Source organism: Anser brachyrhynchus (genome assembly GCF_964034855.1).
Source record: "Anser brachyrhynchus genome assembly, chromosome: 1".
Taxonomy (NCBI): Eukaryota; Metazoa; Chordata; class Aves; order Anseriformes; family Anatidae; genus Anser; species Anser brachyrhynchus.
The window spans coordinates 106,312,093-106,384,181 of NC_137694.1; the positions used below are offsets into that span (position 1 = coordinate 106,312,093).

Sequence of the window (72,089 nt, forward strand, 5' to 3'; positions counted from 1 at the left end):
AGGAGGGTTCACCTGCTGTGCTGAACAGGAACCTGCTTTCCACTTCCCCATCTCTTAGATCCCCTTCCTCTGCCTGGTGGTGAGGGGGTATGGGAAACTTAATTTCTTGTGTAGTGGCTGGCTGAGGAGCCTGTCTCAGGGATGGCAGAGCTCTACCCCACCAGTCAATCTCCTTCTCTGACTTCCTGATGCTCCTCAGCCTGCCCACCTCCTCCCGAAGCTCCGCCACCTGGCAAAGCAGTTCTTCAACCTGGACACACCTCCCACAGATGTGCTCACTGCTGCCATCCTGTGCTGACATAAGAGAAAGGCACACTTGGCAGCCTGGCACCTGGGTGGCAGCGTGTTTCCCCCCCAGCTCTGTCTGGGAGGCTACATTGGATGTGGTGGGTGCCAAACTCCAAGAGGCCGTTGCCTTCTGCTGGGTGGATACCATCTCTCCCTGGTTGGGCTGGCCAAACTTCAGCACCTTCCCTGCTCACCCTGCCTGTATCAGCTGCTGTGCCAACTGCCACGCCACACCCTGTTTGCCTGCTCTGTTCACATGGAGTCGGTCACCTCTCCTTGCTTGGAAGATAGTCACAAAAGCAGCTGCTTGCATTTCTGATGGATCTCAGAGGATTATTGCTTTTTCTGTAAAGAAGAGAGCAAGCTATAGCTAATGTCCTGAATTGATTCTGATTCCTCTGCTGAAAATCATCTCTTTTTTTGGTGAATTGGCTACATATGAAAAAATTCAGCTGGAGAATTTGTATGCCATCCAGGTGTACACATGCTAATCTCATAGTGTTCTTTAGTTATATATAACATTTCTAGCTGATATTGACCAGGAAATATTGAAGTGGCTCATATTTTATTCCAGAGTTCCTTGTGTGATCATGTGCTTTGTTGCACAACAGACTTTGACATATATGCAACAGCCCTGTTCAGACAGCATCCTTCCTGGAAAGCACTCAGTGAACTGCGTTCTTTCTCTGACAGCGATAATGTGTACAGTTGCATAAGAGCATGAACGAGAGAACACCTTTAAGCTGTACTTTACATCAGTTCTGTGACTCATTAGACTCGGTTAATTACTTCTGAGCAGTCCTTGTTTCTATTTGACTGAGAGGCATTTGAAACAGGAAATCTAAGAGGAAGACTCAGAGCAGACCTGGAACCAGGTACAAACTTCCACCAGCAGAACGCAGAGTTTCTGTACACTTACAATGCCACCGTGGAGAAGACCGCATAAAGTTGCACTGTTAATCATGAATGCAGGTTTTGTGTGTTATCTTGTGCACTTACTGCAAGATCAAAGAAAGGGAAAGCATGATTCCTTGGAAGTTAATCCTCGATCTCTAAATGGAAATCTTATCCTTGAGAGACTGGATCGTTTGGACTGGAACATTTATAACCTATGTAAGTAAAATGCTATGCTGCTTAACTTTTTTAGAGTTAGGTATCTAGATTTTCTGAAGGACAGAATAATAGTTAACAGCGCTAATATTTACTTGGATTTCCCTGGACATTAAAATTTTTCTTTCTTGCAATCTTGAAAAAGATGTGATAGTTTCTCAACTTACATGCAACACATTAAAGTCTTTCACAGTCATCACTGTGTTCTTTATTTTTGCATATTAGAAAGTTTCTTGCCCTGAAGTATTAAGCAGTTTTAAGGCAATTGTACCAGTATACTAATCTCAAGTGGTTATTAAGCCTTTCATTATTTTGTTTGCCATAAAAATTTAGTTTCAAGAAAAATAGGAACTGCTCCATTCCCTCAGCCTCTGCTGTGTGGGTGAGATACAAAGGTACTTGTGACCAGCACTGTCTTTTTCCTCCATCCAGCTTTAGCATATACAGACTAGAGTTGCTGTGAGGAAAATAGGTAGATGAACTTTACATCGCCTGGTCAATTGAAGTGTATTTCAAAGCAGCATTTGCTAAAATTTATTTCTCACTTATAGTATTGCAGTGCAAGACCAACAGCATCCCAGCTGATGTTCTTATACACGAGGGATATTAATTGATGATGGCCTCTTCTTTCTCACAGCAGGGTTTGTGAATTTTGAAGAACTCTGTTTTCAGATATTTGTTGTTGGACTGTTGGAAGGTGGGCACTACAGAGCCATCTGAATGACAGCTTGTAGTAGGTTAAGTTTGTCTGGCTTCTATGTGCCCACTCAGCTGCTCTCACTCTACCTCAGCAAGACAGGGAGGCAATAGGAAGGAAAAAGCTCATGAATCAAGACAAGAACAGTGAGATAACTCACTAATTACCATCATGGGCAAAACACACTCAGCAAAAGGGAAATTAATGTAATGTATTGCCTACTAACAACAGTGAGAAACTAAAAGCAAACAAAAAACCAACTCTTTCATCCATCCTCTTCTCCCTCATCCCCCGGGTGGTGCAGGGAAATGGGGAATGGGGGCTGCCCTGACACTTCGTATCCACTGCTCCTTCACGGTCACTCTCTTCTGCTCCAACGTGGGGTCCCTGACCTTGGGGGTCTCCAGGGTTGTTTCTCCTGCATTTTCTCACTCCTCTCTCCCAGCTGCTGCTCTGCAGCATTTTTCCCTTTCTTAACTATGCTTTCACAGAAGTGCAACCAGCACTTATTTGCCAAGCTTTGGCCAGCAGCAGGCCCCTTTCAGAGCCAGCGAGAACCAGCTGACATGGCGCCAGCTCCTGGTCTCTTGTCACAGAAGCTTCCTTTACAGCCTCCTCCACTACTAAAACCTTGTCAAGTTTACCCAGTTCAGGGCTGAAGATTTCGGATCTCTATTTTCTTTGGACTACTTTTGATTTCCTACTTTTTTGATTTAATTTGAATCTCATTGTAGTCTTAAGCTGAAGAAAACAAGAAAACCTTGAAGAATACAGGGAAACTGGTAGCCTTTAGTAAGCAGAAGCAAGAGAGAGAAGAGATGAAAGCTAGAAAACAGGAAGGAGGAAAACAACTAAAGAAAGATTCCGGACTGATGTATGGTAACCTTTTGCCCATTACAGGGCATACATTAATAAATGCCATACATTATTTGAGTAGTCGAGGACGGCTGCCTCGGAGCCGGAGCAGCCGCAGCACCCGACCATGTGTTATGGGGGGATCTTGGGCCCTTGCTTCACCAGGGGCAGCCCAGGACAGCCCCTGCCCTGTCGCAGTCAGGCAGAGGGAGGGGAACAAAAAGATGAGGAGGGTTGGAAGTGAGTCCCAGTTCGGCACTGCAGGCAATCCCCCTCCCTACCTACCTTGCTTCCCCAGGTGCACCTCTGTAATAGGTTTGAGGCCCTGGATCTCGAAGAAGATGTAGGCAAGGATGTGGTGGAAGGCCTGCCTACGAGGTCACACAGGAAGAGGCAGTTGACACCGCGCCTCAAGACTGCATCCGAAAAGAAAGAAAGAGGGTAATTGTAGTAGGAGATTCCCTTCTGAGAGAAACAGAGGGCCCGATATGCAGAGTTGACCCTCATTGAAGGGAAGTCTGTAGTCTCACTGGAGCCCAGATCTGGGATATCACCAGGACACTCCCCAGCCTGGTGTGCTCAACAGACTACTACCCGCTGCTGATCTTCTAGATAGGTGGGGAGGAAGCTGCGTCCCATTGTCTGAGGGGAATGAAGAAAGACTTCAAGGCCTTGGGACGGTTGGTGAAAGAGTTTGGAGCACAAGTCATTTTCCCTTCCCTCCTTCCTTTCTGGGGTGATGACATGGGATGGAATAGAAGGATCCAGTCCATAAATGGTTGGCTATGTGACGGGTGCTACAGGCAGGGCTTTGGGTTCTTTGATAATGGCTGGTTTTATAAGACACCAGGCCTGGCAATAATACGTGGGAAAGGTTTATCTCACAGGCGCAAAAGGGTTCCAGGACAGGAATTAGCAGGGCTCATTTGGAAAGCTTTAAACTAGATCTGAAGGGGGAGAGGGTTGCAGCTGGGCTTGCACCAGTGGGGCAGCGCTCTAGCAGTGGTGAAGACCTGGAAACCTCCCATACACCTAGGGTGAAATCAGCATGCTCAGCTCACTCCCTGAAGTGCCTGTACACCAATGCACGTAGCATGGGGAATAAGCAAATGGGATTAGAAATCCATGTTCGGTCAGGAGACTATGATCTAGTGGCAATTACAGACATGGTGGGACAGCTCACATGACTGGAATGTGGTCATTATGGGTATGTCCTTCTCAAGAAAGACAGGCCAGCAAGGCGAGGTGGCAGAGTTGCTCTTTACAGGAAAGGGGGGATGTCCACTGGGGGATGAGGAGCAAGTTGAGAGTCTGTGGGTGAGAATTAAGGGACAGGCTGGCATGGGTGATACTGTTGTGGGTGTCTGTTACAGGCCACCAGATCAGGATGAGGAAGTTGACGAGGCCTTGTACGGGCAGCTGATAGCAGCATCACGATCACAGTTCCTGGTTATTGTGGGGGGTTTCAACTACCCTGACATTTGCTGGAAGGCCTACTCAGCCAGCCATCCGCAGTCCAGGAGGTTCCTTCAGTGTATTGATGATAACTTCCTGATGCAAATGGGGGATATGCCAATTAGAAGAGGAGTGCTGCTGGATCTTGTCCTCACTAACAAGAAGGGACTGGTGGAAGCGGTGAAGGTTGAGGGCAGCCTTGGTTGCAGCGACCATGAGATGGTGGAGTTTAGTATCTCATGTGGCAGGAACAGAGTACCAAGCAGAATTGCAACCCTGGACTTCAGTAAGTCTGACTTTGGCCTTTTCAAGCATTTGTTAGGGGAAATCCCATGGGACAAGGTACTTGGAAGGAAAAGGAGCCCAAGATAGCTGGTTAGCGTTCAAGGACTGCTTCTTCCAAGCTCAAGAACAGAGCATCTCAACAGGTAAGAAAGAGAACCAGGAGACCTGCATGGTTAAACAGGGAATTGCTTGGCAAACTCAAGTGGAAGAGGAAAGTCTACAGATCATAGAAGGAGGGGTTGGCCACTTGGGAGGAATATAAGGCTGTTGTCAGAGAACGTGAGGAGGCAACTAGGAAAGCTAAGGCCTCCTTAGAATTAAACCGTGCAAGAGGGGTCAGGGACAACAGAAAGAGCTTCTTCAAATATATTGCAGATAAAACTAATACTAGAGGCAATTTAGGCCCACTAATGAATGAGGTGGGTACCCTGGTGACAGAAGATAAAGAGAAGGTGGAGTTACTGAATGCCTTCTTTGTCTATAATGCCAGAGGCTCTCCTGAGGAGCCCCATACCCCTGAGGCCCCAGATGCCAGAATAAAGGAGGAGTTTGCCTTGGTTGATGAGGGCTGGGTTAAGGACCAATTAAGCAAGCTGGACATCCATAAGTCCATGGATCCTGATGGGATGCATCCGCAGGTGCTGAGGGACTTAGTGGAAGTCTTTGCTAGACCACTCTCCATCATCTTTGGTAACTCATGGGCATCAGGAGAGGTGCCTGAGGACTGGAGGAAAGCAAATGTCACTCCAGTCTTCAAAAAGGGCAAGAAAGAGGACCCGAGTAACCATAGACCGGTCAGCCTCACCTTCATCCCTGGAAAAGGGATGGAACAACTTATCCTTGGCATTGTCTCTAGTCATATCAAGGGTAAAAGGGTCATTAGGGGCAGTCAACATGGCTTCACCAACAGGAAGTTGTGCTTGACCAACCTGATAGCCTTTTATGAGGATATAACTGGGTGGATAGATGATGAAAAGGCAGTGGACGTGGTGTATCTTGATTTCAGTAAAGCCTTTGACACCGTCTCCCACAGCATCCTCACAGCTAAACTGAGGAAGTGTGGTGTGGGTGATCGGGTAGTGAGGTGGACTGTAAACTGTCTGGAGGGAGGAAGCCAGAGGGTTGTGGTTAATGGGACGGAGCTGAGTTGGAGTCCTGTATCTAGTGGAGTCCCTCAAGGGTCAGTACTGGGACCAGTGTTGTTCAGTATATTCATCAATGACTTGGATGAGAGAATGGAGTGTGTTGCCTGCAAGTTTGCTGATGACACTAAACTGGGAGGAGTGGCTGACACGCCAGAAGGCTGTGCTGCGATCCAGTGGGACATCGACATGTTGGAGAATTGGTAGGGGAGAAATTCAATGAAATATAATAAGGGCAAGTGTAGGGTCCTGCATCTGGGCAAGAACAACCCCAGACAGCAGTATAAGTTGGGGACTGCCCTGCTGGAAAGCAGTGAAGGGGAGAGGGACCTGGGGGTCCTGATGGACAGTGGGATGACCATGAGCCAGCACTGTGCCCTTGTGGCCAAAAAGGCCAATGGCATCCTGGGGTGTATCAGGATGGTTGCGGTTAGTAGGTCGAGAGGTTCTCCTCCCCCTCTACTCTGCCCTAGTGAGACCACATCTAGAATACTGTGTACAGTTCTGGGCCCCTCAGTTCAGGAAGGACAGGGAACTGCTTGAGAGAGTCTAGTGCAGAGCCACAAGGACAACTAAGGGAGTGGAGCATCTCCCTTACGAGGAAAGGCTGAGGGAGCTGGGTCTCTAGCTTGGAGAAGAGGAGACTGAGGGGTGACCTTATTAACATTTACAAATATGTAAAGGGCAAGTGTCAGGAGGATGGAGCTGGGCTCTTCTCGGTGACACCCAATGATAGGACAAGGGGCAATGGGCGCAAGCTTGAACATAGTAAGTTCTGCTTAAGTATGAGCCAAAACTTTTTTATGGTGAGGGTGACAGAACACTGGAAAAGGCTGCCCAGGGGAGTTGTGGAGTTTCTTTCTCTGGAGACTTTCAAAACCCAGCTGGATGCGTTCCTGTGTGAAGTGATTTAGGTGTTCCTGTTCTGGCAGGGGGATTGGACTAGATGATCTTTCAAGGTCCCTTCCAATCCCTAACATTCTGCGATTAATGGTTGTTAACATATTCAAAACCGCACATCAAAATGCAAATATATGGAAATGTGGAATTTGGTGTCATTTGGTGTCATGATGTCACCCCCCCCCCCAAAAAAAAGTATCAAAAGTAGCCAGAAATACAGTTTCACAAGTTATCTGTGCATAAATAACAGTGATTCAAGTCAGAGGTGTGCTTGCTTTGCAGAAGATCACCAAGCACCTGATTCTGCAGAATTATTTAATTAACTATGTAATTAAAAGAAACTTAGAATGTCCCAGTCATCAAGCCTGAAACTAGCTGTTTCAAATGGTACATGGGGCACCTTTGAACTTAATGAGGAAAGTGTCACATACAGCTTGGTCAGCTTTAATATCCCATATCCCAAACATTAATATCCCATAATGCCATGTTATTGTTGACACATCTTGCAGCTGTTCTTATGGACACCAATAGTTACATATATATTTTTTTAGATGATTTTAGAGCCATTTGAAAGAATTGAACTGAAGCCTTCACTTCAACACTTAGCCACAGAACCACAGATTAATTGAGGTTGGAATGCACCTCTGGAGATGGTCTAGTTTAATTCCCATGCTCAAAGCATGATTAGCTAGAGCAGGCTGCCCAGGACATTGTCCAGTCAAGGTTTGAAATTTCCAAGGAAGGAGACTTGGAAACCTGTCTAGATTACCCATTCTCATTTTCAGTCACTCTAGCAGGCAAAAAAAGTATTTCAGAAATGTTTAAATGGAATTCCATGTATTTCAGTTTGTGCCCACTTCCTCTTGTCCTTTCACTGTATACTAAGAGAAGACTGACTTTGTCTTTGTTAGTCCCTTGCATCAAATATTTATATTCATCAAGTCAGCCAAGCCTTCTCTTCTCCAGCTTCTCCTTGTAATACAGATGCTCTAGTCTTTTAGTCATCTTAGTGGTTCCTTGTAGGATTTGTTCCAGTGTGTCCATGTCTCTCTTGTTTTGGAAATCCCAGTACTGAATACAGCCCTACACATGTGGTCTCATCAGTCCTGAGTAGAGGGAAAAATCACCTCCTTTGTCTTCAAAATCAGTATGGTATAAACAACTGGACTTAGATAAGAACCTTGTTATGGATTTTTTATACATTAATATAAGCCAAGCATAATTTCATAAAAATGGTTTGGACCTCATTAAAAAAGTTATGCATTTTTCCTACTTCCAGATTTCTCGAACACTATCACTTCAGTGTATCTTGCTCTGTGTTTGTGTAGAATCTGATGCAGGATATGTAGAATGTAATGTTTCAAAAATGATCTCATGTAGAAGGGAGGGTCTGATGCTACTCTCATGTGAATATCATTTTAGCTGTAACTTCATGGATCACTTCACCTATAGCACCGTGAGTAGAATTTGGCTTATTTATAATGGGGTGGTGGTTTCACATTGGTAGGAAGCTCAGCACCACCATGCAGCTCACTCTCACTCCACCTCCTCAGAAGGACAGGGGGAGAAAATATGATCAAAAAAGACCCTCGTGGGTTGTGATATGGACACAGAGATAAGTCACTGATTACCGTCATGGGCAAAACACACTCAGCAAAAGGGAAAATAATGCAATGTATTGCCTACTAATAACAGAGCAGGGATAACTAAAACCAAAGTACAAACACCTTCCACCCCATACACCCTCTTCTACAACCTCCCCCAGAGCAAGGCAGGGGAATGGGGAATGGGGTCTGCAGTCAGTCCATAAAGCTTTGTATGGAAAGTGTTATGGACTTCCCTCCTTCTTTACTGACCTTTGTGTCTTCAGGGTTGTTTCTCTTGCATTTTCTCACTCCTCTCTCCCAGCTGCTGTTGTGCAGCAATTTTTCCCTTTCTTAAATTTGATCTCACTGAGGTGCAACCATCATTGAGCTGAGCTCACTGATTCAGCTCTGGCCAGTAGCGGGTCTCTTTTGTAGCCAGCTGGAACTTGCTTTTATCTAACATGGGGCAGCTTCTGGACTCTTCTCACAGAAGACACCCCAGTAGCCCTCCACTACCAAAACCTTGCCATGTAAGCACAGTACATTTTACCTCTTCCATCTGTAAAAAACATATTTAAAAATTATGATTAATATATGCATTCATCACACACTTCACAGAAATCAACAAAAATAATTCTCCACACCAAAGTGAACATAGCATCATCACAACACCAGCAGAGGTGGACAAGTACACACAGTCTACCTCTTGTCCCTTTACCATATTACAATACAAATTCACCACCGTTATTACACTCTTTGGCAATGTCCTGTCTATGGTTTGCCCGTTAAACTCTCCCAGTTACTGTCCTTACCTCAAGTTCCTTACAAACTACATGTTGGTAGCCAGAAGGGGCTGTGCTGCTTTACCACCAGTAGGTTTAACTAGTTTAACACTGCTACCAAAACCTTGCCGTGTAAACTCAATACAAATGGACAGTGTTCTCAACTGCTGTTATAATCACTCCTCTTTCATTTTCTATCAGCTAAATCATTGGAGGAGGTCCATGAAAAAGTAAAACAAATAGAACATGACCAGAAGCTGCAAAATATCTCCAGGACTGAAGTACACCAAGCTGATAATATGAAAGAGGAAAAGAAGATAGTACATCATTTGCTGTACCCAGACTCAGATCTGTTCAAACGCTGGGGTGCAGATTTAAGTGAAGAGGAGCAAACTGTTGCACAGGAGCTGTTCTTAAAATATGGGTATAATGTATATATCAGTGATCATCTGCCTCTGGACCGACCTATCACAGACACCAGATCTCCCAGGTACAGTATAAGCCCTCTCAACATTCACAAGGTGACACGAAATTAAGGAGAAAAGAATCTGCATTGCTTTGGTATAAGTTATTATAAGGTATTTTTCTAGAAGTTAGTTGGTTCTTGAACTCAATAAATAATATATATTTTAAGCAGACCAGTGGTACTATGGGAGCTGGTGTAAGTAACCATTGGAAACCTTATTAGGAATGAGTATCTGTTCAAAAAGCAAACACATTTTTCTGCATCGTATGATAACATACATGATTTGTTGCAAAATATAATATTAAACTTTACTGGAGTTAACTGGTATAAATATGGAAGAATGTCACAAATATACTGAAAGCCTACATCTTAGTACCTATAGATCCTTGTATGAAATCTGACAGAGAATTTCAAATAATGTGGCATGTAAAATGGGTTGCAAACTGGGCCTGAGTTAGCCATGTCATGTTGTTGTTTAAAAGGGAGTTGTCTTACTGGCAGCCCTCTGGAAGATTTCAAGAGCAGGTTAGCCTAACAGCCACCAGTAATGACATAGACAGGAATGATCCTGTCATGAGGTTAACGGGGTTCCCCTCTAAGCTCCTGTGTAAGAGAAGGACAAATCCCTTTTCTCAAGGTGAATAGTGCCACTGGTTCCTGATCCTGTTGCTTGCAGCTGGTTCCATCTAGGGCGGACTGTTGCCTTTGATTGTGGGTGTCCTCTGAGTCTTGCATCAAGCCTTAACTCTGATGCATAGTGTCAGTTTTACATGTGTTTTTCACTTAATAGTGGTTGAAGTAGTGTGAGGATTGTGTGGTAGCTTCTAAAGTGAGTTTTGGGGGACTTTCTGTGCAGTGTCTCTTGGAGTACTCAGGTTGTGGATGTGTGGAATTGCATAAGGGAAAAAAGCTGCCATGTAAGTGGTGGAGAGAAGGACAAGGGAGCCAGGCCTCATTCAATGTTGTGCCAACCACAGATCTTTTTGAGGCAGCCCCAAGCAGCCCCAAGCTGAACAATGCTCACCCTGCTTGGGGATTGTTCTGGGGAGAATTAGCTCGAACAACCACTGCAAAGGTGTGCTGCAGCAAAGCAAGCTCATGATTGGTCTGTGCGGTCCTAAAATCAGGTGCAGTGTCTAGTACTCTTCTGTTTAGCTAGGAAGACATACTTGTGAAGACCTCCTTTTGAAGATGTTTTTCACCCAGGTTCTTGTACTAATGGATAGTAAAGCTAAAGAAACTGCAACAAAAATGCATGATTACCACTTCAGAGGTCTCGTTAGAGCACGAGCCTGACTCTCAAAGGACTGTATTACATAACTACACAGATCATGCAGACTGTGTTTCTCCACAGAAACATCTCCAGCATCTTAAAAGGACTTTGTGTTACTCTCATGAACATGTTTTTAAGGGGATGGAACAATCAGCTTGAGAATACAGATATGCTCTATTGTTTGCTCTAGAGGGAATGAGCAGTTAGCACTATGTGGCTGAAACAAATAATGAATCTTGGATTCGGGCCTTCCTTTTTTCACTCTTATGGTTTAAGTCCAATATCGCAGGTCTGACTTCTTGCAGCTGTCTTTCTCTGATTTTCTTCAGAAACTGTGTTAAAATTGTTCTTCTATTACAGCTGTAAAAAGAGGATATATCCCAAAGATCTTCCAACAATTAGTGTTGTACTTATATTTATGAATGAAGCACTGTCAATCATCTTACGTGCAATTACCAGTATAATTAATCGAACACCTGCTCATTTATTGAAAGAAATTATCCTGGTAGATGATTACAGTTCAAATGGTAAGTGACCCAGGGAAGGCAGGAATCTTGCAAATCTATTGCGTCAAATGAATGTTGGTGGCCGTTAGTATACACACAGGGTAGACTGCTCAAAATTAAGACACAAATTGTGAGAAAAAACATACCTCCTTAGTAGCCTGGAAAATGTCAGCTAATAAGGAACAGCATGATGCTCTGCAAGTGTTTGAAAAAGGTTAAAAATTGAAGTTAAAAATTTATTATCGTGGGCTCATAAGCCAAATTACGAAACTAAGAATATGCTAAAAAAGCTATTTTTGTAGGCATCTGAAATAACTCCTTGAAGAGTGGTATACTGAGTTGTGGAAAATAGTCCTAAGGGAAGCAGAGGATGCATCATTGCTCTTAAAATTGATTTGAGCAAAGCATTGTAAGATTATCTGTAAGAAATAGTTATGCCCCTTGTCTTAGGGGTACTTTTTCCTCCTTGCCTAATGAGTTGTGTGTAATTTCTCAATTTTAAGATTTGTAACTGCTAGAAAAACATGTCAGTTTGGGTGCAGCAAGAATTCAAATGAATTTCAAAAACAATGGTAAGAGGTTCCAAATTTTCCATCCCTTTTCTCTAATGCTATTTTTTTTTTTCCTTTTGGTAAAGGAGTTGGCATGCCTACAGCTCTTGTAGGACCATTTCACATTTTCACGACTTGTTTATTTTCTCTTTTCCTTTCCACAAGCAATACGATACACACATAAGTTACTGCACCAAGACAGCTAATTGCTTGCTTTTATAGCATGTGTCTAAAGTAAAGTTTGTACATACTGATGCATTTGTGTAAAATTTAGAAACCATATAATACCACTCTATGTAAATTAAATTTAGGTACATAATCATACTCCTAGAACGAAAGCTGCATTTTCAAATGAGCCTCTTGAAATTATTAGTTATTGAATTATTGAAATAATTATTATAATTATTACCTGAATAATTCTACCTATTCTACTGTAAAGAACAAATCAGTTTTCCATCTAGAACTGTGAGAAGCTAAAAAGCTGTTACATACATGATCTCCATTTCTAAATATTGATGACCTCTACTATTATTTTTAAAAATCATTAAAATGTGTGGGATGTTTTTAGATGATCTGAAAGGACCTTTGGAAACACAGATAAAAAATTACAATGCAAAACATCCTGGACTGCTGAAAATTGTCAGACATGAGAAAAGACAAGGACTAACACAAGCCCGGATTTCTGGCTGGGAGGCATCAACGGCAGATGTTGTTGCAATTTTGGATGCCCATATTGAAGTGAACATGGCTTGGTAAGACTACTAAGAGCGAGGGGTTTCTGACATGGGGAGATAGAGGTGGACAAAGAGTTCAAGTGTGCAGCTGGGACAAACGTCTGTGTATGGCTCTCTTTTCTGGTCTGCCACATGTTAATTAACAGCCAACAAGTCATTTATTTTTGAGAGGGAGGGAAATATAATTGTTTGAATTAAATAGCAAAACAGATATCTAACATATCTGTAATTTGTCTAGTGAAAAGCAAGAGAGAAATGCTTACTTTCTGTGTATATTCATTATATTTCTAGGACAAAAGACTTAATTCAGTGAAATAATCTAAGTCTGATGCAGGTTATTTTGTTCCGGTGCCAGTAGCTTTGACATTTTATAAGCATATTAGAGAACCATAATACCCAGTGACTTTAAATTGGTTTGATTCCTATTCCAGCTTTTTAGATAGTTTGTTTACTGTTGCCTGTAAATTTAATAGTGCATCACACAGTTCTATAGGTCTGCTTTTGCAATGAGCGACAGAACAGGTGGCTGATGATGGATATTTACATTCTGTTAGGTAATGAATTATATGGTGCTGTTTTGTGTCAAATCTCTTTGTATTCTCTCCACTCTGGGTTGTTGAATTTACTGGCTGACTCTTGTCCATGTTGCCTCATTTCCTGGTAAAAAGCTTTTTCTCTGAGTCCTTCATGGGCCAAAATGACTCTGGTCCAGATCTTTGTTTCTCCCTTGATAACATGGTAACTGATATTCTCTATTTCTTACAGTCTTAAAGGTAATATTGAAGGCCTCTAGTCATGGCTTTAAGAACTCTTTTGGACAAGTTGGGGTGCAAGAGTATGGAGGGAAAGATAAGGTCAGTTCTTCCAGGTCTAGCAGTAATTGGGGCCCAGCAAAAAGACTGTCTCTTTGTCAGATTACAACAGTCTCTGACCAGGTTCTTTTAGATACTACACATGAGATGTGTTTAATGTTTTAATTCTAAATTTACTTATTTGAACATTTTTGGCCTTACAGAGAATTTTGTTTAGAAAAGTGATACTGCACTATACTGAAGTCACAACACAAGCATAATATAGCAATTTCAATTGAACTTCAAATTCGATTTCAGTTGAATCACAATATGAACATGATTCACATTACTGATCCCTATATGCCCACCATCAAGATGCTAGATGTCCCCATCTGCTTGGAAAGAATGCATGTGTTGAAGCCAACTCAAGTCAGCTACTCTCTTCAAAGTTAATTTTGCTAGGTGTTCAATTTTCACCTTCGATGTTGGGCTGAGCCTGGCTCGGGAAGATAATACTTTCTACTATTATTTTAGGAAGGAGATGTACATAACCAGTTGCCCCACTCTACTGGTACTGCTATTTACCTACAACAAAAGACATCCATACAAAGGTCCTTGGTGTTGAGATAAGTTTAATTTCCTTTACAATCACTGTGGTCACTCCCTACATTCTTCTCTGAGCTTTATGTCAGTCCTTGCCTATCTTCTCTGAGATTTCTTCCACTGTAGCGGTTCATTGATTGGTCAACCCTTCCATCATATAGCAGCTGTGCCATCAAGGCACAGGGAAGGAGGGGGAATGATCAGTGGTTTACTGCACCTCTCAGGGTCTTTTTCCCTTCTTCTTCTCTTCTTTCTTGTTTCTTTATGCAGATTTGTGAAGACTCTCTAGAACCTGTAGGAAGCAGTCCAGGATAGCAGTAAACCCAGCAAGTTGTGTGGAACTTATGTTTATTATAGTTAGTGACAGTCAAATTCAGAAGCTGCCTAATGTAAGGGAGAATTGAACCATGGCATTAGAAAATCACGTTACCAGTGCTCCAAGATTGGTACATAACTTTTCTTGGAGGCCAAAGTCAATGGCTTAAATAAATTATTTAACCCAGTTTTATTGAAACAAGTTGTAAAATGTAGTTTTGTTCAACAGATTTAATCTTTTTCAAGCTGAATAGACTGTTCATTCATTTTGGTAGGGCTGAACCTATTTTGTCTCGAATAAAAGAAGATCGCACTGTTATAATATCACCGGTATTTGACAATATTCGTTTTGATGACTTTGAGCTTCTTCAGTATTCAGTGGCTGCAGATGGATTTGACTGGGCACTCTGGTGCCTTTATGAACCTTTACCGGATGAATGGTATGCTCTTAAAGATGAAACAGCTCCAGTCCGGTAAGTATAAACAGCATTTGAGAGGGTTGTTTCAAAGGTGGTGGGATAGAAACTTACAAAGCACATTGCAACTAGATAGTTGGTTTGGAACTGAGGATTCTTCAGCAGACCAAAAAATCTCAGTATACCAGTTGCAGAGTTGTATTCCAGAATCTTCCTGTGCTGAGCCTGCCATTGGACTTCCAGGCATTTGCAGAGAAGTTGTTGGTTTTTCTGTCCAATATTCATGAACAAGGAGCGTGGTAGCAGTATTTAACTGTGCAAGATGAACTGTGGCCCCTGCCTATGCCTATCCAAGAATCTGCAGTGGATCTTAAGTTTGCTGGACAAGCACATATCTGAGCTGTGAAGACTCATATAGATTCAATTTGTTTCTTTCTTTGGAGATGTTGGAGTGATGCACTATAACAATAATCTTCAGCAACATTTTTCAACCCTTATTGTTCATGCATCACACAAAACCACGAAAAAGACATGAACACAATGCATATAGCTGTTATACCTACTCTTACTGCTAGGCTCCAGTCTATTTCCTTGTGTTTCTCACATCTTCCTTAAACACTCAGATTAGTTCATGTATTCAACAGAAGATGGTCACTAGTACTGTGGTATCAGCAACCAGCTTGTGATGAATAACAGAATTGTAGAATGGTTTGGGCTGGAAGGGACCTTAAACATCAACTAATTCCAACCCTCCTACCATGGGCAGGAACACCTTCGCCTAGACCAGGTTGCTCAAAGCCCCACCCAGCCTTGCCTTGAACACTTCCAGGGATGGGGCATCCACAGCTTCCCTGGGCAACCTGTTCCAGTCCCTCACCACTCAGTGAGAAAAGAATGTAATCCTAATATGTAATATAAATCTCCCTTCTCTTAGTTTAAAGCCATTACTCCCTGTACTGTCACCACACTCCTTGACAAAGAGTCCCTCCCCATCTTCCCTTTAGGCCCCCTTTAGGTACTGGAAGGCTGCTATAAGGTCTCCCTGGAGCCTTCTCTTCTCTGGAATGGACAACCCTAACTCCTTCAGCCTATCTTCATAGGAGAGGTGCTCCATCCCTGTGATCTTACTTGTGGCCCTCCTTTGGACTCCCTCTAATACTTCCATGTACTTCCTACGTTGGAGGTCCTAGAGCAGAACGCAGTATACTGGGTGGGGTCTCACAAGAGCAGAGTAGAGGGGGAGCATCACCTCCCTCGACCAGCTGGCCACGCTTCTTTTGATGCAGGCCAGAGTTTTTGATTGGCTTTCTGGGCTGCAAGCACACATTTCTGGCTCATGTTGAGCTTCTGAGCAGCCAGCACCCACAGGTCCATCTCAGGGCTACTTTCATAGAATCATAGAATCACTAGGGTTGGAAAAGACCTCCAAGATCATCTGGTCCAACCGTCCCCCTGTTACCAGTGTCATCCACTAAACCACGTCCCTAAGCACCAAATCCAACGTTTCCTTGAACACTCCCAGGGACGGTGATGCCACCACTTCCCTGGGCAACCCGTTGGAATGCTTGACTGCTCCTTCTGAAAACAAATGTCTCCTAATTTCCAACCTAAACCGGGCACAACTTGAGGCAATTCCCTCTAGAGCTATCACTAGTTATCTGTGAGAAGAGGCTGACCCCCAGCTCCCCACACCTTCCTTTCAGGTAGCTGTAGAGAGCAATGAGGTCTCCCCTGAGCCTCCTCTTCTCCAGACTAAACAACCCCAGTTCCCTTAGCCGCTCCTCGCAGGACTTGTGTTCCAGACCCTTCACCAGCTTCGTAGCCCTTCTCTGGACACGCTCCAGGGCCTCAATGTCCTTTTTGTACTGAGGGGCCCAAAACTGAACACAGTACTTGAGGTGTGGCCTCACCAGAGCAGCATACAGGGGGACGATCACCCCCCTGGTCCTGATGGCTACACTATTCCTGATACATGCCAGGATGCTGTTGGCCTTCTTGGCCACCTGGGCACACTGCTGGGTCATGTTCAGGCGAGCATCAATCAGCACCCCCAAGATCCTTTTCCTCTGCACAACTTTCAACCCACTCTCCCCCAAGCCTGTAGCGCTGCAGGGGGTTGTTGTGACCAAAGTGCAGGACCCGGCACTTAGCCATGTTGAACCTCATCCCAGTGGCCTCTGCGCATTGACCCATCCTGTTCAGGTCCCTCTACTGGGCCTTCCTACCTTCTGGCAGATCAACACTTCACCCCAACTTGGTGTCATCTGCAGACTTACTGAGGGTGCACTCAATTCCCTCATCCAAGTCATCAATAAAGATATTAAAGAGGATGGGCCCCAACACTGACCTCTTCGGAACACCACTCTTGACCAGTCTCCTGCTGGATTTCACTCCATTCACCACCACTCTCTGGGTCTGGCCGTCCAGCCAGTTTTTAACCCAGCAAAGAGTGTACCTGTCCAAGCCATGGGCTGCCAGTTTCTCCAGGAGAATACTGTGGGAGACCGTGTCAAAGGCCTTGCTGAAGTCTAGGTAGACTACATCAACAGCCTTTCCCTCACCCACCAGGCAGGTCACCCAGTCATAGAAGGGAATGAGGTTGGTGAGGCAGGACTTGCCTTTCATGAACCCATGCTGACTGGGCCTGATCCCCTAGTTGTCTTTCACATGCTGTGTGACTGCATTCAGGATGACCTGTTCCATCACCTTTCCTGGCATCGAGGTCAGGCTGACAGGTCTGTGGTTCCCCGGGTCCTCATTGCGACCGTTCTTATAGATGGGCGTCACATTAGCAAGTGTCCAGTCGTGTGGGACCTCTCCGGATGACCATGACCACTGACAGATGATGTAAAGCAGCCCAGTAATCACATCCTCCAACTCCTTCAGCACCCTTGTGTGGATCCCATCAATCCATTCTCCACCCAGCCTGTATTTGTGCTCCGCATCGCCCTGACCCAGATGCAAGACCATGTACTTGGGATTGTAGAACCTCATGAGGTTCACACAGGCCCACCTCTCAAACCTGTTAGGTCCCTCTAGATAGGTCCTCTTCCCTCCAGTGTGTTGATCACACCACACAGCTTTGGTGTCATTGGCAAACTTGATGAGGGTGCACTCAATCCCACTGTCCATGTCATTGACAAAGATGTTAAACAGCGTCGGTCCTAATACTGATCCCTGTGGAACACCATTCATTACCAATCTCTACCTGGACATCGAGCTGTTGATTGCGACTCTTAGAGTGTGATCATCCAGCCAATTCCTTATATACTTGAATACATCTGTCTCCTTGTTCCACAAGGATTTCGGGTGATCTTGACAGTCCCTTAGCTCTCAACAACCTTCTGTCACACAATATTAAAAGAAAAAAACTGGTAACAGATAAGATATAATCATGGCAGATGTTTGTATGCTGCCGCACCTTGTAACTAAATGTTGGAGATAAAGTTTCACAGATACCTAGACAAAAAGCTATATATGAAACTGGTTTCTGTAATGTGTTAAAAACATTATATAGTAAACAGTAATTGTTTGACAGGAGAATGGAAATGGAATGCTTCTATTTAAATATGAAAGGATTCCATGAACAATGCATTGGAAAAAGTCCTACTGCCCTAAATGGATCTACAAAGAGTCACCAAAGATGCAACACAAGACAATTCCTTACATATACCTTCACCAGCACCAGCCATAGGAATGCTGTCACCTTGCACCATAACCTGGTGTATGGTTCACCTCCCTGTACCAGTTCTGTTTGCCAAAAATGGTTCCTGAGCATCATTTATTTTCTTGACGACAAGGGAATCTTCCCTCCTTTATGTAGAGTTGTTCTGACCCTGTCATTCCTACTTCCATTCACCTTAACTCATTCTACTGTCAGGCCCTCTTGCACTCCATGTCAGATCATTCCCTGGTCACAACTACAGAGCAATTACAATTTCCCCTTTGGTAGCTTAAAGAATGGTTTGGTGTTGGGGAGCTTGGGGAGGAGGTCCACAATTTTTATATGGGAGAAAACGGAAATGGGTTTGGTCACAGTGGATGGGAATAACAAAAGAGGACCAAATCCACCTTCTGTCCCCTTTTCCCTAGCCTCTATGCTGGATTCATCTGCAGTGAAATTGTTCCTGTCACACAATTGTCTCATCTCTTTCAAAAGCTCAGTTGACAGCAATTTCATGATCCCCCTTAGCAATGTGTCTTACTGTGCAAGTTTTTTTAGCATAATGTCTAACCTTACTCTTCCTCGCTCCAGTTTAACTTGATTTCTTCTTGTTTTAAATATCTGAAAACTGCCTCCACATCTCTTCTCGAAATAGAACTAATTCTTTAAACAATACTAGATCATGCTTTTTAGACCATTGATCAAATTTATTTGTTGTCTTCTGGATTCCTCTCTGCTGATCCACATGTTGGTTTAAAGTTAACCTGTTACTCTCCTTTGGATATTTTGGAAGTTCAAGCTTTGATTGATGGCCAGTAGACTCTATTTTGTTTTCATCATTGTTGCTTATTTCCAATTGTGCTTGTTTTATACTACAGGAGCCCATCTATAATGGGGATTCTTGCTGCAGATAGAAAATTTCTGGGTGAGATTGGTGTACTGGATGGTGGAATGCATATATATGGAGGAGAAAATGTTGAACTTGGCCTGAGGGTAAGCCATTTTTTAACCTTTTCCTGAAAGTAGCAGTGAAAATTAGTATTCATTTTTTTTGGGGGGAAAAAAAAATATTTCTTACTCCTATTGTTGATTTTGCACCTCTTCACATCTTCCACTCTCGACTTTTTCCAAAATTTGGGCACAATATTTTCCTTCAAATGTCATGGGGGGATGACAGTCTCCGCCAAGAAGATACATTTTTGATACATGTCATAGAAGGATTAATACAAGGAATAAGCAAGCAGATCAAAATATACAATGCCATTATTACTATAGTACCAACAAATAGTTGCATGAGCCAACGCCAACCAGGCAACAACAAAGTCGATTTTTCCCAAATGTCTCTAAAACCCCAGGAAGTGTTGTCTTGGGCCACCTCATGTAAGATTTTGGTTTTCTCCCAAATATTTTTGAGATCGGTCTACATAAATCCAGCAACTGGCATTAATTATAGTGCAAACACCTCCTTGCAAGGCCAGTAATAAACCCATGCCCATTAGATTCTGGAATACCATCTCTGACAAACTTGTCACCTCCTCTTGCAGTGCCCTGCTCACATCTAGAGTGTTATTTTCTAATTCTTCAACTATGGCTGAGATACTCACAATAGCTTTTCCTAACTCACTCACCCTTAACCAAGGGATAAACCACCCTGCAAAACTATGAAACACTGTTCCTCTCTCCACTACAGGATTAATTGAAGTTCTCTTGATTCTGCATAGGTGGGTCTCAAGGAGACCTGTGCTTTGGTTTTGCATATCCTCAGTAATGATTATGTTCAGAATTATTGCTTGCACCCAGGGTGCAAGCTCCCTTCCATCCTAGGGGAAACGCTTTCCTGGCCCTATTATCACATTGCCAATACCACCCTTTGCCATTTGGGACTGGCCATCCAGTTACTGAATGATTCCTGCACCATGTTTGGTGTGCATTATATATATTAGCACTCCCGTAATTACCATATTTGGTACAATATGGATAATTCCCTACCTTATGGGTAACGTTCCCACGCCCAGGGTTAGTATTATTGCTCCCTGAATTTCCATCAGTATGAAGAATGATATGCATACTAATATAAAAACCAGAATACTGTGGGGACACTCTAATTCTACGTAATCCAACCCTTTTCCGCAATTACACATGGTATTCATTAATTTTTCCAAATAAGTTAAAGGTTAGTTTACAACTATGATCTACACTTCCTCCTAATTTTCATTTTAAAGGTTCTCCTATAGGAACGGTCTCCCAGGTCTCAGGGTCTATTGATGCCTTCACCCGGATGTAGTGAGTCCACCCTTTCTCAGCTGTTCTCATTCTCAGTAGTCAGGAGTACTTGGAATGGTCACTCCCACTCAGGCTGTAGCTTTGATTCCCTTCATGTTTGTATCAAAACCTAATCTCCTGCTTGAAATGGTTGGATTGGGACTTCCAGAGATGGAGTCTGAGCTAACAATCCACAGGCCCTAAGAGATGACAAAGAGGATGACAGCCCAAGTATATAATTTTTGAGAAAAACATCTTTTGTCTCAAATTGAGATAACTCATTCCCTTTGCCCAGGTACGGCAATCCAAATAAAATTTCATATGGTGAAACTGCCACATCTTTTCTTGGTGCCATTTGAATTTGGAGAAGTGCCAAAGGTAAGCACTTCATCCAGGGGAGCCAAGTTTCCAGTACTAACTTACTCAATTGCTTCTTTACTGTCTGATTCATCTGCTCCAACGTTCCAGAAGAGGAAGGATGCCAAGGAGTGTGAAATTCCCTTGTAATTCCTAGAGTCCACATTAGCCCTTGCAATATTTGTGATGTAAAGTGACTTCCTTGATCAGAGTCAATATTTTAAACAATTCCATACCTGGGAATTATCTGTTCTAAAATTACCTTAGCTACCGCATTCACAGTGTAGCAGATACTGAAGGGAAAGCTTCCACCCACCCTGACACATGATCGACCAAGACTAACAAGTATTTAAATCTACCTACTCTATGGAGTTCTTTAATATTTACCTGTGTACTTTGGAAGGTCGAATTTCTGTTTCTCGCCCCCCTTTAGGCTGGCTGCCAATAATTGTTATGTTTATTTACCCTGCATACTTGGTTAGCCAGAGTATATATTCTCTCACATACATATTTCCATAGCACAGTGTCACACGTTGCTTGAACTCCGTAATGACTCCCTCGATGTAAAACAGTTAATATTTCTCCTGTCCTGACAACAGAAGATCATCCACATATTGTAACATTAGCACCCCTTCCAGTGGTTGGAATTGCTCCAAAGTCTGCTCTAGAACTTTCCCAAATAAATTTGGTGACTCTGTAAACCCCTGAAGTAAAACTGTCCATCTGTATTTTTGTTTCTGCCCCATTTCAGGGTCTTTCCACTTGAAGGCAAATATATCTCTACTCTTGGGGTCCAATGGACAGGCTCAGAAGGCATCTTTTAAATCAATCATACTAAACCACTTACACTCATGTGGGATCTTGCTCATCAGAGTGTATGGATTTGGAATCACAGGGTGCCACTTCTGCACTATCTCATTGATCTTTCTTCCGCCAGCCTTTCTGACTGCCAGCCTTCCTTACCGTCAGGATAGGAGTGTTAAAGGGAGACAAGCGTGGCTCCAATAACCCATCTGTAATCAGCCCTTTTATTACTGGTTTAAGACCAAATTGTCCTTCAGTTGAGATAAGGTATTGCTTCTGATTTATTGCCTCATATCCTTCCTGCATACCTGTCCTCAGGAGAGTGATATTAAGCCCTCCTCTATTTCCTTCCATGACCCATACCACAGGGTCTTTCTCTTTATCATCAACCTCTGTCAATAACTTCATTGACACTGTTATTCCAGTCTAACAACTTACAATTTGAATGCCCAATTTCATCATCAAATCCTTTCCCAACAAGTTAGTCCCTGCCTTGGGTACATTCAATAATTGCCCAGTGATCGTTTTATACCTTAGTCTCAGTTTGGTGTCCCCAAAAAGTGGCACTGTTATCCCAGTCCCTTCTGCCCCTGTCACCTTTAGGGTTTCATTAGTTAATTTAAGCCCTGATACTTTATGGGCCAGTGATGACCTAGCTGCCCCAGCGTACTGGGTTTATGTAGCAAGGTTTTAGTAGCAGGGGGCTGCAGGGGTGGCCTGTGTGAGAAGAATCCAAAAGCTGCCCATGTCAGATCAGAGCCAGTTTCAGCAGGCTCCAAAGGGACCAACTGCTGCCCAGAGCCGAGCTGACAAGCGATGTTGTTTGTGCTTCTGTGAGAGCAGATTTAAGAAAGGGGGGGGGGGGGGGGGGGGTAATGGGACAAAAAACAAACAAACAAAACTGCTGCACAACAGCAGTTGGGAGACAGGAGTGAGAACGAGCCCTGCAGCCCCCAAGGTCAGTGCAGCAGGAGGGCAGGAGGTGCTCCAGGCACGCAGCAGCAGTTCCCCTGCGGCCTGTGGAGAGGCCTCTGGTGGAGCAGGCTGTCCCCTGCAGCCCATGGAGCAGATCTCCACGCTGCAGCCCGTGGAGGAGCCCCCGGTGGGGCAGGTGGATGTGGCCTGGAGGAGGCTGCGGCCCACAGGAGCAGGCCCCGGGCTGGAGCTGCAGCCCGTGGAGAGGAGCCCACGCAGGAGCAGGGGGTCTGGGGGGAGCCGCCACTCGTGGGGGACCCATGCTGGAGCAGTTTGCTCCTGGGGGATGGACCCTGCAGCATGGACCCATACCAGGAGCAGCTCACAAATAGCTGCCACCCATGGAGAAGCCCACACAAGACTAGCACCCGATGGGAGGGACCCCATGGCGGAGCAGAGAAGAGAGCAATCGTGAGTGAGCTGCAGAGAAAAAGTGTTACAGACCAACCACAGCCCCGACTCCCAGCCCTCCTACGCCAGTTTATGGTAGGGGAGGATGTGGAAGAGGGTGGATGTGGAGAATGCGCTCCCAGCTTGTTTCTTTTTTTGTTTCACACTGCTCCAGCCCATCAGCAATAGGTAACAAATTTTATTAATCTCCCTATTCTGAGTCTGTTTTAACTGTTACAGTAACTGTTGAGTGATCTCCCTGTCCTTACCTCAGTCCTTGAGACCTTTTCATTGTATTTTCTTCCCCTTTCCCTTTGAGAAGGGGGAGTGATGCAGTTGTAGTGGAGCTCAGCTGCTCAGCTGGGTAAAACCATAACACCCATTATCTATTTTAAATAGAACTGCTTCATTAGGTCCCACCACTATATTTATCAGGGGCGCTCAGTGGGACCAGCTTTCTGAGAAGCCCTGACTCCCCTATTCTGAATTTATAACAGCAAACAATCTCTCCTCCTTCTTCCATTCCAGACACTCCTGTTTGAGGTGACTGGCCCGGCCACACTTAAAACATTTTCTCAAAGCCTGTCCCTGCTAGGATTTAGGCTGTAACACAGGTAGCTTTCCTTGCCTGCCATTCTTTTGTCTCTCTTCCTCTCCCTTCCATCCTGGGTCTGACTTCCCCTGAAACTTTTCTTCCTCTGTCTCCGACCCTCTGTCTCACTACCTGGTCCACTGTGAAGACCATTAGTTTCGCTTTCTGCTTTTCCTTCTCATCTACCCTCCTGACAAACACCTTCTGGGCCTCCCACAGGAGGGTCTCCAATGACTGTTTGCTCCATCCTTCCACCTTCTGGAGCTTTTCTGTATATCTGGCCAGGCTTTAGTGACAAAATCAACTTTCAAGAGCCCTTGGGCTACTGGATCCTCAGGATTCATCCCCAAGTACTCTCTTATTCGTGCTTCCTTAATTCCCATTATTATTATATCCCTTAAGTCTCCCATATGATTTCTGTGTTGTGGTTTATTATCCCAGTTGGGGTCGGCAAAAGGATATTTCTGCTTTTCTGGAATTATTTTTTGTCCTGGGGCGTTGGTTCTTTCCCATTCTTGCATAGCTGCCTGCCTAATCATTCCCCCCCCCCTTCTCCAGTGAATAACATACTCAAGATCGATATTGTCCCCCCTGCCCTGAATATAAATTAGGCCCTAGAAACTGATCTAACTGTTCTGCTAGTCCTGTAGGGTCCTCAGTTAAAGACTTCATTTCCTTCTTAAATTTCCTAACCTCTCTGCTGGGGGGGGGGGGGAGTTCACATAACCTATTTGTCCTTGTCCCACTGAGCCCTTCTTGCCAGAGTCCAGAATGCACTTTTTCTCTAGGGTCGGGGTTAACTGCAGTCCTTGGCTCCCTTACTAGAGCAGCTGCTGCTGCTACTGGTGCAATATTAGGATTGCCGGGGAGGTGGGGGGCGGGAAGGGGGGGATTTATCCAAGGGTTTCCATCAACCTGCACTTCCCTCTGACTCCTCTTTCTCCTGGTCATAGCCCTTTTTCAATAAAAACTGACTTACCCCCTGCACGCAGCAAGCAGCGTAACAACTCCTCCTCCAAACATGGAGTCTTATTGTTTACGTATAAATTCAAAGCCTGACAAACCCAATTTTCATTAGACCCATATTTTGGCCAAAATACTGCTGTTCCCTCAATTGGTTCTTTTGTTTAGATTAATACACAGTTTTTAATCATTTTCTTTTTATCATTTCCTCTAGTTTGGGGATTATTCTTTTCCAATTTCTTATCATTCTTCCTGAAGGAATGCTGGTAGGCACTGCCTTAGGGACATCTCCCTGTCCCCTGGAACCCTTATTTCCTATTTTTCCTAGCCCTTGTCAGTGTGCTGCTGCAGAAATTTTTCCTCCTGCAGGGTACCACACACGAAAGTTCCAGTTTGAGAAAATGGGGGTGTACTGCTGAGCACTTTACTGTGCACAGAGGTACTGTACACCAGATTTCCACAAGACTCTTCCTTTCTCTCTTCTAACTCTTACTTTGTCTGTCTCTGGCTGTGCCCCTTGTGGAGCTACAGAACCACGGATCAGGACTCCACACTCACTTCGTGCAAAAGTACATCTCAGTCACACTTCACACGAGTCTTACCCAACCCCCAAGGCAATACTTAATATTTCTTACCTTGATCTGTGCACAGAGTTACTGGGTCGGTTCTCGAAACTGGAGTGCCTACCTTCCTTTCTTCCCTAATTCTTCACTGATCCTTTCTTCTTAACCAGTCTTGGTTCCTTTGTCAGCTCTCTGCAGAGCCACTGTCACCAAGGCACAGGACCGCTGAAATCAGTGGGGCACGCTTTCCTGCTGCAGTGGTAATGGGGCTCCTCTGAAGGCAACTGGATCCTGGGCGAGCCCCCAGTTTGTGAGAAATAATCTGCAGCTGCAGATCTCAGTGAAGTACCATTTTTATTCATGATTGCAATGGCAGGTGTTCTGCAAGCAGGAGCGCACAGCGGAAGTGTATCAAAGGCCTGTATTCCCTGTTACCCGACGCTTGATTCCTTCCTTGTTGCCTCATTGGCTGAGTGCTACAGGTTCATGAACTATGCACTGGTTGTTACAATGCCCTGTATGTGCAATTTTATTTGACCAACCTTTAATTTCACCTATTTCTAGTTTCTTTTCTTTTTTTTCTCTCTCTCTCTCTTTTTTTTTTTTTTTTTAACTGGAGGGGCCCATGATTTTGTAGCTTCTTGTTCTTGATGATTCTGCAACTGCTTGTCTTGTTTTTCTTAATCATCCTCCTTATTTTGGGACAGTGGGACTTTCCACTGTCCCCTTATCTGCTTAACATACTCCCCACTGCTATATCTGTGCAATCACTTTTGAAAATGAAAGGTTAGTGGAATTTTCCACTGCAAAAGCACAACTTTAATCCTTAAAACAAAACAGAAATGTCCATGTCCCCTAGAAAGTAATGTATTCTTCAACTTCAGATGTCTTCAAATCAAGAATGGATGACTTCCCCCCCTCCCCAACATTGTTATCTGGAGTGTCTTCAGCTATTAGGGAACATGTTACAGAAATAAAAATTCCATTAGCAAGTATTTTTGAAAAGTAATAGTGGATGGAGATATTCTAGAAGACCTGAGAAGATTGAAAAAAGAAAAGAAAGAAAAAAAAAACAAAAAACATAGTGCTTATCTTTCTAAAGAAATATGAAAGCCACGGGGCTTTGAAAGACAGTAGTAACCAGGTTCAAAATGAACAAGAGGGAGGAGTAACTTCACTCTTCCAGCTGCAGATTTGTGGATCTCCTTCCAAACAGTATGGTGGGTCTTAAAAATTTTCAGTCATTCATGGGAGGACTGAAGAGTTATTGAAGAAAAACCTAGTCAGAGTTAGTAAACACCAGTGAATCACAGGAATAAGCAGAAAGTCCCCTGGCCTGAAAATAAGTGAGGACTGTGAGAGGTAACATATGTATTTGGCTTGTTCTTACCCTTTTCCAGGAATAAGTTTGTAGTTTGTTCTGTATACAAAATACAGGTTAGATGGACCTTTGGTCCAGTATGGACATTTTCTCATGTTCTTACAGCTCTTTTTATTTTTAGTTCTGAATTAGTAAACTTGAGTTTAGATTAGCATAGCTTCTGGCCTCTTGAGGACACACTTGCACTGGTTCATATATAGTAAGGCTGGGTATGTTTGCGCTGGATCTTTGGTACTTTTGAAGTGTTGGCTGTAGCCTGCTTAGGTATCTCTTTGAATGCCATGTACATATTTTCCAGGAACCCACTGGATTTTTTTCTTCCTCTTGAATTCTTCCTAACATATAAGATTTTGCAGGATGAATTTTGTTCTCAGGATGTTCCAGGCAATGTCACTGCTCCTGACAGTTCCTAATTCAGATCCACATTCACCACAGTATTTAGCAGTCTAGCTTCTAGTGAGACTGTTTGGAGGCATATACCAGTTTGCCTTAGAGTATCAAAGTGGTTCTGAGTGCTTTGCAGCAGGAAACTGGTGAGCAGTTCTGTTGATGATGATGGCAAAGAAAAGGAAGAAAGAATATTCCTTTGCTCTCCTGGACTTGTGATAGGGCAACACACAGTAGAAATGAGAGGTATTGAAAAATTCTCATTCACTCAAGCTGGGAAATATAACTTGGAATGTTGAGGGCATGGCAGTTCATCTGGTGAAAGACTAGGGAGACCAAAAATGGGAACATTTTAACAAAAATGCATAGAGCTTGAAGAAATAGGCAACTTCACCTGACATTCTCTCTTCTTGATCCAGGCCTGGCAGTGTGGAGGTAAAATAGAAGTACTGCCCTGTTCGAGAATTGCTCATTTGGAAAGAGCCCACAAGCCTTACTTGCCAGACTTGAGTATTGCAGTGAAACGCAATGCCTTGCGAGTAGCGGAAGTATGGATGGATGACTACAAGTACATGGTCTACTTTGCATGGAATCTTCCAATTGAGGTGGCAATGTTCTCCTATGTTTCAAACTGATAACCAGGGTTTAAAAGTGGACAAATAAGAGCTTATGGTTATAAGAGTGGTTATTAAAAAAAAAGTTATTAATATTGATATGGTGATAATTATTGGTATGGATGACATCTAAGAGCCATGCTCATAGACTTGTTCCTCTTTGGCTAAGAAAGCAGTGTGAATTACATCAGGCACCACTCATAAAGTGTTTTCAAATGCAGTAGTTCATTCATGTTAATCACAGTATATCGACTTCTCATTTGGCTTGATATTCTTAACACTCACTGAGATCTATGAAGTAAGTCTTATAAAATTAGGTCCCTGTTTGATTCTTTGTTGGAATTTTCTGGTTCTCTCTCACTTTGTGAAGTCATTTACTGTTCAAGTTTTTTTACTCCTGTTCATGAAAAACATTTTTACACTGCTATTTTTCCTTTAATAATAATTTGTCCTTTAATTGTTTCTTTTATTTATTTTTTATATATATATGGATATATATTTAATTAACTTCAGTACTTGTGAATATGATTTTAACCTGTACAAACAGTTGAAGATATGGAATTGTCAAGTCATTTGAGTATGTAATCTTTGGTTAATAACAAAAACTGTATGAATTTTCCCAGTCTGCCCTTAGTGGGTTTATGAATCTTTAACAAAGGAAGAATAGCTTCCCATCTACTTGTATTTTGCTTGTATTAAAGAAACAAATCAAAATATATAGTCACATACTATAAATTAAAACATCAGAATAATTCATTTCCCTTTCCCATTAATTAACCTTTACAGTAAATATATGGAATTTTTCATCTGAATATGGTAGTCATCAAAAACTAAGCTTTTAGTTGTAACATACATAACAGTTTTCACAATGAATGAAACCTGTGTGAAAATTGTTCATTTCTAATGACCACTTTTCTCTGGGATGTACAAATGAAGGTCAAATTCCTAAGCTAACTGATTCAGGCCTCAGACTGCATTTTAGAAAACTGCTTAAAGGCTGGATATAAATTCTTGTAGGACTTATCTCTGTCAAACTTTCCTACTTTGATATTCTTTATATTTATGAAATCATAACATGTTAGTTTTTCATCAATGTATTGGTACTTCTAGGCAAAACAAGTTCTGAATTTCTGAAGTTTAAAAACATGCATGGATTTTTCAAAATGACCTTTTGAATATAATTTGTATGTCATTAATAGGAAATATGGAGAAATAAGTCTGTGTTTTTCCTGGTTTCTCAGATGACTTTTATGTTCTGAAATTAAGTATGGTGTTATTGCAGAATTCTGGAATAGACTATGGAGATCTTTCTTCCAGAAAAGAGCTAAGGAAAAAACTGAACTGTAAAGGCTTTGACTGGTACATAAAAAATGTTTACCCTAATTTAAGATTTCTTCCCAACATTGTTGGCTATGGAACAGTAAGTACTGAGTCTATTTCAAATATGGAAAAACTCATTAACTCTAGTGTTAGGAAGAAATGTTGCAAACACTGTTTTTCTGATTGTAATATATTTCCCTAGAAACTTTAAAAAGTCTTTTAACATGTCTTTCTAGACATTAAAGCTTTCAAACATCTTTTTTCATATTAGTTGTCAAACTAGAATTTCTAAACTGTGGTTATTGTATACATGCTGATGAGAGTACAAAAGTAATTTGGGAAAGTGCATAATATGCGTTGTTTTACTATATGAAAAGCTCACTAACTGTTCAACAAGAATAGATCGACAACTTCTTGTAAGTACCTGCATTTTTCCATGGAGTAGAATAGTAAGGATTGGATTGTATGGATTTTTTCTGCAGAAGTTAGCAGGATAATTTGGAAAACATGAAGGTATGAATCGAGATAGCAAATAGTTTAGCAATAGTTCTAGAGAATAGCAATATGTATAATTGCAATAGTTCTCCCTGTTTACAAAAGGGACAACTGGTCATCCAGGCTGCAGTGGCTTCTTAACATAGCTAGACAGATTCTAGACCCAGGCTTATATACCTTGCTGTAGCTGGGCAGTGATACCCACCTGTTTGGAGCTGTCTGGTGACTTCTGAGATGGTGCAATGTTACACAACATTTATGAGCCTTTGAAGTACCTTAGATTTGCTTTTGATTTTTACTGTGATGAATAATTTCTACAACACTAATTCAAGATTTTTTTTTTTCTAAAACCATATTGCATTTCCCACTTCAGGATTCAATACTAAGCTCTGAAAAAAGTAACATTACTCTCAGGACAGTTTCTAAAATTAGTGATGAGGAGTCAAAAATAGAATTGCTGTTCCTCATGGTAAATTTCCTATTTTATTCTGTAGATGAAAAACACATTGAAAGAAGACATCTGTATTGATCAAGGTCCGGTCCCTGGAAACACACCAATTATATATCCCTGTCATGCATACTCACCACAGGTAATGCAAACAAGTGAACAGATATTCACATATGAGGTATTGCTAACTGTTACTTTTAAGCGCTCAAAGGGACATGAAAAAGGTACTTCAAGACTATTCTCTCTATGCTTTGAAAGGGAAATATTAAACTTTATTTCATTAAATTCTAATCCCCAATCCAACTGGTAGCAGAGCAGGCTCATGTGGATATCTAAGTGCATTAAACTAAGGTTTTTGATTTAGCCTTGCTGAAAAATGTGAGACCTTATGTTGATACTGATCCTGTTGATTGACAGAAGATCAGCACGTTAAAAGGGAGAGAGATGGAGCTCTTCCACACACCTCACTGCCTACTCTCTCCATAGGTAGGAAGCTGAGGGTTACCATTCAGGAGTAAGCATCCTGCTTTTTTTCATTACCACAGGAGAAAGATGTTGTATGGTGTCACATTCGTCCTAGTTTAATTACTGAGAGATCAGTGAGTACTGGTACTGTACAGGTGATACAGCTCAATATCAGTTTGGGAACTGTGTTCTATCAATCTGCTGATGAGATTTCCTTAGCACTTTAATTCACTGTCAGTGGTGTCACCTTGCCTTTCAGCACGTGTTTTATCACAGCACAGGCGAAATGTACATAGGAGGTTTACGTGCCCGACTAAATGCAGTTGATCGATGTGTAACAGACCCTGGGAGTGGGGACCTGCCAATTTTAGAGCAATGTGACATAGCTATGAGTAAAGGCCTGAACTTGCACTGGGATTTTAAGCAGGTAGGTGCATTTCTATGTCCCCACATTTCGATAAGCTTTCCCATTATGAGTAATCCTTAAACACTTTCCTTGCATAGCAGTTTGCCTGTGAATAGTGTTGCCTCAATTTCAAGACTTGCAGGTGCCACTACAAGAGCTAAGGTGAAGTTGATTTCATCTTCAGGGGTGTGTGATATGGGGAATGGTCACACAACAGAAGCTGACCAGTCTTCACTTGTTATCTGAACCATAGCCACTTACATTTGTCCATCTGTCTGTCTGTCTGGGTAGAATCAGCTGGCTTAAGCCTGTTACACAAAGGTTAAAGCATAAAGGTCTTGTCATTTTTAGCTGGGAAGACTAAAAACATTCACTTGCTCACAGCTCAGCTGAAAGGTACGAAATATGCAAGCCCAAGAGTCTCTATTGCTTTTGGTCTGACTGTGCATTGTGAACCCTCTCCACTATCCACCATCTGTCCTCCCAGTCTTATCATGGGACCTGTTGGTCTTAAGGGAAAAAGTAACAGGCCTGCTCCCTCTCTGGTACTTTCATCTGTAACAGTGTCTGAGCATGGAAGTCCTAGCCAGAGATCAAGCTAGGTTCATCCTTTCAGTGCTCTGGTTACAGCTGGCCATTAGAGTCTTCATGCTATGAAAAGTTCAGTTGTCTCCATTTGTGCAGTATTTATGCTAGCTGATGCTGATGACATGCTTAAGAGCCTCAGTGATACTTTCATCTTCTGTATTCAGTACCTCTTCCTTCTGCTTAGTCAACTAGTCTAGGAGAGAGACAGCCATGGTGTATGATGGTGCAGGGGGAGGATAAACTGGCAGCAACAGCAACGATGGAGGGAGAGGTGGGAAAGGAAGCCATGCATCTTCACCCTTGTCAGGCAGTTCAAACCTTATTAGCTTATGTAAGTAGTAGTTAATTAATTTTACATAGGATGTATGGGCAATGTCTACTATATATCCCTCTCAGTGAAAAACTAAACAGGAGACAAATCCAGTAAGAGTGGTAGAGAATAGAGTTGAACTGGTGAAAGCCAAAGGTTTCAGTGAAGTATAACAAATATTATCGATTTACATGGTCTCCAGAAATTCTAATACAGAATTTCTTTTATCTTTAGTCTGGGCTGTAACCATAAAACTTAGAAAAAAGTGCAGGTGTGTTTCTGGAAGATTTAGATCCACCTTAAAAGTAAACTTTCAGTTCCTCATATGTGTCGAGCATTATTATAATCAAACAACTGGCAAACAGGAGCCAGTTAAGATCCTGTTGGTCTGGAGCCCAGCTACTTGTCAACATCCTCGTTTCCAGTGTAACGAGATGACTTAATCACACCCCACTGCATTCGCAATAGTTAAAACTGAAATATTAACTTAGAGATAAGGCATGACCGTTCTTTTATCTGTTATTAGTTTTATTGAGAAATAGGATGCAGTGTTAAGATATGTTAAGATTTATTTAGAAACAGGATACAGTGTTAAGAATTGGCAGTCTGTTGAAGTTCCTGCTGACTGGAAGAGGGAACTTCATAACCCCCATTTTTAAAAAGAGAAAAAGGGAAGATCCAGAGAACTACAGGCCAGTCAGTCCCACCTCTGTGCCTGGCAAGATCATGGAGCAGATCCTCCTGGAAACTATGCTAAGGCACATGGAAAATAAGGAGGTGATTGGTAATAGCCGACATGGCCTCATTAAGGGAAGATTGTGCTTGACAAATCTTGTGGCCTTTTGCAGTGGGGTTACAGCATTGGTGGATAGGGGAAGAGCAACTGATATAATTTGTGTGGACTTGTGCAAAGCATTTGACACTGTCCTGCATGATATCCTTGTCTTTATATTGGAAAGACATGGATTTGATGGATGGACCACTCATTGGGTAAGGAATTCATAGGATGGTCACACTCAAAGAGTTGTGGTCAATGGCTCAATGTCCAGGTGGAGATCAGTCATGACTGGTGTCCCTGAGGGGCAGGTATTGGGACTGACACTGTTTAACATCTTTATCAGTGACATGGACAGTGGGATTGAATGCACCCTCAGCAAGTTTGCTGATGACACCAAGCTGAGTGGTGCAGTTGACAGGCTAGAAGGAAGGGATGGCATGCAGAAGGACTTGGACAGGCTTGAGTGGTGGGCTTGTATGTACATCATGAGGTTCAAAAAGGCCAACCACAAGGTACTGCATCTGGGTCAGAGCAATCCCAAGCACAAATATAGGCTGGGGAGAGAATGAATTGACAGCAGCCCTGAGGAGAAGGACCTGGGGGTGTTGGTTAATGACAAGCTCAACATGAGCTGTCAATGTGCACTTGTAGCCTAGAAAGCTAACCTTATCCTGGGCTGCATCAAAAGAAGTGTGGCCAGCAGGCTGAGGGAGGTGATTCTCCCCCTCTGCTGTGCTCTTGTGAGGCCCCAGTTGGGGTACTACGTTCAGCTCTGGGTGCACAGCAGAAGAAGGACATGGAAGTATTATAAGGAGTCCAGGGGAGGGCCACAAAGATTGTCAAGGGGCTGGAGCACCTCTCCTGTGGAGAAAGGCTGAGGGAGTTGGAGTTGTTCAGCCTGGAGAAGAGAAGTCTTAAGGGAGACCTTATAGCAGCCTTTCAGTAACTAAAGGGGGCCTACAGGAGGGCTGGGGAGGGACTTTTTGTCAGGGAGTGTAATGATAGGACAAGGGGTAATGGCTTTAAACTAAAAATGGTAGATTTAGGTTACATATTAGGAAGGAATTCTTTCCTATGAGGGTGGTGAAGCACTGGAACAGGCTGCCCAGAGAAGCTGTGGATGCCCCATCCCTGGAAGTGTTCAAGGCCAGGCTGGATGGGGCTTTGAGCAACCTGGTCTAGGGGAAGGTGTCCCTGCCCATGGCAGGGGGGTTGGAACTGGATGTTCTTTAAGGCCCCTTCCAATCCAAACCATTCTGTGATTAAGTGATTCTATGATTATGATTCTATTATTTTATGATGTAATAAAATGTTTATTTGAAGTGTAAAAGGAAACAAACAAACAAGAATGAAAAACTCTGAAAAGCAGACACAAAATAAACCTCTAAATATATTTAATAGGCATTGAAGGGTATCAAAAACTGTCATGCTTCATTAGCATGAGGCAAGTGCAAAATTTTTCTTTTATATCTGTCACCTAGTAGTGTTTGTCAGACTCATTTGTAGAGGCCAAGACAATTACTTTCTGACTAAGCACTAAATTTAAATGCCCACATCTTCTCTCACATTTTTTTTTCCTTTTGTAGGGATCAGCTGTAATCAACAGAAACACTAAAAGATGCCTTGAAATCACAGCAGACAATACAGGTACATATAGACTTGTAATGCAGACCTGCACGGGACAAAGGTGGAATATTCAACACACAGTAAAGGACTGGGGAAAGACCAAAGATCTGGAACACAGGATACAGCAGTGAAAGCGTTTAATTGAGGATCTTTTTCTTTGAAAATTGCTATGTTCATAACACAGCACTGAAAGCAGTGAACTGAAGAGTTTGATAGGGTTTTTACAAGGGTTTTGCAAGGGTTTTTACAATGTGTTACTTACTACAATAGCTGTCGTCTACTAATGCAAAGGTACACATTCATCTCTCTGTGCTCTTAGCATCCCTTGCCAAGTGCCCTTGCCAATCCCACTCCTAACCATGAGTTTGTTTGGTTAGGAGTGGAATTGTCTTTGCTCTGTTTCGTCATCACTGGAGAGAAGCAGTTACTCCCAAAAGTGTTTCAGCCCACCTGAGTTATTTATGATGTCATTTGGAAGTGCTTACCTCTGCACATTAATGACAGAGCAGGTGCAAGGTCTCTCACTTCGTAACTTACGAATATTCAGAAATAACAAATATGGGTCTAAGGCTTCTTGCTTAATCACAGTTTATGAGTTTATCTTAGGCTGAATTGGAAAATTTTTCTTGGGTGATGCAGATAATGCAATACTTCTTGGCATGATGTGTTCATGCTAGTGGGTGAAATGAAGTGCATTTTCTTTCTGTATAATTTACCTGGACATGAATCAGTTTCTCAGTAAAGCTTATTAGATTCAGCAGTGTGCTACACTAAGGCTGTTTAATGAATACCTTCATGAAGCTGACTTGTGTGAGCCAGCTAACAGCATGGATTAAGGGGGATTGAATTCAGTAGTTTCTGCAAACTAATATAAGGCCAGTACAGTAGTGTATGTCTGTTGAAGAAACCAAGTAAAGTACAGTCTGAGTTGCTAATAAGAGGCAAACTCCAGGTAGACTCAATATGAATTCCTCTTCTCTAGTATAGAAATAGGGGTAGGAGGAACTGGCTGTCCTACTTCTTAGAGTAACCACTCCTAGGACCTACGCTTATTTGTTAAAGGGAACTCCTGCAAAACAAACTCACTGAAACTATACAGAGTTTCAGCCTGAAGTAATTTCATTATCAAAAAAGTGGCAAGCATTTTATTTGATTAGAAAATGTGTTCAGAGTTTGTTTGAATATAATCTCATGAACTCATATGACTTCCGTTTTGTTTTCTGATTTCTCTGTAAACTCGGTGTGAACCATCTATCCCTGATATTCAGGTCTGGAATTGGACAAACTCTTCTTAAAAGAAAATCTTTGGGGGCTTTTTTTTTTTTTTTCCCCTGAAAATTGATTTTTAAAAGTGCTACATTTTATCCAGATTGGATTTAAGCTACTAAAATTAACTCTTATTCCCATGTTTTGTGTCAAAGCCAGACACCAAAGAAAATGTTTTATATGTGCTCTGCTGGTTTTCTGCATCTTCAACAGTGTGTCTGACCAAAGCCAAAGGATTTAGCAATTTGGAAAGCACAGTGAAGATTGTGGAAATTTTGCCAGCACTACTGAGAATATAATCTGGTTTGCTGCCGCTGGTGATGGTAAATAAAAAGTGTTCACGTAACCATTTCTTCATCTTAATATGTCACTTTAATACAACCAAAATGTAATAGGCATTTGAACAATTTTGTTTTGAAATTAGAGTTTGGAAAACATCAAAATATTCCAGAAAGTCTGGATTTTCTGTTTCTTAATGTATGGCCAACCGTTATACACAAGGATCAACAACAAAACAAAACACTTCAAATGTACTAATATATTGGTTTCTCTCAAGTATGCGTTGTCTTATTTTTTTGAAGCCCATCCACAAATGCAACTGTTTGGCTAATTTAGTAGACAGGAAAGACAGTAGCCATAAGAGAATAACTCAATTTTCTGACTAGTGCTTTCTGGTGATGCTTGGTGAGACATAAAGAACAACTTAGTGTTTTTTTTTTGCTTTTTTTTTTTTTTTGTGCTACAGCAGTAATACATTGCTCTCACTAATAATACTTTTTAAATTGGAAATTCACTGCATGAGGGGGGAACTAGTGCATAATTTCTCAGCAAGTCAAGAGTAGGGGTAGAAACCATATGTCATGGTGTGTCACGAGAAGGAACCTATGACTGTAGCTGTGGTGGTTTAACACCAATGGCTAGCTAAGCTCCCACCAGACCCCCTGCTCCTGCATGGGCTCCTCTGCACAGGAGTCTGCTCTGGCAGGGGCTCTCCATGGGCCGCAGCCTCCTCCAGGCCACATCCACCTGCTCCAGCGGGGGCTCCTCCACGGGCTGCAGTGTGGAGATCTGCTCCGTGTGGGACCCGTGGGCTGCAGGGGGACAGCCTGCTCCACCAGGGGCCTCTCCACAGGCCGCAGGGGAACTGCTGCTGCCTGCCTGGAGCACCTCCTGCCCTCCTGCTGCACTGACCTTGGTGCCTGTGGGGCTGGTTTTCTCACATGTTCTCACTCCTCTCTCCAAGCTGCTGTTAAACAGCAGTTTTTCCCTTACTTAAGCATGGTCTCACAGAAGCTTAAAAAGTGTCACATTGGCTCAGCTTTGGCCAATAGTGGGTCCCTTTTGAAGCCAGCTGGAACTGCCTGTTCTCTAACATGGGGCAGCTTCTCGGCTCTTCTTACAGAGACCCCTCCTGCAGTCCCCCCTGCTGCCAAAACTTTGCCACACAAGTCTAATGAGTAAATGAATAGTATCTCTTCTTGATCTGGTAACCAGTCATTAGCTGAACGTTCAGAAACGCAGAAAATCACCTCAGCTCCTGCAGAATGACATGTGAGTCATGTGTTAAACAAAGGAAAACAAGTAATAAATAATAACATAATAGAAGTTTTTAATGCGTGTTCATATGCAAAGGGAAACTTTAATTCAAAGCAAATATCAACAAAATGACTGAGATTCATACCACTGTGAAGTAAGCCATAGCAGCATGTACAGAGTTAAGCTTTTCTCCTTGGTTTTGTGCTCAAGCAATCTTGGCCTTACTGCATATTGTAAAATAAATACAGCTTAGGAGGAAGAACTAGAAAGGGATAAGAAGTTTTTCTGTAATATTTGGTGGAATGGGGAGAAGGGTCAGTCTAGAGGCAGGAGCTATTTAAGGGACTACTAACCATCAGTCTCTTTAAGGGGAAAATAAATCAGAGAACAGAAAATCCTTTCAGCTTGCACCAGGGGATTTGTTTAGTTCTGACCAACAATGTTGTGGGGAACTGTGAAAATAACATTTATATTTGTTTTCATTTATATTTTTTGCCTGATTTTTCTCACCTAAATTTATTTCTTCCCTTTTCCACTCTCACTGCAGAACTAGTCCTTTTGAAACGTTAAGCACATGTGTTACCATTGCAGTATAATACTCTTCTTGCATCAAGAGCAATCCAGTCAGAATCAGTGGGCAATCTTTAACTAGATGATAGATTAAATTTTATCTGTGAGAAATGTATCTGTCAAAAGAAAAAGTAGCCTCATTAAGTATAAGAAACTTTAGCAAAAGAATTCTTATTTTCAAAAAGGTAATTTACTACACATTTCACTAGTTCACCACTATGCATGTCCCAGTCCGAACACAATTTTTCCATTCCTGCACAAGACAGAAATAGCTCACTTTGTTTGTTGGTTTGATTTGATATTCCTGGGCTTTATTCATCCTATTTAAGCTGCTATATATCTATTTGTTTTCCTGCACATATCTTCCAGCACATTGTGTTTTCTGCTCCCCCCCCCCCCGTTTTTTTTTTTTTCCCTCTGCTAAGTATCCTGTGAATGCATGTTCTCTGAAATCTTCAGCAGACTGTGAGTCTGAGCTTTTCCTTCTGCTGAGAGAGGCAGAAGAGGACATCCACCAGATCCACCAGTTTGACAGGTATTGGGGGATATGAATAATTGCCAGCACAGAGAGGCAGAGCTGCTCACAGACAGCCACCCAGAATCCCTCAGTAACCAAAGCACAAGCCTGAAGATTGCCAAGAAGATAAGGAGTCCGTCAACTACACAGGGTAGAACAGGGTAATGTCCTGTCCCTCACACCTGGTAAGTATGGCACTAGGGCTTTGCATAAGTGTTATTTAAGCAACTGTCGTCAGTATTTAAAACTAGCAACATACGGTTTAATGGCAAACGTTATCTTGAGGGAAGACAGTAGTTTGATAAAGGGAAAATACTCGTCTTATACAGGTAACTTTGCGAAGACATTGTCAATTCAGCATATTTCAAGGAAAAAAGGTGCAATATTAGAGTGCTACACTGACAGCCATATCGAAAAAGACTGAGATAAATATGTGCAAACCTATAATGCAAGGAAATTTCATCTGATAGCTATCACACACCGGAGCCATCCAGGTTTGCCTCTGCATCTCCTTTGGACTTGAATCTCTGTGTGTCTGACCACACCACACCTTTTCTTCCAAGGTGCTGCCTGTCTCGTTGATGTTCTTTGTCTTCTAGACCTTGGAGATCAGTGAGACAGGGCCCTAGCAATTATCCATGCAGTGCTACAACTATTATTCTATTTCTTGTTTCCCTTTCCTAAAGCAACATAACCTGCTGAATTCCTGCAGCAGCTACTGCACCTGCTGCCTACATAACTCCACCAGATCACCCCTTGCATGGGTGGAGCACCCCACATTCCTCCACACAAGAGTGTGGGCTGCAAAATCTCCACCTGGACAGCAGCCTCCCTGAGAGGAAGCTCTGTCTGGATGGCCTCCTCCACTTGTCCACGGCTGGCCTGGCTAGGTTCCTGGCTGCTGCAGAGCACAGCACATGTCTGGTGTTAACTACCATTCTACCAAGAATCTCAGAGCACTGCCTATAAGCACTGATTATTTCCTGAAGGTCTTAAGCTTCTCGGTAGGTTTGCACAGACTGCAACATGCCAGAGAGTCCATCGAGGCACACACAGTACAAGAGTGTTGGGGCTCAGGAACCCCCTCAGACACCTCCTGGGACCTCACAAACCTTGCGTGCTTCTCAGCACACTGAGACTGCTGCTGCCCTTCAGAAGAAGCTACAGAACAGATCAAAACTGCAGTAATCAGTGTTTATTGAATATCTGTGGTTAAACATCCTGCCCACTCCACCCCCAATCAATAGCATGCCTTGGGGTTACAAGGAAAAAGCCCTTTAAACAAGCTGATGATGACATGCACACTTTCTGCTGTGAGATAAGCAAAGAAGGAAGTTTCAGTGTGCCAGTTCTGGGACATCTGTCTGTGACATCCTGAACTACACTGTGAAGGAACCTACATCTCTGTATCCAAGGGATGATTTGCCTCCTACTTCACCTTGGGCAAATATGTGGTTACTCACTAATCTAAAGTGTATCTTACTTCAAGGTATCTTCCTTGTGTAATCTTCCTTCCTTTTAATCTGCCTTAAAACTGTGTGTACAATGGGTGTGTAATGTGTAGGCAAACATGTAATAGCCTTAATTTATCACTGTTCTTGTAAAACAGTTTATTTTGGAATGAAAGGATTGATTTTCTGCAACCTTAAAATGATTTTCACCACTGCTTCTTGGATGGTCTTTCAAGCCTTTGAGGGGAGTGCAAAGGATGGCAGACCTTTCTAAAACAAGGGAACAAGAGTTAGTCTACTTCATTTACCTTATTCTGGCAGCTATAGGTAGAATTTTAAGGAAGTAAACGTGAATGTTCATTGCCATAATTCGTCTGGTAATTTTGGACAAAAGATGAGCAATTATTTTATAATTTGGCAATTTCCTGCAGCTTGAAATTCAAGTAAGTTTGTGTTCACATACTTTGGCAGTAAGGGAGCTGATGATTTTGTGATACATCTGAAAATACATTATTTTCTAGAGAAAACAAATCACCAAATCAAACCATTTGCTTTAAACAGAGATCTCTCCACATACAAAATCATAGTAGTATTTTGGATAAGTGATACAATTGTTAGCAGCCATGATTCAGAGATTGAAAATTGGCAGGCTTGCTGACAAAGGCCTGGCATGGCCCAGCCCCGCTGTATCAATCTTCAGCTATTATCATCAGATGAGTGTGTTGGCTGCAATGGGATTATCAAGATTCATCTAAATGAATCTTATTTGCTCTGGTGGAGTACTGCAAAGATCCAAGGCAACTGGAAGGTAACTGAACAGCAAGTGTTTCTATTTTCCTTCTCAATGGTTGGGAAGATAGTGAACTGAAATTCTGAAAGATCATAGAATCATAGAATCATTAAGGTTGGAAAAGACCTCCAAGATCATCTGGTCCAACCGTCCCCCTACTACCAATGTCACCCACTAAACCATGTCCCTTCTCTGGACACGCTTCAGGGCCTTGATGTCTTCTTTGTAGTGAAGGGCCCAAAACTGAACACAGTACTTGAGGTGTAGTCTCACCAGTGCTGAGCACAGAAGGTCAATCCCTACCCTAGCCCTGCTGGCCACACTGTTTTTGAATGCCAGAATGCCTTCTTGGCACCTGGGCACACTGCTGGGTCATGTTCAGGCAAGCATCAATCAGCACCCCCAAGATCCTTTTCCTCTGCATAGCTTTCGAGTCACTCTACCCCAAGCCTGTAGCGCTGCAGGGGGTTGTTGTGGCCAAAGTGCAGGACCCAGCACTTAGCCATGTTGAACCTCATCCCATTGGCTTCTGCCTGTTGACCCATCCTGTCCAAGTCCCTTTGCAGGGCATTCCTACCCTCCGGCAGATCAACACTTCACCCCAACTTGGTGTCATCTGCAAACTTACTGAGGGTGCACTCAATTCCCTCATCCAAGTCATCAATAAAGATATTAAAGAGGATGGGCCCCAACACTGACCTCTTCGGAACACCACTCTTGACCAGTCTCACACTGGATTTCACTCCATTCACCACCACTCTCTGGGTCTGGCCGTCCAGCCAGTTTTTAACCCAGCAAAGAGTGTACCTGTCCAAGCTGTGGGCTGCCAGCTTCTCCAGGAAAATACTGTGGGAGACCGTGTCAAAGGCCTTGCTGAAGTCTCGGTAGACTGCATCAACAGCCTTTCCCTCATCCACCAGCTGGGTTACCTGGTCAGCTCCCTCAGCACCCTTGGGTGGATCCCATCTGGCCCCATGGACTTGTGGCAGTCCATATGGAGCAGCAGGTCTCTAACTCTTTCCACCTGACTCATTGGGGGTTTATTCTGCTCCCTATTCCAGACTTCAAGGTCAGGGGGCTGAGGACCCTAAGGATAACTGGTCTGACTATTAAAGACAGATGTAAGGAAAATATTGAGAATCTCAGCCTTTTTCTTATCCTCAGCAGTTATGTTCCCCACCATATCCAGTAAAGGTTGGAGATTCTCCTTGGCCCTCCTCTTACCATTAATATATTTGTAAAAACATTTTTGTTGTCTTTATGTAGACACTTCGATCTCTAGTGAGGGACATGAAGAGAAGGCCTCACTTAATTTGGCACGTTTTACACCTTGTGGACACAGCCTTGTAGTGTGCAGTTTTGAATGTGTGGAACAGTAGAAGCAGAAGCTACTTAGCATTTTCCCTTTGGTTTTGAGCTCTGTAATACTGAGACCCTCCACGGGGAATTTCATGCTTTTTCCAACTCATCTGCAAGTCCCAAGAGCTCAGTTACCAAAAGGGAGAACACTACCAAAAAGTAGCACAAGGTGAACAGAGGGGAGTCAAGCTTAATATTTCTCAGAGAGCTAGCATTGTGCAGGGGTGAACCACTGGTTTTTGAGGCGGCTTCTTTGGCTACCCAGTAGCATGTGCATGTTGTGAAAGAAAAGAGGCCAGTCCACATGTAGAGATTTCCTTTGCCATCCACTGTCTCTAGCATCCAACCCTCCTGTCCATAGCAGATAATGTTCTACCTGTTCTACTGCAGGGGAGGGCCACAAAGATTATCAAGGGGCTGGAGCACCCCTACTGTGGAGAAAGGCTGAGGGAGTTGGAGCTGTTCAGCCTGGAGAAGAGAAGGCTTCAGTAAGACCTTACAGAGGCCTTCCAGTATCAAAAGGGAGCCTACAGGAGAGCTGGGGAGGGCAGAGTCAGGAGACCTGACTCTGTGTCAGTAAGTGTAGTGATAGGACAAGGGGTAATGGCTTTAAACTAAAAAAAGGTAGATTTAGATTGCATATTAGGAAGGAATTCTTTCCTATGAACATGGTGAAGCACTGGAACAGGCTGCCCAGAGAAGCTGTGGATGCCCCATCTCTGGAAGTGTTCAAGGCCAGGCTGGATGGGGCTTTGAGCAACCTGGTCTAGGGGAAGGTGTCCCTGCCCATGGCCAGGGGGTTGGAACTAGATGGTCTTTAAGGCCCCTTCCAACCCAAACCATTCTATGATTCTATAAAATACATGAGGTGATAAAGCACCAGACCAAGTTTTGGCCTCCTGACATTGTGCAAGTGCTCTGTATTTCCCTTGGTCTTCCAGCAGTCCTACTAGGATCGCTGAGAAGTGCAGGGGCATCTGTTTAAGGCTAAAGAACAAGTTAGATACTTTCAGTACACCTCTCCCTTTCCCTTTTCTAGTATGTGTGGTATTTGCCTCATTGTCCATGTGGATTTTCTGTAATATTGTCTTTCAGTTTCGCAACCTTCTCTGTAGTAGAGATGAAAGAAGGATTTTGTTCCTTGCAGGAACACCGGGACTTCTTCCTGACAAGGTAATTTTTGGAGAGTAGGGTGCAAGTTTTATAGGAGAAGATAGAAAAATTGCCAGTTCATTCTTTTTACTCTGTGTGTTATGCTTTTGCAAAGAGATGAGAGAATTTTGGGGGCCAGCATGGCTAGAATAAAACAATCAAAAAGCTGTGAGGTGATGTGAAGTAAACACATGTTCAAGTTACCAATTGCCTCTTTGTTTCTATATTTGAGAAATGTCTAATATATTTTAAATGCTTCACACAAGCAAATTTTAGACTAATCCTATTACATAGCTATTGATAACATCTATAACAATCGCAAAACCTTCATGTTCCCAAAGAAGGTAACACAAGGGCAGTGAGAACACCAAACACTTGGGAGCTGGAGGTTCTAGCTTTGGGCAAAGTTTAAAAGGGCTTGTTTAATTAGGAAGATTAGTTTTGAATTTAAGGAAAAAATGAGCATACGTAAATGTTAATTTTTTTCCCCTCAAAATTAATTCAGTGGTTTGGTGAATAATAATTTATCATTGGCCTGAGATTTTTGTTTCTGAGGATTGAAGTGTACTGTCCCAGTTCTTGTTCCGACAGTGCTGTGAATTGAGTTATATTTGTTGTGTACGTGGAACATAAACCATTTACGTATTCTTCATTTAAGTGTGTAAGATACTGTCATAGAGACTTCCCCACGTCATTCTTCCTGAGCACTTGTCAGTCAATTGTCTTGCTTTACAATATATGATGAATGCATTATTAAACTTGACATTTACTATTGCTCATGCTTTCTGTACAGGGTTAATTCAAACAGGTTTATTTTGTATTATGTAGTTAAACACGTCTGTAGAATGAAACATATGCCTTGGTCCTATGAAAATATTTCTTACTGCCATGGAGACAGTTTCTTGTTTTTGAAAGCCTTAACTTAGGTGTCTTTGGAAATCCCGCCCTTATGGTTTGCTAGATGTAACCCAAAATAAAGTGTTAACAGTAATGGACCTGATACACAAATATACATGTTCACACCTGCCTCTATAATCAAACCATTCTTTTGCTATTTGCAATTTTTTATTATTTATTATTTATTGATATCAGGAGAATTAATATGTGCAAGAAGGGGCTATTATTCTTTTCTCTGGCATTCTCTATTTTTTTAATTTGTTTGTACACTTTCCATGTGACCCTTTTCCTGCTCCTGTACTCCCTTTCAGGATATTTGATTGTTGCTTTTATGTATTGACTTTGTCTTGCTCCCTTTCTCTCTTTCTCCCTGTGGAAGGTGGGACTAAAGGAGGAGCTGTACAAGGAACATATGGTGGTCATAAGCCCTGTAAAATCTTGGCACGTCAGGACTGAAAGGCAGTTGCTATTGCCTGACTGCAGTAGTTCATCAGGATGCCATGTTTTTCCCATACATGACTTTCATCCACAGTCAGTGATCTGTATGAGAAAGCAATGGCTTGGAATGGGGTCTTCAGAGCAAAGCATGGTTTTTTTTTTTCTTTAATGGAAGGAACAAAGCATGGCACAAAAGAAAGAGGGACCTTATTTCAACATCAGACCTGCCCACACATTAACATTATCTTGACAGATAAAGGCAATTTACTCTAGGGTCATCCCAACACCTCAGGCAACCCTCCATAATTCTTTAGGGACCGTTTCGTATTTGTTTTCTTGCCTGGGTTTATTCTGAGCAGAGTAGAGTTACAAGGAAATGAAAAAAATCATTAATGAAAAAATTAAAACAAACAAACAAACAAAAAATTAAATAAAGCATTAAGCAGATTGCAGGAAAGTTGACTTAAAAATCTAATCTTTTGCAGGTATGCCTAAGAGAGGAAGAAAACCAAAATATGATCTTCAGGGGCATATTCAGGAACAGGAAGCATGTATATATGTATATATATATTTCTGTACACTGCACCATTAAATCAGTGGTATTTTTGTGACATAGCAAGAGCTTGTCAGTACTGAAATTGGAGTATCACAGTAGTGGCTTTGAATTTTTTTCTGTTGAAGCAAGAGGAGTGCACATTGACTCTGAAGGCCTGAAGACCCTAAGGGATTTGCAAGTCCTTTGCTAAAAACATAAAGCTATTGTATAACATCATGAAGACGTTATATAAAAACATGAAATATCATATTTTTTCTGCACACTATTACTGCATTTCAGTTGTAGCCTCTGTCCTTCAAGAACATAAAAGGTTAGGAAATGTACCTGTCCTTAGTCATAGAGTAATGTTTAAAACTGGTCTGTCTCCCACACAATAAATCCTATAAAAAGTCTGCAAACACTTTTCGTAGTGGTTATATTCACTTCCTTCCTGCATTTGTCTCCAAATTTTGTACTTCATCTCAGAGGGCTTCTTTCTTACTGCAGAGCATGGCCTGTATGCACAGACATGCATGCACTCCATATCTGAATCTCCCATACAAGCAAACAAAACAATGATTTTCTACTGCACAGTTGCATTAGGCCATGACAGCAGATCTAGAATAGGGGAAGTGGCACTCCTATGGTGTGTGAGATTGTGTAATGGTCAGGCTGCCAGTGTTGCAAATCAACATCATGCCCCAGGCATGTCACCTATGGAACGAAAAGAATTATCATTAGTGATGATGGTGAAATGTCCTTTGCTCTTAATTTTTGTCTTTTATAGGGGAAAGCAGAAAGCACTATTATGTTCTTCAGAAGAGATTTGATGGGAGCTGTTTCATTTCTCATTGCTTTACACTTTCACATCTCAGCTGCCTCGTTGAATTATCAATATCCTGCCATTCTAAGATGTTCTGGTGTCATATGAATGCCTTATTGCACTTTCAGAGATATCTGTCACTCCTTTTTGCCCCTCCTTTCTAATCTGTGGGAAAATCTCCAAAGGGTTTCCTACAGAGTATTTTTCCCTCTTTTCTTTAAGGAAATACTGGCAGTTTCCACCTAGCTTTTTTTTTTAGCACTCTTTGCCACCTGCTTTCAGAGGTCAAGTCGTCATCACTCTGTCTGAATCCCAAGCATGTGAATCACCAGTGTGCTTAAAAAAAAGAAAAAAAGACAAACAAAGAAAGACATTGAACCTTTCATCTGCTCAACTTTTTGTCCCCCCTCACTAATTCTCAGTTACTGTAGGCACTGGGGTGTTGTCATAAAATTCCATTTCCATGGTATGCTTATGGTGGGTCTGCTGACTTTTGTCTTGACACTTGAGACCTCAACATTCAAGTTCAGACCTGTGCTGGGGAAAGGGACTGCTTTGTTGCATTGCTGCATTGCAGATGGGAAAGAGAGTTTGAAGCAGGGTTCTGTCTCTTCCCTGTGAAGATGGGCAATTCTTCTCCTCTACCAGTATGCCAAGCATGGCTAATTAGAAGGTCACAAAAGATGGTGGTTTGTTGTTGTTGGTTTTTGTTTGCTTGTTTGTTTCATTTTGTTTGTTCTTTTTTTTTTTTTTTTTTTTTTTCTGGCACAGGAAAGAGGCGGTGATACTTCTCCATTGTGCATGGAATATGGTTGTAGCTCTGGAGATGAAGAAGTGGGAAGTGTTTCTGTCACTTTGCACATCTTTGGTTTGTAGAACTTGCTGGGCATTTGTTGGACATTTAGGCTGTATTCTGGTGTCTCATACAGTTATTACTGATGCAGTTAAACCATTCAGTTCAGACAGCTGAAGAAATAAAGGCTATTTAGTTAGAGACATTAAAATCCTTTCAGGGAATTAAGATAAAATTTTAACAGTTAACACTGTAATAGTTATTTAAAATGTAACTCTTAATCACCGTAGTTCAGGGCATGTTTTGCCTTACTGGAAATATTAATACATTGTTTGATATTCCCTGTTTTATAGCAGTGCCAATAGTTTTAATGAGATTTACTTGCTTTCATTAACAGTGTAGACACTTAATCCTTAAATCCTTTCAGCTTGAAGGTATTTGTTTTATCACTTTGCTTCAGCAACTACTTCTTTCATCTCTCAGTCTGACTCTTCTCCCTGGACAGACTGTCCCAAATTACCCTTTATGCTGCTTTAGGGTGATTGGTGACACATAAACCAGCTCATTTCTTTGTGGTGCTCTTGATCTCTGCAAATGCTTTGATGCTCCTTTCATGCAATGGATCATGGCTTGTTCCTGCATTGTTCTGTGACAATATCTCCCACAGCTTTCTAAAAGCTTCAGTTCCCTGACTGTTCAAACCATCCTTGTTTTGTGATGCACCAAGGGACATCTAAAGTGCGACCTATCCAGAAAGGAAACATTGAGACGGAAACATTGAGACTGAAACATTGAGCCTTTCTATCTCTTTCCAGGTTGTATCCCCAGAAACACCTAAGTTGGATGGCAAACATTTCATGGGGCAGTGTGTCTGAGACCAGCTCTGTACCTCTCCAGAAACTGTGTGGTCCTGACAGGAATACATCCTTTTATTTCTTAGACTGTTTGCTCTGCCACATCACCAGCAGAATCACAGAACAGAATCACAGAACAGTTGAGGTTGGCAGGGACCTCTGGAGGTTTGTCGCGTTAAGGGGCGTAGCTGATTAACTGTTATGGGTCTGGTCAGATTCAGGGTACTGAACTATCGTGGTCACAGATTCACCAATAATGTATTAACCGTTATGGGTCTGGTTGGATTCAGGGTACTGAACTATCACGGTCGCGGACTCACCAACAACATAGCATGCCCTCACTCTAGTCACATTCAATTAGAACTACCATGGCTAGGGACAATGCAATTAAGTGCAATTTATTACAGCAACAGGTGCACAGGTTTTTTGGATTGCTGGCGATAAATTCACTGTCTGCAAAATCAAGTTAGCATGCATGAGATACACATTTACACAGCCTGGCTATTAACATGTTAAAAGGCACAAAGGCTCTACAGAGATTTCTAGGCTTCCGCAGAGACACCCAGTATAACCAAGTGTTCAAATCTCACCCAAAGGTGTCCCAATGAGGGGGGAAGAGCCTGTCAACTGATCCCAGAAGTCAGGATGGTATCTTCCCTCGTGATGGTATCTTCCCTCGTGATGGTATCTTCCCTGACATCCCCTTTCTTTTAAGCCAATTTATATTATTTTCTATCTTTTAGGTGGAGCTTGAGTGACTCTAGTCAAGCATATCTTGGTTATGATTGGTTAAAAGTTTTCTCACCTTCGTTTAAAGGTATAGACTCCGAGAAATTCGGAGTGTGTGCTCAGTGAGGGGTGGTTGCACCTTGGAGGCGAGTAGCTTTTGGGATGGAGGTGTGTTTTGGTATTATAATGATATTATAATGAGCAAAAGTTCACTAGAGTGCAGAATTTTGTCAAAAACATGACAGGTCGTTGTCTCAGGGTAGCAAATGTTCAATTTATCAGTCTCGGTGTGCACAAGAACAGTCGAGTTCTCCTCTTGTCACAGAACCTAGTCACAGTGTCTCCACTCTGCTCTGCGCTCCGTTCTGTTCCTTAGAGTCAGCACACCAGGTTCCCCTAGTGCAATAGCATCTAAGGTTGAGCGAACTGGCGGAGGAGCTGGCCAAGCCCCTTTCCATCATTTATCGTCGGTCCTGGCTATCAGGGGAGGTCCCAGTCGACTGGCGGCTAGCAAACCTGATGCCCATCTACAAGAAGGGCCGGAGGGTAGACCCAGGGAACTATAGGCCTGTTAGTTTGACCTCAGTGCCAGGGAAGCTCATGGAGCAGATTATCTTGAGTGTCATCACGCGGCACTTGCAGGGCAACCAGGCGATCAGGCCCAGTTAGCATGGGTTTATGAAAGGTAAGTCCTGCTTGACGAACCTGATCTCCTTCTATGACAAAGTGATGCGCTTGGTGGATGAGGGAAAGGCTGTGGATGTGATCTACCTTGACTTCAGTAAGGCTTTTGACACCGTTTCCCACAACAGTCTCCTCAAGAAACTGGCTGCTCGTGGCTTGGACTGGCGTACGCTTTGTTGGGTTAAAAACTGGCTGGATGGCCGGGCCCAAAGAGTTGTGAATGGAGCCAAATCCAGTTGGAGGCCAGTTACTAGTGGAGTCCCCCAGGGCTCAGTGCTGGGGCCAGTCCTCTTCAATATCTTTATCGATGACCTGGATGAGGGGATCGAGTGCACCCTCAGTAAGTTTGCAGATGACACCAAGTTAGGTGCGTGTGCCGATCTGCTCGAGGGAAGGAAGGCTCTGCAGGAGGATCTGGATAGGCTGGACCGATGGGCTGAGGCCAACTGCATGAAGTTCAACAAGGCCAAGTGCCAGGTTCTGCACCTGGGGCGTAACAACCCCAAGCAGCGCTACAGGCTGGGAGGTGAGTGGTTGGAAAGCTGCCTGGCAGAGAAGGACCTGGGAATACTGGTTGATAGGCAGCTGAATATGAGCCAGCAGTGTGCTCAGGTGGCCAAGAAGGCCAACAGCATCCTGGCCTGTATAAGAAGCAGTGTGGCCAGCAGGTCTAGGGAGGTGATTGTCCCCCTGTACTCGTCTCTGGTGAGGCCGCACCTCGAGTACTGTGTTCAGTTTTGGGCCCCTCACTACAAGAAGGACATGGAGGTGCTCGAGAGAGTCCAGAGAAGGGCAACGAAGCCGGTGAGGGGTCTGGAGAACAAGTCTTGCAAGGAGCGGCTGAGGGAGCTGGGATTGTTTAGCCTGGCGAAGAGGAGGCTCAGGAGAGACCTCATCGCTCTCTATAGGTACCTTAAAGGAGTCTGTAGAGAGGTGGGGGTTGGTCTGTTCTCCCACGTGCCTGGTGACAGGATGAGGGGGAATGGGCTAAAGTTGCTCCAGGGGAGGTTTAGGTTGGATGTTAGGAAGAACTTCTTTACTGAAAGGGTTGTTAGGCATTGGAATGGACTGCCCAGGGAAGTGGTTGAGTCACCATCCCTGGAGGTCTTTAAAAGACGTTTAGATGTAGCCCTTAGTGATATGGTTTAGTGGAGGACTTGTTACTGTTAGGACAGAGGTTGGACTAGATGATCTTGGAGGTCTCTTCCAACCTAGACGATTCTGTGATTCTGTGATTCTGTTGGAAGCCTAGGGAACGCTCAGGTAATGCAGCTACGCCCTAGCCTGAAAACCTCTTCAGTGCTGTATATTTTCTTTAAAATGTGAATATTAGTTTTATTTTCCTAGTTACTTTAGGCAACTACTCTACAAGATTGTCTGGTCCAGTGCACCTACTAAAGCAAGGACACCTAAAGCAGATTGCCCAGGACCATGTCCAAGTGGCTATTGAAGATCTCCAAGGAGGGAGACTCCACAACCACTCCGGGCAACCTGTGTGTGAGTGCTCCATCACTCACACAATGCAGAAGTGCTTCCTGATGTTTCGACAGAACCTCTTGTGTTCCATTTTGTGCCTGTTGCCTCTTGTCCTGGCACTGGGCACCACTGAAAAAAGCCTGGCTCCATCCTCTTTGTATTCTTCCTTCAGGCGTTTATAGGCAACGATAACATCAACCCCGAGCCTCTTCTTCTCCAGGCTGAACAGTCCCAGGTCTCTCAGCCTCTCCTCATAGGAGAGGTGCTCCACCCCTTTTATTGTCTTGGTAGGCATCTGTTTGACTCTTCCCTGTACGTCAAGGTCTCTCTTGTACTGAGGGACCTAGAACTGGGTACAGTGCTCTAGGTGTGGCCTCACCAATGCTGAGTAGAGTGGAGGATCACCTCTCCTGACCTTCTGGCAATACTTCACATAGTGCAGCCAAGAATGCTGTTAGCCTTCTTGGTAGCAAGGGCAATTGCTGTACGTATGATGTATCATCATCTCCTCCCAGTTCTGCAAACTTGTTGAAGGTGTTCTCTTTCTCATCATCCAGGTCATTAACAAAGGTCTTAAACAGTGTTAAACCCTGCAGTATACCACTAGTGACTGCCCTTTAGCTGGACTTGTGCTGTTGATGACAACTCTCTGAGCCTGTCCATTCAGCCAGTTTTCAATCCAACTCATTGCCTAATTACACACCTTGGGATTCATTAGCTATGAAGAAAACCTTCCTGAAGTCAAGATAAATAACACCTACTATATTGCCTCCATCCGTAAAGCAACTCATCCTCATTGTGGAAGGCTATTAGGTTGCTTAAGCATGATTTCCTCTTCTTAAATCCATGCTGACTAGTCCTGTTCGTCTTCTTGTTCTTCATGTGCCTGGAAATGATCCCAGGATTAGTTATTCCATCACCATGGCATGTAATAACTAATTCCACAACTAATTCCACATAACTAAAAGTCATGGCAAATAGAATTAATTCCAGTTGGAGGCAGGTCTCTAGTGGTGTCCCCTAGGGCTCAGTTCTCTTCTGAGGTCAGTTCTCTTCAATATCTTTATCAATGATCTGGATAAGGGGATTTAGTACACCTTCCTAAAATCATGGACGACACCAAGTTGGGTACGAATGTTGACCTGCCTGAGGGTAGGGAGGCTCTGTAGAGGGATCTGGATAGGTTGGTCAAGGCCAACTATAAGAGGTTCAACAAGGCCAAGTGCCGGGTCCTGCACTTGGGGCACAACAACCCCATGCAGCACTTCAGACTGGGGTAAGAGTGGCTGGAAAGCTGTCTGGCAGAAAGGGACCTGGAGGTATTGGTCGATAGCTGGCTGAATATGAGCCAGCAGTGTGCTCAGGTGGCCAAGACCAACGGCATCCTGGCTTGTATCAGAAACTGCATTGCCAGCAGCACTAGGGAAGCGATTGTCCCTCTGTATTTGACTCTGGTGAGGCTGCACTTTGAATACTGTGTCCAGTTTTGGGCTCCTCACTACAAGAAAGACATCGAGATTCTGGCCTGTTTCCAAAGAAGGGCAATGAAGTTGTTGAAGAATCTAGAGAAAAAGTCTTATGATGAGCAGCTAAGGGAGTTGGGTTGTTTAGCTGGAGAAGAGAAGGCACAGGGGAGACCTTATTGTACTTTACAATTAGTTTAAAGGAGGCTATGGCAGGGGTGGTTCAGTCTCAATATCAGGAAAAGGTTCTTCACCAGGAAGGTGGCTGGGCACTGGAACAGTCTCCCCAAGGAAGTGGTCACAGCACTGAGCCTGCTGGAGTTCAAAAAGCATTTGAACAATGCTCTCAGATGCACGGTCTTATTTTTTGTGTGGTCCTTTGGGGACCCATGAGTTGGACTCAGTAATCCTTGTGGGTCCCTTCCAACTTGGGATACTCTATGATTCTATAGCAAGGTGGGGATTGGTCTCTTCTCCCAAGCACCAACTGATAAACCAAGAGAAAATGGCCTCAAGTTGTACCAGGGGCAGTTTAGGTAGGATATTAGGAAAAAATTCTTCACTGAAAGGGTTGTTAAGTATTGGAACAGGCTGCCCAGGTAAGTAGTTGAGTCACCATTCTTTGACATCTTCAAAAATGGTGTAGATGTAGAGCTTAGTGACATGGTTTAATGGTAGACTTGGCACTGCTATGTTAAAGGTTGGACTAGATGATCTCAGAGGTCTTTTCTAACCTAAATGATTCTATGATTCTATGACCTTTCCAGGGATTGAGGTGAGACTGACTGACCTGTAGTTCCCTAGATCCTCCTTGAAAATGTATGACATTTGCTTTCTTCCAGTCCTCAGAAACCTCTTCTAAATGCTATGACCTCTCAAATATAATTGAGAGTGGCCTACATTTAAATGTGTTCACTCATCTCTCAACAGTTGTGAGTGTATCCCATTGTGTCCCATGGTCTTGTATGTTCCATTTGTTTAAATATTCTCTAACTTGATCCTTGTCCACTAAGGGTTGAAGTCTTCCTTGCTCAAGACTTTCCCTCTCATTTTAGGGGCCTGGGATTCTTAAAAGTCGGTCTTACCGGTAAAGACTGAGGTAAAGAAGGTGTTGAATACCTCGGCCTTTTCCATGTCTTTTATCACTAGGACCCCTGGATCGTTATGTGTTTGGACGCTATATTTATATTGCCTGGGGTCACATATCCCTGCTTCCACTTTATAAATTTTTCCTTTGTAGTTTTGTCAGGAACTCCTCATTCATCTGTACAGGCTTTCTGCTGCCTTGAGTAGTTGATTCTTGAATATAAACTGGATCACTTGGACCCCTCTTCTCTCCAGGCTCACATCCCATTGAATTCTTCCAATTGGATCCTTGAAGGGGCCAAAGTCTGCTCTCTTGAAGGACAGTGTTTTAAACCTTTTTTGCTCTGCTCCTTTCTATCAGGATGCAGCCAAGGCTGCCCCTAATCTTCACACTGCTGATCATTGCTTCCTCTTTTTTAAGTATGAGGTCTGGAAAGTGCCTCTCCTCATTGTTGTCTCCTCAATCACCTGTATTAGGTAATTGTCACTGAATTGTCACTGATGCATTCCAGAAACCTCCTGGAATACTTATTCCCTGCTGTGTTGTCCTTCCAGCAGCTATGGGGTGGTAAAAGTCCGCCCAAGAGGACCAAAGCCTGTGAATATGGGGCTTCTTCCATTTGTCTGAATAAAGCCTCATATATTCCTTCTGCTTGATCAGGCAATCTGTAGCAGACAACCAAAACAATGTTACCCATGTTGGTCTGCCCACTAATCCTAACCCATAAACTGTCATCTGGCTCATCATCCCTTCCTAGACAGAGCTCCATGCATTCCCATTGTGCTCTCACATAAAGGGCACATCTTCCTCACCTTCCCTGTCTGTCATACATAAAGGGCCTGTATCCATTGTGATAAATTAGCGGGTGTTTGTTCATTGTGTTCTCAGAGAATCTGCTGAGAAGATAAGGTTTTGCAATTTACGACCTTGTTAAGGGGGAAGACTAAGCAAGTAGATAGTGGGGAGGTGGTGTTGGATAAACATCCTTGGTAAACCAAAGACTCTGTGAAATACTGTTTGCCGCTTCACTACCCTCCCCCTTGAACACGAGCACAACGCATGATCATTGAAAGAAAAACAACAACCCCCAACAACGAACTGCGCAGCTTCAGAAGGTTCAACAAGTCCTGACAAGCCGAAACTTGGATGCTATAAAACGGCGACAATGAAAAGGGAAAGTTGCGTGCTGTGGTGGAGCGGAGACTCCCCAGCCACCCAGCGCTGTTTTGCTTGTGCCTGCTTACTTAATTAATAAAATATTTTTGATAGACCAGAAAATTGCGTGGTCTCACTTATAACATCCATCTACTGCAACATTTCAATTATATGAGCAATCTCATGATGTCTCTGTGATCCCAATGTTACTGTAGCTCAGTAATTGGACATGGACTTCTAATGCCTCCTCTTTGTTTCCTGTGCTGTATGCATTGATATACTGGCACATGATAGAGGTGTGCTGGCATGCTGGTTTCGCAGAAGAGGTATGAGAGCCTTCCCATAATGCAGTTACATAGACATTTCCTTATTTATGTGCATATGCTTAAGGTGACCCCACTTCAGCCCTGTGTTGTTGACTACAAGGTCTCTTCTGTTCACATCAAGCCACATTCTTTGCTTGCTAACACCATGCACCACTTCCTCACTTGGTTGCTGGTCACTCTCCCTCCTTAATCATTCATTCTTTAGAAGTCTTCTTACCAGGTTAGCCAGCCTGTTGGTGAAGATAGTTTTGCCTCTCTTGGTCATATGGATCTTGTATCTTTCAAATAGGACCCTGCTGCAAAAAAAAGAGGACCCTGAAGCCAAAACCCTGCTGCAAATACCAGGTGTACAAACAGTTGTTAACCTGCAGGATCTGTCTACTCCTCCTCAAGGCATTCCACCTTACTGAGAGAATCCATGGGAACACCACCTGGACCCCCATGACCTTGACTATCACCCCCTGAGCCATGCAATCATGCTTGATATCCTTCAGATCTCCCCGGGCAGTATCATTGGTGCCTACGTGGAAAAGCATAGTCTGAGGACCGGACAAGCCTTGGCAGCCTCTCCTTCAGTAAGCAGGGTCACAGTTCCTTCTGGGAAACTCTTATTTTTTCTTGAATGTTGTTACTTCTCAGTCCTTTGTGTTATTTAAGTTCATGTGAAAAGTAGTCTTTGTGTTCTGTACTCAAAGAAATAATTGTTCAAGTTTGCAGAAAACCTGCTTCCGATAACAATGTCCTATTGTATTTGTGCTGTCTCAATATCCTTGCACAGGATAATATAATATGTAAGTAATGTAATACTGGTACTATAATACTGATATAACGATGACCTGGAATGTGTTTGTCTGCAGGTACAACTATGTGTGTACAAAATATCTTGCTTTTCTTGTCCAAAATGCTTTATGATGATGAAATGCTTTATGATTTATGAAATGTCACACATTAAATACTTGCACATTATGGAGCTCCCTTGTAATCTACACTGGAGACTGAATAAAGACTTTGCTTGCTTCCTACTATGTTTTTAGTCAAAATGTAGCAGTTATGGAAAAGGGCCTTGTTTACCTTTGTTTAGCTCTGGTGATTGCATTGCTTCAAGATCAGTAGTAACAGGAAAAATTCAGTGAACTTTGACTGATAAACACAATGTGGAAAAACCTTACAAGTGTTTCCTAGCTCTGCTCTAGAGTAGCTTCCAATAATGCTGTTTACAGTAATTTCTCATTCACACACAGTCCACGCACCCTGTAGGCCTACATTCATCTGCTCTAGTCTTATGATCCTCTCTTTTTACCATATGAGTTATGATATCTTTCCCTGCTCCCAACTGCTTTACAGCAAAAGCAGACCAAAAGAGGAAAATTCCAAAAGACAAACCCCATAAAGAAAAAAAGGTGTAAAAAGAGATAAAAAGAAGCAGGTGGAAAAGGGAATGACAGTGGAAAAGGCTGTGAGGAAAGAGAAAGATGGCCTGGCTGAAGGCTCTCCACCACTTCTCCTACTTTCCGTCCACTGCTAGATTGCAGAAGGTTGTTTGCAGTGTTAGGAGTGTGCAGTAAAGGTGCATCAGGTTATTCTTGAGATTTGTTGTTACAGGATATTTTCAATTTTTCAATTTTCAGTTTTTCCAGTTGGTCAGTTTATTTGCTCTTTATGAGCCTTAATTTTTCTCAAATACAGTCTTAAAAAAAAAAAAAGAGACACGCGGCCCATGCTAACAGTAATTAAAAAGTTTGATCTATTTTCTCTGACACATTTTATCTTACTGAGCAACATTATTTACAAAATAACCCATCGCTAAGAAATACTAGTGACTTTCAGAGCATCACTTTTGAAAAGTTAAAGCATTCCATATTCTCACCCCTCTCTCTCCTCCTCTTTTTCTTCTGTTTCTCCCCAGCCCTCTTTTTAAAAACTCCAATACAGCGTCAAGTCCAAGGCCTCCTATGACTACTTTAACATCATATCTGTATTCCCAGAATTGCAAGCAGTCCATTAAATCCTGCAGTTTCAGAACTGGTCAAGTTCTATACCAAAAATAGTGATTTTGCCCCCATATTCCTGCAAGGTTGTTCTAGAACTTCATAGCTTGGATTGTTAGAAAGTTCTCCTAAATTTTCAGCCGACATCCTTCCTTGGAGAATATAAATAGACAGACCATATGCTCTTCTGTCAACATTGTCTTTTAGCTTAAACGTTCCTCCTCCTTTGTATTTTCCCTCCTGGGGAATAAAAGAAGCAATCATATCCCTTTTTCAACTTCACTTTTGTCAGGCTAAATAAAAGTAGGCATTTTTTTTAGTCTCTTCATATGATAAAACATCTCCTTCCTGGATCATCCTACATGTATTTGCTCTGTTTCTGTTACAGTTATAATTCATCTTCTTCAAACACTGGCATAAGATTAATACACAGTATTTCAAAGGAAAGCGTACTGATACCTAGTGCAAAGTAATTTGTATTTTACAATTTGCTTGAAATACTTTTCTTGATTCATACTAGGATTTTCTTAAGCGTTTTCATAAGCTTGTCCTATAAATGTCTCATAATTATCTCATAATTATCTTGTAATCAAGCAATATGTGAAGTCTTTTTTTTTTTTTTTGTGTCTAGGAACACATACTAGAGAGGAGAAATTTTTATTCATTTCTAACTATGCACTCTTGTGCTTTACACTATTGAATTTCACCACAATTCTATAATTCCAGTCCTCTAGCTTATCCATTTTTATTTGTTTTAAATTTATTTTCCTATCTCTTTCTGCAAAATTCAACTTTTCTGGCAATAGGAAAAAGAAATTAACAAAGCAACTAGATCCCTTTGCCCTCTTCACCTGAAGAAAGAATATGTTAGGCAAGACACGGTCAGTAAAAAAGTTGAAAAGGTAAAAAAGTGCTTAAAGAAGGAAAAGGGCAGGAAACAAATTGGCTTCATTTGAAGTGGGAATATTGGGTTTACATCAGCTTTGAAATTAAGGTTGTGGAGCCAGGTAGGTTGTGGAATGTACAAATTCACATCTATCTGAGCCAGTTGTGGACTATAGGGAAAGTTTGCTTCTGTTAGGTTGAATGAAATACGTTTTGAGTCCACAGGCAACGGCATTACCATTGATTGTCAATAGCACTAAGAAACCTTAGAAGGAATCATTGATTTTTGCAAAATTAGTTTTTACCCATGTAAACACTTGAGCCTGCAGCACTCCTGTCTGTCAGTCCTGTGCCAGTGTAGCTAGAGTTTCCTGAAGCGTGGAAGATTGACCTTTCTCTGTAGAGGAAATAACAAGAAGATAGCTCTCGGTATTTTCCAAGGAACCATGCTTTCACAGAAGAATAATAGCTTTGCAACTAAAGCATTCAATGGCATTTTGCTTTCAGAAAGCTCCTGAGAAAACATAGGCAGAAGTTGGCTTGGCTTCTTGCCAGTCTCAAGGCTTGGAGTGCTCTGGCTTCTGCAGTCCATGGCTTTAGAACAAACTTGTATCCTATCTCAAGGTGAAAGGCAGAGGGTTTCCTGATTACTGAGTGTGAACTCTCCACGGCAGGGGCCATAGGAGGGTCTGGGTCTCTTCTTTATGATCCAGAAAATCTGTGCTATGCTTGACAGATGAGGCACTTTAGAACTGAGTAAGACACAATATTCAGACCCAGTGTCTGAAATATTTAATTTCAAAATGAAAAAAACTGCACAAAATGACAACATTTTCCAGCTGGGGAATTTGGGGTTGTGATAAACTGTAGTGAAGCAACCTGCTCACGTTGTTTAGCATGTCCTTTACAAGGCTCTTCCTTCTTTCTTTCAATATTAACACAACCATCCATTGTAGTACTGCAACCTACTTCATGCTGCAGCGTCAGCTACCACTGCCACTGAAGGGAGAAAATGGAAAGCTTTGTCCTCTCAGGTGGGTGCTGCATGGCTGAATAAGTAGCCTCAAGTCAGCTCTCATTGGCAAAAGATCCCATGGAAAAGAGGAGGTATTTCCATTCCTTAGGACTAATAGGCACTGCATAGAGCAAGTGTAGAGCAAATTGTCAGAGCAAGGACCCTTGTAAGCTAGCTGGTGGAGTCTGTTAGTGGCTGAAAGAGCCAGAAATGTTTGGAGGTCACTAAGGAAATCACTTCAGGTGAATTCTAGCACTGATGTAATGCTACAGTTCAAACCGGATGGCCCAGTGCAACTGGATTAAACACAAACACTTAATGTTTGCAAAACTTAAGGAAATATTCAGAAATCAGAGGAGTTACTGCTTTGCATCCGCAACAGCTTCTGTTTTCATTGCATAATTCTTGGATAATGCAGAGATTTAGAATTTCTTCTCTGAATTGCTCCTTTGTGTTCCTGACAGCTTTAAAATTGATATTATCAGACACGCACCCACATGTGCATACACACACACACACAGAAAACAAACAACAACAAAAATAAAACAAACCAACCAAATGAAGGAAAAACAAAAACAAAAACAACAAAGGCAGTTTCCAGGTTGCCCATTTTATCAATGATTACAGAATTTCTTTGGCTCATGTAGTGTATTAGCAGATTTCAGGGTGTAAAGTGCAGCTGGAGATTGGAACAGGGTCAGAGAAATTGTATGGAGATGTAACAGGGATCAACTACTCACAGCATGGTTAGAGTCAGGTAGTGCAATAGAGTACAAGTCAAGAAGATGGAAGGAACATCTGTGACCAAAATTAGAGATCAGCTTATATGCTGTGTACAATGAAGAAATTGAAAGAATGACAGTCTTATCTGGGATATGGAAGTTCAAAGCTCTAGTATCACACACTGTGGAAACACTGGAACCAAATCTTTTGCAAGTCAAAGTACATTTTTAGACACATGAGTACATTTTTAAGGCAAAATTTTTTGAGCTGTTAAGTCACATGGAGCAAGAAAGGATCTCACTATGGAAAAAATTACCTAGTAGTTTACTGTCTCAATCTTCAGAGCACACCACTTGAAAAACTATGGGCTCTGGATTTGGAAAGATTAAAAATTGTTGATTTTGCTCACAAAATTTTAAATTCCTGCTTTAGAAACGTCAGTTCATAATTTTCCTGTGGGCTAGCTTTCAAGAAAGTACCACCAAAACATTTTTTGAACAATACACTAAAGAATATTTTACCATATACAGGATCTCCAGAAATCAAGTGTTGATTGATGTTGTCTCTGAATGAAACATTGATGTAATATTGAAGGCTGTTAGATGAATAACATTCTAGGAGTCTTCATGAATCTTTTGATATTTGCAAAGAAATTCATAGAGCTGGTAGAGTAGGTGTGATTTTTTATTTTACTTTATTTTATTTTTTATTTTGTCCTGGCAGAATAGTATTCCAGCAGGAAATACAAATTTCATGGCATCAAACTATTTTGAAGGCACATAATGAAAATCCATTCTGTTAGAAGTTCTAGCAGCTTTTAAGAGGCTTGGTCAGCTGCCCCTGACCCAAGGGTGCCTGGAGCCTTGTTGCAGCTACCCCCTGATTAGGGAGGGTCGGCAGCAGGGTTTTGGTTTCTATCACCATGAGACTCTGCCTGAAGATTACCTGGAAGATATGGGATCTATGTCACGAAGCAGAAAAAGGGTCTTTTCCAGCAGGATGGCTGACCTGGTAAGACAGACTTTTAACTAGGAATGATGGGCAAGGGGGATAAGATACCAGTAGCCCTACGAGAGAGTGAGGGCAGGGTTGATGACCAAAGGGCCTGTGGTGATGATAACAGAAAGGAACACAAAATCAGCAAAATGGGTCTTAAGTGGGGTCACCTCCAGCATTTGCATGTGAGCAAGCAAATGTAGATAAGGCATCATTATGAGGAGAAAAAAAAAACAAGCCATTTCTGGAAAATCAGCATGCTGCGTTGCGTATTTGAAGTGCCTGTACACTAACGCACGCAGCATAAGAAATAAGCATGAAGAGTTAGAGATCTGTGTGTAGTTGCAGGTCTGTAACCCCACTGGGATCATAGAGATGTGGTGCAATGTCTACCATGACCAGAGTGTTGCAATGGAAAGATACAGGCTCCTCAGGCTGGGAAGATGAAGGGGTGGAGCTGCCCTTTGTGTGAGAAAGCTGTTGGAGTACCTGGAGCTCTGCCTGGGGATGGGTGGTAAACCATCTGAGAGCTTATGACTGAGGATTAAAGAGCATACAGGTAAGGCTGGTACTGCTGTGGGTGTGTCTGCGATAGGCTGCCTGACCAGGAAGAATAAGGGAGCGAAGTCTTCCACAGACAGCTAGCAGCAGTCTCATGTCCGCTGGCCCTAGTCCTCATGGGGGGACTTCCTCCATGCTGGTATCTGCTGGAGGAACACAGCAGGGCACCAGCAATGCAGGGGGTTCCTGGAGAGCACTGATCACCCAAGTGTTAAAGGAGACAATGAAGAGAGGTGATCTGTTGGACCTCACACTCACAAGTAATGTACTTTTTGGGGATGTGAAGACTGAAAGAAGCCTTGGCAACAGGTGAATTCATGAACACTGTCTCATCTGGAAGGAGTTAGACTGACCCCCTATGAGACTGCCACAGTAAGTGGGTATGATCAGATTAACTTCAAAAGCACAGTTCTGATCCAAAGTAAGCAAACATGATGAATTTCCCAAGGCTATGAGTAAATATATCATATCATAGCAATGATCTGTGTATTACTGCACTAGGCCTCTGTGCGAAGGAGCTTTTGCAGGTCTGCAACTAGAACGTGGCGAGCAGATAAATTTTCAGTGTTCAAACTAGCCATGGCCTTATCAGACAGCTCATGAGGAATGAACATCTTTAAAAATCAAGCTTAAAATGAGTAAGGTAACATTGCAGCTACTGTGCAGGTTTATGAGGCTGAGACAAATTATATTGATACAGCTTCTGAGGACAGCAGCACACAAGTAGCTGGTGAAGATGCTTAGGCTAGAACTGTAGTAGAACTGCACATCCCAGTGTTGCCCAACATGCCAGCAGGCAGACCTAACTGGGGAAACTTTGCTTCTGTCAAGCAACTCAGACACAACCCAGCTGTAATTAGATGCACACTTCCCTCTCATCCTGCTAGAGGAATGTTTATACTTCCCTTTGTGAAAGCTAACAGGGGACTTGGCAGTACCGTGCAGTATGGCTTTACTGTGCAAATATTTGCTTCCCTTGCATGTACATTTACAAATACTATTCTCCTTAGAGTATCACCAGCATTACACAGTGTTTAAGCAAATATCAGTTTTGGAAGTATATCTCAATGGGGCTGTTCAAGGCTGCAGGAAACTGTAGAAGAAATGCAGCATGTTTTTCTTAAGGTACACGAATGTGCATAGCTCCAGTCTAGGTCTTCTGACACGGTAATACAAAATTCTAAGCCTGCAATTTCAGGTTTGCTATGATTACTCCTGCATCTTCTCTGACCCAATGTAAGGAAAACTTTTCCCCCATCAAAGTGATTCAACACTGGCAAAGCTCCAAGGGGCAATAAAATCTCCATCCTTGCAGCCTTTCAAAACTGGGTAAATTTTGAGCAAGCTAATCTAAATTTGAAGTTATGACCTAGGGAATTGTCCTAGATGACCTCCAGAAATCCCTTCCCACCTTAATTCCCACAGAACTACTGATTTTGTTTGTACAGACACTCCCTCTAGCTCCGGTATCTCCCTTGAGCATGCTGTGATCTGTCCTGTGGGGTGTGTTCTTACAGGGAAGGAAGGTACCACCCTGTGTACTCTTTTTTTTTTTTTTTCTTTTTTTTTCATTTGAGAAAGCTTAACTAGAATCAAACTATTGTGCTATATAGAGTGATGGGGTGGTTACTGTGACTGCTGGTAAAAAAAGGAGCTATGTACCAAACCATGACATATCCATCTGTGGGCAACGGATGGCAGGAGGCACCCAGAGCTGTTAAGTTTAAACAGAACTTAAAGAATTTTGAGACCACAATTTAGGCAGCTTTTGCATCTTCTTAGTGTACAGTTGTGGGACAACCTGGGAGCTGAAAAAGTGGGGGCAGGATCTGGTACGGGTTTTAAATTGGAGGATGGTCTACTGCAATTTATCACTGGGGGTGTCTGAGAGAAGAAACTATGTTCAATAAATCCATTTTTTTTTTGTCTTAGAGTCCAGGTGCAAGATGCTACTGGATGACAAAACAACTCTGCCATATGCAATACCTTTCCTCATGCGAAGCAGGGAAAATAAGTAAAAACCAAACTGTCCTAAAGAACCAAAATGGTAAAAAGTAAGACCCCCCTCCCAGCCCTGGCTCCCAGTGAATTTCTCTTATTCAGCCCACTTGTGAGTTCTCGCTGTGAAAGTTTTCACGAAGCTCGCTCATCCACCTGCCCAGGCTCACGTTCGCCCCAGGGATGCTCTTCCTACCCCCAGACCCCCGGACCCTGCTCTGGCTGCAGGGCAGCCTCCGGAGGGGCGCAGGTAACACAGCTGCGCCCGAAGGCTCGCTGTCCTCTTCATTTAACGGCACAGAAATCTCAGACCCCGGAAATTCGCAGGCCGGAGAGCCGAATGTACCCGGCAGCCGGGTTCCTGCGCCTGCTCTGCCACCCCCAGGCACGGGCGCGAAATGCGCCACCTCCGTTTTTTTTTTTTCTTTTTTTTTTTTTTTCTCCTGATTAATTACTTTAAACCCTACAAACTCTCTGCCCTGGCTGCTTATCGCTAGATTTCTGCAGTATCAGCTGGGAATTAGTAGTGCTTAGTGTTGAAGGTTTTTTAGCCTTGTGGTTTAGTGCACCTGGTTGCACTTGCTGATATATCTCCTGTATTTCCAGCACTATGGCTTATTGTAGATACTGAGAAATGCACTTACTCCTGAAAGTCTAGATGAACTTTAGAATTTATTGATGGCAGGGTTTCTTTTTGTTTTCTTTTTTTTTCCATGCAGAAATGCCATCTTGGTTTTCTAAATTTCCATTAAATTCTGCATGTGTTTTTTGCATGTTGAACTTTGCATTTGAAATGTTTTTTTTCCTCTCCTTAAACAACCCATGAGATAAGAGTACTATCAAATAAAAATTGAACTGTTCTTATACTTCAGAAATTGTTCCTACAACTTTGAAATGTGTGTGTGTGCTGGGGGAAGGGATTTCACCTTGTCTTTCTTCTCTGGGACAAAGCCATAACAAAGCTTCAGATCTTTTCAGGTTGAGAAATGCAGCTCCCATCCGTTCCTTGTCAGTACTTTCTGAAACCTATACATGAAAGCTACACCGTTGATCAGAAGAGTCCTGGTTTCCAAATGGCTGAGCTGTATCCCACTCAGTTCTATCTAGATTCATCCACGGTCTAAAGCCGTGAACATGCAGTGAAGTAGGTGTGCAGGGATTTAGCCCCAAATGTGTCTGCCCCCCAGCTTTTCAACATGTTAACAGAGCTTCTTACACAAACTTACAGCAGGCTTAAAATGTGGGCATCCAGCAGAAAAACCCTCTGCTGTATTTCTTACGTACAGATCAAAATGCAGGCTCTGTGCTGCTCTTTATGCTGACTAGCTGCTTGCCTAACCACCAACTTTATATTTTTGTAAGGAACACCTATACAAACATCCCACTAGACACGTTAGTAGCAGTCTGAGTGTGGGAATAAATTAAAAAAAAATAAAAATAATAATATAAAAAACATTAATTACTATGTATTTGTCTTCAAGGATGAATTCCATAAGGATTTTTCCATGTTAATAACTGAGTTGAGGCTTTTCCCTCTGGCACAGAAATTCCCGTTTTTTCTCTCTTCTGTGTTTAGCAATATCTGTGAAAAAGTGGGAACTTGCTATATCAGAGATCTATGCCTTTCTGTCAACTTTCTGTTGAAATTGGCTGGTGGTGGAAGTGATGGCTGCCAGAGAGACACAGTCATTTGATCAGAGAGAAATCAGGTGGCGCTTGAGTAAAAAGTGGACTTGGACAATTTTAGCATGACTCCTGTCCTGAGGCTATGTTTTATGACCTGTTAGCAGTTGTGCTGGCATGATAGCTTCCAGGAAGTGAGCCAAGGAGGGTTTCTAAACCTGATCTTGTTCTGATTCTGTTCAGCTTCTTACTGAAGCCCCCCACATCCCCCATGGGTGTAGCAGTGCTCCTGGAAAGCCATTCTGATCTCAGATACGAAAAGTTGCTGGAGCTTGGCTATAAGTTGTTGGTGCCTTGAGATCCTCAGAAAAATGATAATTTCTCATATGGTCCTATTAAATTTGCAAAACTAGTCTAAAAACAATGTAGACTGGCTCAATTACTGAAAAATGAGGTTTAAACCATCAGAAAGTATGCCAGTTTCAAAGTTGGACCTATCTTCTCTTATAGCTATGCTACTTAGAAAGAACTTGAAGAATCTGTGGTTTATTGGATCATCTTCACTTTAACCTTAACATATAACTTCACAGATTACCACATTTCAGTTACCAAATAAATCAGAAGGCCTCTCAGTTGAGTATGGTAGTTTTTGTACGAGGCCAATCTGTGCATTAAATGATAGTTTTTGACAACTGTGCAAGTCAACATGAAAGAAATGTAGCCTTAGCTACAGTCTGTATTTCAGTGATAATAATAATGATAAAAAGGAATAGACACTTTGATAACAGATACTATGTCTTAAAAAGATTTCTTTGACATTCTGAGTAATAAATCTGGCTTCATAATGGTGGTTGTATTGAGGCTACGAGCCTGCAAACATGCACTGGTACGGTCTCCTTCTCCTAGATGGAAAGAGCTCCAGGCTTTTGTGGAGTAAATTTTCATAATGTTGTTCTTAGTATAAATCCTTGGTCCTAAGGCTTTCTTCTTTGGCTAGGAAGGTTCATTCCAGGTTGACAGCTGGCACAAAAATGTTGGTGTGACCTCATGATCCAACTTTTGTTTTTGATACATCTGATGGGAGCAAAACAACTAGTTGAGTACTTCTCATCAGTGGACAAATTTCAAAACAGTAGTATGACAAACCTCTGTAGCATGGGATTTAAAACTGAATGACTCCTTTGGACAGGAGTGCTGTCTCTGTCAGTGTTTGTACAACAGTGAAGTATAATATAGCCTGTATATCACCTGGTAACTTTGCCCAATATTTTAATGTATTCTTGAAGTATCTACTTGCTTAGTTTTTACAGATGCTGTAGAATAATGCATCTAGCCTAACATGCTTAATTATGGGGGAGAGCATGACACTTCACGTAGTTTTTAATATGTGGACATAAGTGAAGAGTTGTGAAGTTTCTGTTCAGAAACAGCCACGAAAAAATGTGCTTGATGCATTGTGCATTTTGGTGCATTTTCCATGAGCAAAGTTGATTTAATGAAAATTGGCTGGGCACAACATCATCCTGTGCTGATGCTGTTATTTGTACTCACCTGTGTAAGGTGGCATACTACACACAAAGACAGCATATGGGGTAGACTTGGGCATGGCGTTGCAGTGGGAAGATTTTCCAAGTACTCAAATGTACTTAGAATTTCCAAGTACTTTCATGTAGATAGTCAGAGAATTTTGGAGAAAGCAGTTCCTCACAAAAATGTAAGGAGTGTCCCACTTTCAGTTTTAAAGAGCTTCCCAACCTGGACAGTTTCTGATTCACTACAAAAATACAGGCTGTGTATTACAATGTCTCAGTCTGGAGTGTAGCATGGCAATGTACTTTCTGGCCACTCGATAGAAAAAAAATATACACAGGCATTGCTCCCTGTTGAATGTTAATCTATTTTTAAGAGATTCCCTGAAATAGCTGTTTATGGTTTAAGTATTTTTTATATTTCTTCTAAAAGGATGGATAATAATAGATAAAATATTTTAACTGGATGTCCTATAGGCCTGTGTTCAAATATATGAGCAGAGCATCTGCTTCACATTTCCTTGACATTCTGTCTGGGTCATCTTCTTCTTTTTGTGTCATGTCGTGTCGTCCCCCCCCATCCAGGAGTCCTGTTTTCTTTCCATGAAAACAACATGTTTTTTTACTTTGGACTTAAATGAAGCTGCAAACTAGGTTCTCAATGTTTTGTCCTACTCCTACTGCCTGTTTCATCAATTAGGCCAAACAACAAGGAAGTGCTGCTTAGAAATATACATCTGTGTTTTGTCTGAGTATTGCTGTGTGTGTCATATCATTATGTTGAGTGTTAAACAATGCAAGTAATTTACATTAATAACGCAATTGAATGAGCTTTTCTGTCAATTCATCAGAGCATATTATATATAAAGCCAGGCTTCCCCCACACACCACTACAAAAGAATGTTCCTTCCCTTCTCAGACTTGGTCAAGAAAATTATTTCAGGAATAGAAATGAATTATATAAGGCTATATCCTGGCCATCTGACAATCTTACATCTTCCCAGTAGGCACAGTACTAACTTTATCCCAGCACAATGCTCAGGCTAATATGAGTCATCTGATAACCTCTTCATAGTGCATTGACCTCAACCTTGGACCAAAATAAACATAAATTAAATTACAAACCTATACTTGGTATCCTCACACTCTCTTTTGTGTCTCTGAAGGTCTGAGAAGTGTGGCAGACTTGGAGGCTTCACTTTCCTTCCATCTGGCTGTCGTGAAATGGGAGCTGAGTCTCAGAATATATTGTTGCCTTTGTCCTTTGAAGAGCCTCTTGGGCTGATCCTGTTTTCACTGGGTTCAGCACTTATGCTGCTCTGTTCATTTCAAGTGAATTTCTTCTGGCTGATACTCGTGTAAGTGTGAGCAGGTATCCTCTGTTATATGGGAAAAACACTTCGTCTTCCTCTGAAGACAGGACCTTGCTTCCACTATCTAATTGACTTTGTGTCTGATCGTATTAATGGATGTGAAAGGTCTCTGAAGCTTTAGGTTTTTTGAATTGTATTTTATCATTCTCCCTGCCTGAAAGACACGTGTAAGTTGAGCAGAAAATAGACTTTTTTTTTTTTTCTTGGTGGTGGTGGGGAGGGGGTAGATGGGCTTTTTGAGATAGACAGTTCTCTGAAGCAAACCTATCTAAATCTCTGTCCATCCTGGCCCCTAGGATGGGGGGTAAGGGTCCCTTAGCCAAATGCTGTATCCAGGAATGGGCAGCTGAGAAGATGTCCTCTGAGTGTGATGGCACATTGCCACACATGGATATGGGTTTATTTAGAGCTCTGAACAAAAGTAACCTCAGCTCTAGGGTTTGGTCTGCTACTGACTTACTTTGTGTCCTTGGGTAAGCCACTTGGCTTGCTTGTTTTTTCTGCAAAAAGAGGACCCTCAATAAGACTGACCCGTTCCAAAGCTGCATACTTCATCTGTTTTTTGATAATGCATCTGGAGAAGATACCAATCAGAACAATGTACAAGTATTGGTGAGTGTCCCTCCAACAAAATATGACTGCTCATTTTCTAAAGCATTGGTTTAAAGCTCACTAAGCTCTTTTCAGTGAGTAAATTATACAACAAATTAACTTAGATTTAAGCCATCCAGTCCTGATTTATTTTTAAATGATTATTTGAAACTTTGCACTGAATAGCGAAGGTGAAGTCATCTTATTCTGCAGGCTGTCTTTGAACTCCTTGCTTTAAAGTAAGCCTTCCACCCTTCACTGTTTTTCTTGGTAATTTGCTCCCCAATGTCTGAAACTCTAAAGCAGGAAAGTAATTAATGAAGAGAGAATAGTGAATGTAACACTTTTTTAACATACATTTCCAGATACATTGTACAAAAACTCCCTAAATGATTCAAAAATGTATTCTTGCATAAATTTACAAGGATACATATTTTTATGACCCGTGAATAGTTCTGCAAGTAAGCACAGACCTGCAACCAAACATATGCATATAAACATGCACACATACACATAGAGATATGTACAAATCTCACCATTATTTGTTTTTAATAACTACATTAATATCTGGAAAGAATAAAGCAATTTTAAAGGTGAGTCAAGAAGTTTGGGTGGAAGATATTATTGAAACATGAAATAATTATTTCTAAATAGACCCTTCAAAAATAGAAACTTGCAGACAGTTCCAGTAAACTTTCAGTGACTGAACATAGCAGAGAAAGAAAAGATGGTTAAGTTCCAAAAACCAGCCTACTCACTTAACTTGTACCTGAGCTATCCCGGAATGAAAGGACTCTTTCATTTGAAGCATTCAGACTCAATGCACCTTTTATTTTACATGAAGCCTGAAGTATTCACCTCCTGTCACTTTACTGGTAAAATGTTTTACATCCTTTAGAACTTGATCAGAAGATCTTTGTACTCAGCAGAATGTTCCCTTTAATGTCAGTCAGTTAGGGATGATTTGTGCATCTTGGTTTTGAAAAAAGTGGCTAATGATTCAGAAGAGCATTCATTTTGAATGCTTCAAGGCAGGCACCTTAAAGAGTGTGATCCTGAGAAGTGGTAAGAAGCTATTTTGCAAATCAGACCTTCTTTTTCTGTGTACAAAGAATACACAAACACAGCAGTTGCTTGTGGAAATGTACTAATGAGCATAAGCTAAATCTTTTCTGTAAGCAATGTTCATCGTGTGGGATAAAAATTTGAAATTGAGACTGAGTGTAGTGCCTCTGTAGTAAGCACAGAAGAAAAAAAAAGGTGTTTTTTCTTTTTCTTTCTTTCTTTTTCTTTTTCTTTTTCTTTTTCTTTTTCTTTTTCTTTTTCTTTTTCTTTTTCTTTTTCTTTTTCTTTTTCTTTTTCTTTTTCTTTTTCTTTTTCTTTTTCTTTTTCTTTTTCTTTTTCTTTTTCTTTTTCTTTTTCTTTTTCTTTTTCTTTTTCTTTTTCTTTTTCTTTTTCTTTTTCTTTTTCTTTTTCTTTTTCTTTTTCTTTTTCTTTTTCTTTTTCTTTTTCTTTTTCTTTTTCTTTTTCTTTTTCTTTTTCTTTTTCTTTTTCTTTTTCCTTTTCCTTTTCCTTTTCCTTTTCCTTTTCCTTTTCCTTTTCCTTTTCCTTTTCCTTTTCCTTTTCCTTTTCCTTTTCCTTTTCAGGCTTTAAAAACTATCTATGTTACATTTTATATTTAAATTTATGTCTGCTAAAAGATTCTAGTCCGTTCATTTCCATTTCTGATCTGATTTGGGACCAAATGCTGCACACCACTGTCATCCTAGGACTGAGCAGGTTTTGCTAGCTCTCTGTGGATCTCTTGGACCTCAGTTACCCTGATCTAGACTCACAATAATCCTGATGGCTGCTGTGGAATTTCTGGATGTTTACCCAAGGATAATCAATAACAATTAGTAAGAAACTGAGTAATTCTTTATTGTTATCCTCTTCACTGTTCTTACCCTGAATTAAAAGATGGGGAGATGGAGATCAGACATCCTTTATTTGAAACAAATAAGATGATAGTCCTTCTTTGTTTATGGGGATTTAGGAATTACATTTTAAATAGGACTAGCTGGGAATCATTTACCTGATCAGTTTTCCCATGAAAAAGACGTTGTCAGACACTCAGATTTTATGCAGAGAGAGCTTCCCCACTCTATCACATGCCCCCTCTCCTGGGATGACTGCACAGAAGGATCCTTGGTTGTGTGTTCTGAAGGTTCGAGCTTTGGAGGAACAGTGAAACTCGGAAGCACTTACCAAGTGCAGCACAACGGCCACCTCCCTGCCTGCATCACTCAGCATCCTCTCTGGCAGACAGGGACTGGGAAAGGGGGGAAGCAGAGAAGCACAAAACTTTGGTTCTCAGCTTCACGATTCCTATAAAGAACTACTGACAAATTATCTTTCTCCTTAGAAGTAGCCAGGGAAAATGGGGGAAGAAATAAATAAATAAGGCAACAAAACCCTTAGTGACATACATCTAGTTAGTCAAAATTTCCACCAGTGTATTTCTCATGCAGACAGCTAAGAAAAAGTGGAAGACAGGCGCGTGGTGTTCCTTGGGGTTATGATTTGAGTGGGTGCATAGGTCAGATGAATTCGTCTGACATGAGGCAAGATTAGTGTGTGCAGCTTGATAACTGTTTTCTTGTTACACTGTTCTGGCTCAGCTAGGCCTGTCTGCAGTTTTCTGTATAACTCAGAAATAAACAGCTGATGAGACATCTCCTCATAGCAGTGTATAGCATGGCAACTGATATCTCTGAATCTGTCAGTGTAAACTGGATAGGTTTACATGTAATTGAAGGAGCACTGGAAGCAAATCCATTTAATGGGTTTTCAGTAGCACTGATGTCCTTCTAATAGCGTAGCGGAGGAATGAATCTCAGGTCAGTATCGCCCATAGCAAATGTCAAGGAGAGTGGAGAGAGAGCAGTCCTGTTTCAGCTTGTGTAAATGCATTACCCTGTAGAAACATCTGCCAAAGATGCCTGCTGGATTGGAAAACAGTCTGATCCTTGAACAGTGTTCACTTGGGAAATGGATATTCCTGCTCAGTAGAATCACTGGTTGGCTGCAGAAAGAATAATCTGTGCAAGATCCCTCCTCAGAAGGATCTGGGAAACTTTGTCTTGTTTAACCGTCCTAAAACACTGTTGAGGAGTACACACACAGTATTTCACTGGACTACAATTGTCCCTAGAGTCTGGGCATCAGGTGTCACACATATCTCAACATCTTTGTTTGAAGAATTATTGGTCACTTTGGGCTCACAAAAATAGAGTGGATCCTTAAGGCTTCATTCCAGTAATTGGCTCTGATGACAGCTCAAAATGACTTACAAAATGAAATACAGTTAATGCTATTTCTGTCCTCAGCTAATTTTTTTTTTTCTTTTTAATTCTTAAATATTAATAGCAATGTCTCTACAAAAGATCTTACATTCAGAATTCCACATTTACCAATCATTTAGTCAGGCTATTCCTCACATCAGGGGTTATTTATTCTAAAAAGGCTAAAGGAATGCTTCTAAACTGAGTAAAAAGCTGCAGGATTAGGATTACTATCATTATGTGAAATGGTTCCCTTGGGAAAAGTCCTAGAGAATATGCTCCTGAGAAACTACTGGAAATGAGAGGGATTTTGTTTGTTGTTAAAAGCTTGGAATACTTGATTTATTTTTAGATGTCTGGAAACCAATCTGGCTGCTTTGAGGATGTTTAAGCTCGTCATCTAATCAAGTGATGTTGCTTATTTTTCATCCAACATCAAGTTGTCAACAATAGTTTTGATTACATAAACCTGTCAGTTCAGTTATATTTGCTTCATTAACAGTGTTAGTTTGATGGAGTCTTGTTTGCAAATACTTAGTTTTAAGGGATGGGCTGGCCTACTGCACAGACAGGATATAGCAGAAAATAGTTAGGCGATTACATTTTTGTAAAGACAGCCTACTTTGTAAAAATCACAGGCTACTGAGTCCGGAGTTTTACAAAGGGTGAGTATGTGATGATGTGTACAAACAGAAACAGAAATTTCTGTTTTTCAGGGCTGTAGAACTGAAATGTGACTATGGATTTACGAAGCAAGTTCAAAAACAGTTTTCATGACAAATATAAGGCTCCTGTTAATTTTTAAACAAATAGTTTAGGGTTTTTCCCACAGGGGGTAATTGACCCCAGTGAGGAAAAATCAGAAAGAAATTCTGCTCTGAACTGTACTGACTAGAGTTTTAAAACCTTGCTGAAAAGCTATGGGAGAGATGTTATGCATTTTTCATAGAAAGAAATAAAATATTAATTCCTTTTAGTGACTTAGATGAGCACTATAAAAAAAGTATCAGAACTGGGACAAAAGAGTTACATTATTTAACCACAGCCTCTTCATTATATGTTATTAAAATGATGTTCGATATTTTGAGAAGAAAAAGTCTTTTATAGTTCTGGTTATTAGAGTACGAAAATTAAAATCTATTCAGTCTTGGGACAGAGAACAGAGACTGTAAGATGTTTCTCCTTCTTTTTTCCCCATCTTCTAAAGAAGCAAGAATCAAAATTGTAATTAAGAATTTTGTTTGACACATTTGTGGGCACATACCCTGTGCTGGAACAGCATTTTGCAAGTTTGCTCATCAGAAAAAAAAAACACCACACCACAACAACAACAAAAAAAAAACTCATGAAAGTTAGAGCCTAACTCCACAAACATTGACATGCTAGGATAGCTTTACTGCCTTTGAGCAATCTCAGAGAGGTTAGCAGGATTCCACAGGC

General features: G+C 42.0%; 1 protein-coding gene across 2 annotated transcripts; it reads left to right on the forward strand.

The window, feature by feature from the left end:
* Window positions 1-310: 310 nt before the first annotated feature.
* GALNT8 (polypeptide N-acetylgalactosaminyltransferase 8) lies at window positions 311-38,197 on the forward strand. 2 transcript variants are annotated; one of them, XM_080563630.1, is made up of 11 exons: window positions 804-1,401; window positions 9,302-9,590; window positions 11,200-11,366; window positions 12,465-12,648; window positions 14,615-14,812; window positions 19,298-19,412; window positions 27,513-27,698; window positions 28,990-29,127; window positions 30,017-30,112; window positions 30,695-30,862; window positions 34,104-38,197. In XM_080563630.1, the coding sequence occupies exons 1-11, from the start codon at window positions 1,209-1,211 to the stop codon at window positions 34,272-34,274; spliced, it is 1,905 nt and encodes a 634-aa protein (XP_080419756.1). In that variant the 5' UTR covers window positions 804-1,208; the 3' UTR covers window positions 34,275-38,197. The 2 variants fall into 2 exon arrangements, with proteins under 2 accessions (XP_080419757.1, XP_080419756.1); XM_080563631.1 differs by lacking the exons at window positions 11,200-11,366; window positions 12,465-12,648 and having other exon boundaries at window positions 311-1,401.
* The last annotated feature ends 33,892 nt before the right edge of the window (window positions 38,198-72,089 follow it).

Excerpts from the sequence above, each read along its gene's own strand:
- GALNT8 (XM_080563630.1), top strand. The coding sequence starts at position 1,209 with ATGCCACCGTGGAGAAGACCGCATAAAGTTGCACTGTTAATCATGAAT. Across the intron at positions 1,402-9,301 it reads CTGGAACATTTATAACCTAT|CTAAATCATTGGAGGAGGTC; the intron begins GTAAGTAAAATG and ends ATTTTCTATCAG. Across the intron at positions 11,367-12,464 it reads AGATGATTACAGTTCAAATG|ATGATCTGAAAGGACCTTTG; the intron begins GTAAGTGACCCA and ends GGATGTTTTTAG.